This window comes from Oncorhynchus nerka, linkage group LG19 (assembly GCF_034236695.1).
Source record: "Oncorhynchus nerka isolate Pitt River linkage group LG19, Oner_Uvic_2.0, whole genome shotgun sequence".
Taxonomy (NCBI): domain Eukaryota; kingdom Metazoa; phylum Chordata; class Actinopteri; order Salmoniformes; family Salmonidae; genus Oncorhynchus; species Oncorhynchus nerka.
Genome location: NC_088414.1, coordinates 8,790,139 through 8,853,865, shown reverse-complemented (window position 1 = coordinate 8,853,865; position 63,727 = coordinate 8,790,139). Strand labels below are relative to the sequence as shown.

The 63,727-nt window shown below is 42.4% G+C and overlaps 2 protein-coding genes across 4 annotated transcripts; both read right to left on the bottom strand.

The window, feature by feature from the left end:
- Positions 1-5,492: 5,492 nt before the first annotated feature.
- Positions 5,493-12,989, bottom strand: LOC135562383 (protein PRR14L-like). The gene is made up of 5 exons (XM_065004685.1): positions 12,772-12,989; positions 9,805-10,000; positions 9,227-9,360; positions 8,943-9,014; positions 5,493-7,958 (listed from the first exon to the last, which is right to left on the bottom strand). Exons 1-5 carry the CDS (start codon positions 12,900-12,902, stop codon positions 7,688-7,690), a joined length of 804 nt encoding a protein of 267 aa, XP_064860757.1. The 5' UTR covers positions 12,903-12,989; the 3' UTR covers positions 5,493-7,687.
- On the bottom strand, positions 12,974-30,673 carry LOC115147162 (uncharacterized). Of its 3 annotated transcripts, none has more exons than XM_029689224.2 (5): positions 30,287-30,673; positions 15,720-16,114; positions 15,576-15,633; positions 14,982-15,311; positions 12,974-14,727 (listed from the first exon to the last, which is right to left on the bottom strand). In XM_029689224.2, exons 2-5 carry the CDS (start codon positions 16,104-16,106, stop codon positions 12,974-12,976), a joined length of 2,529 nt encoding a protein of 842 aa, XP_029545084.2. In that variant the 5' UTR covers positions 16,107-16,114; positions 30,287-30,673. The 3 variants fall into 3 exon arrangements, with proteins under 3 accessions (XP_029545084.2, XP_029545083.2, XP_029545082.2); XM_029689223.2 differs by having other exon boundaries at positions 15,729-16,114; XM_029689222.2 differs by having other exon boundaries at positions 30,292-30,673.
- Between the last annotated feature and the right edge of the window lie 33,054 nt (positions 30,674-63,727).

The window sequence follows — 63,727 nt, the reverse complement described above, 5'->3', positions numbered from 1 at the left end:
CCCCATTTGCCAAGTTATGCACTTGGACAAAATCTCTGCCTTCTCTCATCTGTCACTGCCACATCCTTCCCACTCGTCAACACTGGATAATCCCACTCCCTTCTGACCCCAGTCATCCTCTTAATCATCCCCCACACTTCTTCCACAGGTGTTGCCCTTCCAATGGTGTCACAGAACTGATGCCACCAACATGACCTCTTTGCCTGACGGATAGTTCTCCGCACCAGGGCCTGCATACACTGAATCAGATGTTGGAAGTTATGCCTCCCTTTCAGTACTTTAAATGCCCTGTTCCTACTCCTCACCATTGCCCCACACTCCTCTGTCCATCATTGGACTGCTTTCGTCCTCCCTGAACTGTTAGGTATATCCTCAGTAGCTGCCCCCACTAACGCTGTTCTCACACAGTTATTCAGACTATCCACATCCCCTCTCATATCCACCCGAGCCATCACCTGCTCACTCAGCACCTTAAACTGATGCCATTGTCCCTTCCAAACACCCACCTGCCTACTCTATCCATTGACACCTCCTCCTCCCTCTGGCCTACTGTGCATACTATGGGATAATGGTCACTCCCCACTGTCGACTCCTCCCATACCTCCCACTCACAGATTCCTGCCATTGCACTAGATACTAGAGTGAGGTCCAAGGCAGACTCTTCCTGTGGCTACATTAATACATCATTCAGGCACACCAGATCTTTCATTTTTATCAGATGTTCCATCACTTGGCCTTTTCCATCCATCTCCACACCACATTACCTTTCTTCCATCCTGGCCCTCCACCATTTCCAGCACTTCCAGGTCCAGTATCTGACACATATTATAGTAGTTCACTACCCCTATCATCACTCCTCTCAACCACACCTGCACCACCACATATTCCTGTTCAATACCTTTGCTTAGCATCTTGTAAGGAAGTCCTTGCTTTATGAACGTGGGACATCCCCCTCTAGCCTACATCACTGTCCCTACGAACCACTACATATCCCTGTATGATAAACTCCACAGTCGGTTTGAACCATGTTTCCTGACAAGTTAAAGGGATAGTTCACCCAAATTACAACATTATATGTGTTTCCTTACCCTGTAAGCAGTCTATGGACAAGCTATCGCCCCGTAGTGCTCACTTCTATCACCATGAAGTGCTTTGAGAGGCTAGTTAGGGATCATATCACCTCCACCTTAACCAATAGCCTAGACCCACTAAAATGTGGGTCTGAACCCCACCCTGTGCAACTGGGTGCTGGACTTCCTGACGGGGCGACCCCAGGTGGTGAAGGTAGGCAACAACACCTCCGCTATGCTGATCATCAACATGGGGGTCCCACAAGGGTGTGTGCTCAGTCCCGCCCTGTATTGTACTCCCTGTTCACCCACGACTGATTGGCCACCCATTTCTCCAACTCAATCACCAATTTGCAGATAACACAAAAGTCGTAGGCCTAATTACCAACAACTGTGAGACAGCCTACAGCAGCGGTTCCCAAACTAGGGGTGCGACCCCATGTGGGTTTTCCTGATATGAAAATTGGGTCACGGGAGAATATCCAAAATCCTGAAGAAAAAAACATACCTACAAAAAAAGATATACCGTCTTCATATCTCAAAATCATTGCAATGTGGTTAACCTTAAAAATCTAAATGAAAATGATTCAGATCTAAAAGCTCAAATTCAACTAGAGAGCATCCTTAGATAATGGGAAAAGGCCGCACTTAACCGTTGCACTTGAATAATTCCCACGGTGAATGGCCAGGCACGCTACGCTGTGAAATAACACACTATTGCAGAGACCTTGATATTACTGTCCAAAATTGATATGGTGAAAACAAGGTGTGGGGAGGCAGATGCACAGAAACTCACATCAATACCTTTGTCAGATAACACTGTTAAACAAAAAAATGTATGCTATTGCTAGCAATGAAGAGGAAACTGACTGAACGACTCAAAAACTCCCCGGGTTATGCTCTTAAATGGATGTTAGCTCTGAGGGCCGAGATGCCCATGTATTGACTTTTGTTCGCTATACATGTCGGGGGATGCTATTCACAAAGACATATTGTTCTGTCTAACGATTCCCCGAGCATGGCACATAGCATGGCTATATTGACGAAAAACAGATTCCATGGGATCGAATGATGGGCTTTTGCACAGATAGGCCTCCATCTATGGCGGGACAACGCACAGGCCTCTGTTACGGAGTCTAGTTGATAGGTAATCGACTATCTGGGCTGTTCCCCCAGACCCCGTATGTAGGGACTTGTACAATGCTTGAAAATGGGCTATTGGTCTTGACATTTGTGTCTGTCGTTATTCTTTAATCTAACATGTCATACAGAAACAGCCTCTGCACTCCAGTTATGTGTCTCCCTCTGCTATATCGAAGAATTGTATGATACATGGAGAGCAATTGGCGGCAAAAGAGCTGAGCACAGAACTCTGAGATATACTGCAGCAGGTAAGTTTGATTGTAAACTACATCAAACCACATCAACTGTGCCCACACCTGTTCGCAAAACTATGTGGAGACATGGGATCAGAGCATGACAATGTTCTATTTCATACGAAGGCTTGGTGGTTATCGAGGGGGAGTGTTGGAAAGATTTTTTCACATTTTAGAGTAACTGTTGTCGTTCACAATGGATGTAAAACAAAAAAATTGGACTTGGTTGACTTTCTGTGTAATGAAAATAAAATGTGTCTCCTATGTAACAGACATATTTGGACGAACACAAGCATGCAGGGGAAATAAAAAAACATTCTACAGATGAGTGAACGAATTGGAAGAGCACTTGGGACCCACTTCCCAATCCTTTTGACTGTGATCCTGGCTCAGTTGACAAGTCTGTAAGTGAAATCGAACAGCTGATCGTGCTGTCATGTGACCAAATGCATTTTTTGTTCCTGACTCAAAGGGAATAAATACCCTGCCATATGCCTCTGAGCATTAATGTTCAAAACAACTGGGAACTCTTCGACTTCTGACATCAGTGCATTCAAGACAACTCTGAAAATTCATTTTGAACAGTCATCCAACTTGGAATTCCAACTCGGGAACTCGGTCCTCTTTCTAGAGCGCCGAAATTCTGACCTGAAGATCACTGATGTCATGATTTGACCTCGTATTTTTCAGTTCCCAGTTGTCTTGAAAGCACCATAAAACTTGTGGTACGAGCTCATATCTGTGTGAAGCTGGCTTCAGTGCTCTCGTCTGCATTAAAACCAAATATCGATTCTGGCTGGATGTGACAGCAAAGATGAGGTGTGCGTGTACTGTTTACCACGCCCAACTTTGAGAAGCTCTGACTTGACACGCATCAAGCACACCCATCTCATTAGTAGTGGTGAGATAATGTAAGAGTCATTTCCAATTGACTGTCATAGTCCCAAATAAAGAAGTAAACTGTCTGTTAATTACATAATTTTTTCACATGGTCGAGGTCGCTCAAATGTTTCAAAATGGGAACCCCTGTCCTACAGGGAGGAGGTAAAGGCCTTGGCAGAGAGGTGCTAGGAAAATAACCTCTCCCTCAACAAAACGAAGGAGCTGATCGGTAACTTCAGGAGACAGCAGATGGAGCACGACCCCATCCACATTGACGGGCCGCATTGGAGAGTGTGAAAATCTTCACGTTCCTCGACGTACACATCACTGACAACCTGAAATGGTCCATACATAGACAGTGTGGTGAAGAAGGCGCAACAGCGCCTCTTCATTCTCAGAAGGCTGAAGATATTCACCTTGGCCCCTAAGAACATCACGCACTTCTACAGATGCACCATTGAGAGCATCCTGGAGGGCTGTATCACCGCCTGGTATAGCAACTGCACTGTCTGCAACTGCAGGGCTCTCCAGAGAGCGGTACTCAACCCTGCACCTTAGAAACTGCTGTAAATATCATTAAAGTGACCACTTCATACTGTTTTACCCACTTCATTTGTATATACTGTATTATAGACAAGGCTCATCCTATACAACTAATGCTGTACACAACGTTTCTATTAATATGCTGTCCATAATGTCTGTACACACAATCATATACACTTAAATGTAAATGATTTATATTCCTGACTCTGACATATTTTTGGGGATTTGCATATATTGTTAGGTATTACTGCACTGTTGGAGCTAGGAACATAAGCATTTCTCTACATCCCCAAAATATGTACATCCTGTTTCCATTTTTCTACAACTTGATTGGAGTCCACCTGTGGTAGATTCAATTGATTGGACATGATTTATAAATGCACACACCTGTCTATATAAGGTCCCACAGTTGACAGTGCATGTCAGAGCAAAAACCAAGCCATACGGTTGTTAGAGGTTCATCTAGGGGTCATGATTGGGGCTGTACGAAATGTTTGATGTATTAGAATAATTGATTATGCTTATGTTGTATTAATAGAAGGGGAGGGGATATAAGACCCATCCCTCCTTATATTTATAGGGTCCTAGACTACAGATTAACAATATATATACATTATGAGGTTTAATATTGTTCCACAGTACTTTTCTAGGCTCTCTGCCTCTTATGAAGAAACTGTCTGAGAAATGTGTGACTGTGAAGACAGAACTCTGCAGGGGAGCGTAACAGATAGGAGACTAGTCAGACGTTCCACTATGAATCAACTTGGACATGTACTGCTAAGCTTTTAGATAACACTAAAAGCCTTGTTTATATCTGTGTAGGCATGGTTTTGGTCTCATGAGTAAAAGGTAATAACATAGACAGTGACATCACTACAGCTGGACTTCAGGTTTAATAATGAACGGAGCAAAGTACAGAGATCCTTGATTTTAAAAAACTGCTCCAGAGCGCTCAGACTGGGGCGAAGGTTCACCTTACAACAGGTCAACAACCCTAAGCACACAGCCAAAACAACGCAGGAGTGGCTTTGGGACAAGTCTCTGAATGTTCTTGATCGGCTCGGACTTGAACCCGATCGAACATCTCTGGAGAGATGAAAATAGCTGTGCAGGAACACTCCCCATCCAACCTGACAGAGCTTGAGAGGATCTACAGAGAATGGGAGAAACTCCCCAAATACAGGTGCAAAGCTTGTAGCATCATACCCAAGAAGACCTGAGGCCATAATTGCTGTCAAAGGTGCTTCAACAAAGTACTGGGTCTGAATACTTATGTAAATGTGATGTTTTGTTTTAAAAAATTCATAAATTAGCTAACATTTATTTTTCACTTTGTCATTATGGGGTATGGTGTGTAAATTGATGAGGAAAAAAACTATTTAATACATACATGACCAAATCTCACAATCAATTTAACATAATTTAGAATGTTTTGGACATGACGTGTGAAAATTCTAATATAGGTACCACTGATTTTCATTGGATTTGTACCACAACAGCAGCCAGGTAAAGCATGGATTGCTGTCATACCTTGTCCATAGAATGCTTACAATACATGAATAGATTTCTCAAAACGGAGCAATGGTTTCAGCCAAGCAAATAAATCAGTTCTAAGCACATAAAACCTATTAAGAAACGACACATTTCAATGCCATTTTATTCATAAAAATATATTACAATAATTGACAGTGCTAACCTTCAGTCTGAGATGCAGTAAGCACCCATCACTTTTAACAGAGGATGAAATAAACAATAGGAGGGATTTAATGAAAAAACAATATAAAATTCATATTCTCACATTCCAAAGTGTGTCACTTCTTACACTGCACACCAGTGTAAACACAAATAATCCTCTGCTACAGCTAAATTAAAATAACTTGTTTCTACAATTCAATCTCTGGCCTGAAGAGCAGAGGTCAGAGGACGGGAGAGAAGGTGCAATAGAACACTTCATGGGGTCTGGCTCTCTTGGGGGGGGGGTCAATAAGTGAAGACTTCTACCACACAAGAAAAGCTACTGGCAAATAGGTCCAGGGTAGCAGAGAAGTATACAAACAATGATTGCAAACCACATGAGTTCTCTCTTAGAAAGTACAATACAATACAAAAGAAAATGAATAAAAAACTTAAGTATGAACAGTGAATTATTTGGGCGTTAAATACAAACCCCATTAGATCACTGTCAGATAATGACACTTTCATTTTGTGCTGAGCAATTCAAGAGCAGATTATGTCAATGTGTGTGGCTGCGGAGCTCACCGTTTCCACTTCAATCCGCACCAAGACCTGTCTGATATGTAATGATGACTGACCACAGTTCAAAAACTAATTATTCACCTGAAATTAGTGTTTCATAACAAATGTTGTCATAACAAAATGCACAGAGGTAAGCAAACACTACAACAATAGTTATAGCCTGGTTCCCAGATAAGGATATTGCTAAAGCATAAATGTATCTTGACAGTCATTATGCAATGTGAAAATGAGATTGCACTAAGGCCAGACTGTTTGGTATGATAACGCAAGAAGTATAAATAGATCTGGCAACCAGGTTAGGTCTTCCAATCTAAGGCAGTCTATTTTATAATTGTGTCAAAAATGTATAAAACATTTTTTTTCCCCCTGTGTCATTATGGGGTATAATGTGTAGATGGCTTTAACGTAACAAAATATTGAACAAGGAAATGGGTCTGAATACCTTCCCAATGCACCGCATATGACTATGGATCACGTGGTTTCAAAAATAAAACTGATGTTCTGAACTTTGACATAACATCTATAATATAATTTAGCAATATACTAGGTAGGGGGTATAGCAGCAATAGGAATTAGGAAAATAACTACAGGCACACAGCCCACACTCTCACTGTACTAGAAGCAAGGAGCACTCAGTGCACATGACCTCCTCAAACACCCCCATCAAATGGAAAACGGTTAGGGACAAGAGTTTTTCCTGACCATGCGACCACCTGCCTAACAAAGATTCTGGGCCTTAACTACAACCCAGAGTTTTTCCCAGTACAGGTCACATGGTCTGAATAAGGTAAGAAGGAAAGTGCTCGGGTATGGGTTGGTGAACTTGCCACCCATGTGCTTGTGTATTCTACAGTGTTCATACGCAAAAGCTTCATGTGTGCGAACGAACACACACATTTAGGTATCAGTGTTCCAAATTCTGTTTCAATTATCAGTTCCTAAGAAGACAGTTATTGTTCAACCATTATTCATTGTCTATCAACAAAATCATATCTTTGCTGGATTGACTTTAAACTTCCACTAAGGCATTAAAGTTGGAATCCATAGCGGTGAAGCAGCAACGTCCGTTTGCAACATTACAACAAAGACTTTACTTCAAACAACAAACACTGCAGTAGAACAGCACAGTATGTTCAAATATATTTATTTTTAACGATGCCGAACGCTCATTTCCTCAAAACAATAACAAATGTGCCTGGGCTGGCCAGTGGCACGGTGCCTGGGCTGGCCAGTGGCACGGTGCCTGGGCTGGCCAGTGGCACGGTGCCTGGGCTGGCCAGTGGCACGGTGCCTGGGCTGGCCGGTGGCACGGTTTGCCTTTGCTCTTTTCTAGCTCTTCAAATGCTAGCAGTTATAAAACAATAATGTGACTGGCTAGTTATTTCAAGTGCACCAAACAAAAACTGAGAATGAGGAACTGCATGTGTAGCATGTCACAAATGAGACTACTTTTGACCCAGTGGGCTTGGGTCAAAAGTAGAGCACTATATGCTGAACAGGGTGCCATTTGGGACACATCCTGTGCATTTGGATGTGAAGGAGGGGGTGTTGAGGGACTGCTCAGTCCTCCAGGCCTTGGCAGGTGAAGAAGTCCTCCAGCTCGCTCAGCCTCTCGATGAGCATAATGTCCAGGTCGGAATCGTCGGGCCTCCCCCTCCGGCCCCGGCCCCTGGGGCCCTTCACGCGCAGGGGCAGCAGGTTGGCTCTGGCTTTTCGTTTGCGCGGCAGTGTGAAGTCTGGGAAGTTCAGCACGCGCTTCCTCTTCTGGTGGCCGATGCAGACCAGCAATCCGTTCTTCTCCTTGGGCTCCTCGAAGATTGTCTCTAGGCTCCTGGTATGGGAAAACAATATGATAAACCATATACTGAAGAAAATATGAACCATATGATAAAAGAAAATCAAGGGTAAAAATGGCATTTTGAGCATAATGAGAGAAAGACAAAAGAGATTCTTCAGTGCCTTAGAGAGGGGTGAATGCATTGGCAGAAAACACACATGGACAATACAAAACATTGGGAACACCTGCTATGTCCACGATAGACTGACCAGGATCCCTTATTGATGTCACTTGTTAAATCCACTTCAAATCAGTGCAGATGGAGAGAAGACAGGTTAAATATGTTTCTTTAAGCCTAAAAATGGTGTATGTGTGCCATTCAGAGGGTGAATGGGAAAGACCAAATATTTAAGTGCCTTTGAACAGGGTATGGTAGTAGGTGCAAGTTTGAGTGTGTCAAGAACTGCAACGCTGCTGGGTTTTTCATGCTCAACAGTTTCCCGTGTGTGTCAACATTGGTCCACCACCAAAAGGACATCTAGCCAACTTGACACAACTGTCAACATGGGGCCAGCATCCATGAGGAAAGCTTGACACCTTGTAGAGTCCATGCCCCGACAAATTGAGGCTGTCCTGAGGGCAAAAGGGGGTGAAACTCAATATTAAGAAGCTGCGCCTAATGTTTTGTACACTCAGTGTACGTGTTGTGGCCCTAAAATGGCACACCGGATTCAATTTGTCAACTAATCACCAAGTCCTTGACTAATTGAAACAGGTATTCCTAATGTTTCATACACTCGGTGTATGTGGCCACCGTGTACATATAAAGTATGTATAAAGTAAGCCAAGCATCAGGTCTAATATCATGAGCCAAGGTGGCTGCAAGAGGAGATCTCTGGGCAGCGATAAGAAGTATAGACTACAGTAGATATACCCATTTAAAAACAGCCTACTGACTGACAACAAAGTGTTTTAATAAACTGTGCGTTGTCATGTTCAACTTAAGGTACAGTTTGAATAATAAAAATGATGACTGACCTGTTGGGAGTGGGCGATCTATAATTCTTGTTGGTGTAAATCTCCTCCAAGCTGAACTCCTTCTTCTTCAGTCTGATGCAATGTACACACAAATAAAAACATGTGAAACACAGTTGAGACACAGGAGGATAGTTGATCAAACTACTAGTTCGACACAACGGCCCTGTTCAGACGTGTCTTCTAGCTTGACTTAAGAATTTACTATTGGCAATCTGTGTGATCACACGAGCCCCTATAAAATCAACAATCCAATTGTTTTGTTAGTTACTGGTTTTTCCCCTCACCTCTTTGGTTTGGGCAGGCCCATGGGCGTGAGGTTATTGTCTGGTTTGGGAACAGTCTTCCGGATGCGGATCTGGGATACCCTCTTGGAGCGCTGGCCAGGCGGGGCCCCCACAGTCGCCTCATACAGACCTCCCTGCAGAGCCACAGAAAGAAAGAAAGTAAACAAGGTCACAGAACCAGAAAATATTTTGTATTTTAATAATAGCAAAGAAGACACATGGGAGAGGTACAACTAGCTGGATTGTAAGAGTTTGAGGTGCTTCTTTGAAAAATAATGATGCTCAAAGGGAATAAAAGATACGGTATCTCTCTCCGTGGAGAAAATGAGCATCCTCATTAGTCAACACCGAAATGGTGTTCCCGTTGTCACACAACATTCATCAGGCCCCTTAGGAACAGAGACTGCAGAGACTGAGATTTGGCTCAAATCTGCTGGTCCCAATACATTGTGAGGATAATACAGAGCATCAGAGCTACACCTATATTGAGTAGAAGGCTTTGTATAGTACAACCAAACAAAGCCCAGACTAAGAGTATAGCGTAGGACGTGTACAGTTCCTGTATATGGCAGGCTCACCTCTCTGGATGGGCTGCAGCCATGCCCATGCAGACCTGGGTATTTGACGTTGGCAAGACTGGGTACAGGCTCAGGCTGGTTATCCAGACGCATGGTCTTGGGGCTGTGCCCATGGCTGGTTCTGGATTGGGAAAGGGCCCGCTCTGGGGTGAGTCTGACCCTACATCGCTGTGTGGGCGGAGAGGTGAAAGATGTGCTGCTCGGGCAGGACAGGAAGGAGAAAAAAAGTTCAACTGTTAGAAAAAAGTATTTTGGATCAAATTCATAGGTTGTGCACCGTTGCAATCATAGTCACGGGAAGTAGGTGTGCTGAAGCACCTGCTCAAAAATCGGAATTAACAAAAAATCTTCATTACAAAATAAATCCAAAAATTAAATGATGATATAGCCTGTAATGTGGGTGAAGAAAAAAAAGAAGAAAAACAATTCTGTCCCCCCCCCGAAAGAGTCGCCACACCCCCACACCCACAAATATTCCCGCTGCTACGATTACAACATTGTGTTTATATTTCAGATGCCACTGACAAAAATCAGTAAAGGATGCAATGTACAGAGTGTACAAAACATTAAAAACACCTTAATATTGATCCCCCCTTTTCAACAGCCTCAATTCGCCAGGGCATAGACTATACAAGGTGCTGAAAGCGTTCCATAGAGATGCTGGCCCATGTTGACTCCAATGCAGTTGTGTCAAGTTGGCTGGATGTCCCTTGGGTGATGGACAATTCTTGATACACGCAGGAAACTGTTGAGCATGAAAAACTCAGCAGAGTTGCAGTTCTTGACACAAACCGGTGCACCTGGCATCTACTACCATACCCCATTCAAAGACAAATCTTTCATCTTGCCCATTCACCCTCTGAATGGCACACATACACAATCCATGTCACAATTGTGTCAAGGCTTAAAAATCCCCTCGTCTACACTGATTGAAGTGGATTTAACAGGTGACATCAATAAAGGATCATAGCTTTCACCTGGTCAGTCGATGTCATGGAAAGAGCAGGCAATTCCTAATGTTTTGTACACTCGGGTGCCCTGGGCACACAGTGTAGTCTGGCCACATTGATAGTAAATCCAATCCGTTATTACATTGTGTGGTAGATCTGCATTTTATGGAGATTCGATACTGTCCCACATCTAGACAAAACAGGCATTCATCATACCGAGTGGCTTGTTGCATGTGCTGATCACCTTGCTGCGGTAGAATTAAGCAATAAGGCCAGAGGGGGTGTGGTATATGGCCAATATACCACGGCTAACAGTGGAGGCTCCGAGGAGGAGGATCATCCTCCTCTGTGAAAGAATTGTGAGACATGAATATATTAGTATAGTATTTTATATGTCCTCAAATAAATTTATTAAAATACACCGTTTTGTTTTGCTATTATAATTTTTTGTTTTTAAATGTAACCTTTGTTTAACAAGATAAGTCAGTTAAGAACAAATTCTTATTTACAATGACGGCCTACCCGGCCAAACCTGGACGACGCTGGGCCAATTGTGTGCCGCCCTATGGGACTCCCAATGACGGCCTACCCGGCCAAACCTGGACGACGCTGGGCCAATTGTGTGCCGCCCTATGGGACTCCCAATCACGTCCGGATGTGATACAGCCTGGATTCAAACCAGGGACTGTAGTGTCGCCTCTTGCATTGAGATGTAGTGCCTCAGACCGCTGCGCCACTTGGGAGCCCCGAGGGTCTACAGTAACTTCAACATCACTGTCTGGGCTAGCACCATGGTGTCCATCTGGTCAGGGTAACGTTATGTATTTATAGACCATTTGTGTGTTGGGAGAAAATGTGAATGTGATCAAATTTGGTTTATATTCCAAATTGGGCTGGCTAGGCTGCCTATACGTTTTGAATCCAAAATGATTCACTGGAATGAATCAATCAACATAGTGATGACAGTTGCATAGGTCTGCATGATGCAAACACACATAAAGCTCAGCCCTGTGAGTTCTATTGTCTATCAGTTGTTTTCTGTGTCTGGGTAGAGGAAATCCCCATCCTAATCTAGTCTAAATGTAATGTATATGAACAAATGTACGTAACTTTATGAATTGTGAGACGCCTGAGTTTAACTTCAGAGCAACTCGTTGTCCAAACCTACGATTTTGCAGCTGTAAAATAATGTATCTGCTATTTGTATTTACAACTAAGTCCCCTCCCGTTCGCTGATTAAGAGGTGATGACCACTCCACTCCACTACCATTGTCAACTTTTCCTGACATGACCTGAAGCCACGTCTCACGTGCTCATCCACCGGCACATTGAATGTTTCCTCTCCAAGCACTGAGTACCTCTATCCATTTTCTCTCATTACTGTATGTTGAGTCAATCACATAGACAAAACACATTACACATCAATGATGTTACCTTGCTTAGACTAACTCATTCTTAGCTCTTTTGTCTGTGTAGCGTCTTGTGTTATTGTTTTTTGTCTTCTCAGTCAAATCCTGTCCTGCACTGGTCAAGCCTCTGAACACCTCAACTCATGCCTCATTCAAGTACTTCTCTCATTCCCCATAATATTGTACTATAAACGTCTTTATTAAATGATTAAGGTTAAAATAATTAGTCTGCCGATTTTGACACATTTTGCCTATACCATGGGTCTCCCATCCTCTTCAATTATTCAAGTCACCAACCTCCACTGATGGCTAAGGTGCCTTATTGCGATTATAAAACTGGTTACCAACGTTATTAGAGCAGTAAAAATAAATGTGTCATACCCGTGGTATACAGTCTGATATACCACGGCTATCAGCCAATTAGCATTCAGGGATCGAACCACCCAGTTTATAATTCCTGCTAGAGGAAGTATCCTGACAACAAGGCCGAGCATAACTACAAATACAAACAAGAAATCAGATGAGTTCTTCAAACGCTACCTCTAAATCCCTCATTATCTCAGAGCATCAAGCCATTTTCACAAGTCAATATGACGTTATAGACTGACCTGTGGTCATTGCCTAGGCCAGGCGGGCCAGTGTAGTCCTTGAGGGGCAGCAGGGGAAGATGCATGTACTTCTTCCGCGACTCCATGATCTGACACACCACAGTCTTCATCTCTGTGGCCGACAGTCTCATGAGGGGAGCGGGGCACTTGTGTCTGAACCAGTGGCGGAAGGAGGTTGGGGAGGAGGCGGCCAGCACAGTGCTCAGACCCCCCTTGGAGATCTTAGAAAGCCCATCTGGCTGAAGAGGGACATGGGGATCTGACCAGTGGCGCGGAGTAGGCGAGAGAGACCCCGCTGCAGGGTAGAGGTGTCTCCGTTCAGGAGTTTGCTGCAACAGCGGGAGAAGGTCTGGGCTAGGGACGCCAGCTGCAGGGGGGAAAGAAGCAAGACTGGGCTGCCCAGAATCACCAGTGGCTGCCAGTGGTGCTGCGATGTCTCCTCCTGCAGCTCCAGGAGAGTCATGGCTAGAGCGCCACCAGTGCTGCTAATGCCTTTTAGCTGCCGCTTCTTACAGGAGGGCCGGTCCTTATCCCAGTGGCGCTTGAGCTTGGAGTTGAAGAAGTGCGGGAGGTTCCCCCTTCTGCTTTGATCACCATCCGGGGGTGAGGGGAGCTCCGGAGAGGGGCTGGCAGCTTTGAGGTGGTTGGCTGTGTCCGACAGCTGGAGCAGGAGGGCCTGGCACTCGTGGTGGGTGGATTGAACACCAACGATGAGACATTTACAAGAGCCATTTCGGGGAGAGGGGAACTTGGAGGCCACGGAGGTGTCCAGAGAGGGGCTGATAGAATGGAAGGGCAGGAGGGCTTGTTTGTCCTTCTGAGGGTCCATGTAGCCAGTCAATGGTGGAGACCGGGAATCCGGCACAGAGACTGAACCTGATGGTGATAGTCGGTCTGGAGATTTAAATTGGGCATGTTGCTGATTAGTAGGTACGGTTAATCTAAGGGTCTGATTTTCTTGTCCGCCGTATGACACCCTTATACTCTCCACAAACCTCTCGTGTTGTTGACTCCACTGCCTCTCATCGGCTGTCTCCCTGCCCACACCAGCCTGCGGTTGGTCCTGTACCTGGGCGGAGAAGCTACCCTTGATGGACACGGCGGCAGTGGAGACTAACTCGCCAACCGGGTGTGCCTTCGCTTTCCTCTTGTTCCGCCTCTTCCTCTCAGGCTTCCGGTCTTTCTCTGCCTCTTTGGAGGATTGCGTGTAGGCCGTGTGGTCAGTGCGAGGTGGGCTGGTGACGCTTCGCTGGAAATAAGTTGGAGTTATTCTACCTGTGTGCTCGGACCTAGATGAGCCTACGACTTTAACGGAATGTGCCAACAGAGAGCAAGCTCCTATAGGGCTCAACTGGACCACCTCAGAAAATGCAGCCATAGTCCCACCCTTACTTGGAATTGGACACGTTGGGATCTCAGTGCTTTTGGATTGGCCTTGTGATTGAGTGGGGACGTGTATATGAGGAGGGCGTGGATGTGTCTCCATACTCCCTCTCCTGTTCACTTGAGTGTCCCCAGATTGTGCCTTCCAAGAAGGAGATAGAAGGGTCACTTCCTGGCTGTCACTAGACTCTGTGTCCACCAGGGCAGAATTGACCAACCAGGTGGGAGCGTCCTGCCCCTTCTCACCAGCCAGCTCCATGTCCAGATCCTCAGAGTCCGACATGGGGGAGTAGTTTCCCTGTATGCACCACTCTGTGCCTGCCTCTTTTCCGACAGAGGATAAGAAGTGCCCCAACTCTGTCCTTTTCATTTCCCCACCAAATCCCTCATTGTGTTCACAGCGCTGGGCCGGACTGTGGCTAGGTGAAAATGTTGTCGCCATCCTCCATTGACATCCAGTGAGGCTCCCCTTGTCTGTTCCAGAGCAGCCCATATTGCATGAAGGCTTTGGACCATGTGGTAACAGCTTGGTGAAGTCCAACTTTTCTTCTTTCAGCGCCCTTGGTTCCGTTCCTGTACCAACACAAGAAACCAAAACATTACTCACCAACAAAATAATATTCAATCAAGTATTTAAACACAGCAGCATCTAGCACACAGACAACAACCTAGCCTTTCATACCCTATGTGTGTCAGTATGACTTAACGAACGAACGATATAATCCACACATCTTAAAAACACTTAAAAATGACTTTATAACAGGGGAGCAAGCACACACTTTTTAGTGTGGTGCCTTCTAATCTTTAGCGCGTCAACCTCAACTCACCCAGACCATGGAGAGGTGACAAGTCCTGTTTGGTGGTGGCGGTCATCCTTCTCGCCAGCTGGCCCACCTGGGTGTTGAGCAGGGCCAGGCTGTTGCCGTGTTTGGTTCCCTGCTCGTAGAGCTCCTCCATCCTCCTCTCCACCACCTGTAGCCGCTGGCACAGGGTGCCCAGGGCACCCGTCAGCAGCCGCTTCATCTCTGCCTGGTGGGGTGCCAGGCAGCGCTCCAGGATGCCCAGCTGCTCACCTGTGGGGCCGGCCGGGGGAGCAGGGCCAGGGGGGCAGCCTTGAAGCGGAGGCGAGGCCCTGGCTGAGGCTCTGGAGGTAGGCTCTGTGTACAGAACACACAGTCACAGATAGGTGAGAGGCTGCGTGGGGACTGGGGAGGTAGGCTGTTTGGTTTGGGTAGCTGAAGGATTTGGTTGCACCGTTTGAGATTTCGCATGGTGGCTAATGACCAAATGGGAACTGCATCTCTAAAACGTTTGCAGTGCTCATTTGAAATTCTTAGATTCACTGATTCGCCTCCTTGACTCATTCAGCGTCATTACTGCTGTTTCTATGCAACAGACTGAGATCAACAATGGTACATTACCTAGTTTTGGATTAACCAAGACATTGCCATTGTTGCCAGGTCTTTGAAAGCCTTGAACCTGAAAATGACAACACACAAGTTTAAACAAGACACACATGGGACACACATGCAGAAACATAAGCATACACTAAGAACAAGACACACATTCCAAACCTGGTCTGACACTGGTCTCTCTGCTCTTCTGAAGTCGGCAGAGCCAGCAGTCCCATAGACATGACCTCTTAGACTGGAGACTGAGCCCAAAGCGTTCTGCCTGTGCTCCACCGGGATCTGTTGCTCTCTCCCACCAGAGCTCATCCCAAGATTACCATCTCTAGCTTTGCTCTCTGCTGGTCTGAGAGACATGGTCATCAGAGGTCCTACACAAGCCACAGCAGTCTTCTGGTCCTTGCTAGTCTCTCTGCACCCTGTGGCCAGTTGTTCATGGTACAACTGGGAAAGAGGGGGGCATGGATCCACCAGACCCACCGATATGGTGCCGGGTATCTGCTGACCACCTCTTGGAACAGCCGGAACAGATGACAACATCATCACATGGGCTGAGGGACCAGTACAGGGAGCAGAAAGGGAACAAGAGTGGTACCTGGGTCAAATTCCAGTTCAGACAATTGTATGGCCAACACAGCATGGCTGATTAACCAAGATATGCCCAGTGATTGAATCTAAGACATTATGATATCTGGAGTAAACTTCATGTAATCCAAAATGTCATAAATCTACATTTTAAAATGTCTAAAATAAGATCAGATTTAAATCTTATTATTGCAGGGAACGTAGTGGCCAATACCAAATACATTCAGTATTATTGCCCAAAGCAGTGTGATACATTCTCTTCATATAGCCATCGTTACCTTACCCCACAAATTATCCTTGATTGCTGCAGCAAGTAAACTGACTCGTTGCACGCACAAGCTATGTTTTGTGGTTTGACAGATCGTATATACACAAGCATGACCAAAACAGACACCAAACATAAATAGCTCTACGAAGCTCGCCGTCACGTATAGACTTATAACAAGTTAGGGCTGTCCCCGAATCTTGGTCGACCGAGTCATCAGTTCTTTCAACCAATCGGTCAAAAAAATTTAACATGTATTTTTTTCCATATATAGTGGAAAAATAGATGTAGATATCATTAACGTTGTAAATGACTATTGTGGAAACGGCAGATTTTTTAAATGGAATATCTACATAGGCGTACAGAGGCCCATTATCAGCAACCATCACTCCTGTATTCCAAAGGCACGTTGTCAGCTAATCCAAGTTTATAATTTTAAATGGCTAATTGATCATTAGAAAACCCTTTTGCATTTATGTTAGCACAGCTGAAAACTGTTGTGCTAATTAAAGCAGCAATAAAACTGGCCTTCTTTAGACTAGTTTAGTATCTGGAGTATCAGCATGTGGGTTCGATTACAGGCTTAAAATGGCCCGAACAAATAACTTTCTTCTGAAACTTGTCAGTTTATTCTTGTTCTGAGAAATAAAGGATATTCCATGCGAGAAATTGCCAAGAAACTGAAGAACTTGTACAATGCTGTGTGCTGCTCCCTTCACAGAACAGCGCAAACTGGCTCTAACCAGAATAGAAAGAGTGGGAGGCCCCGGTGCACAACTGAGCAAGAGGACAAGTACATTAGTGTCTAGTTTAAGAAAAAGACGCCTCACAAGTCCTCAACTGGCAGCTTCATTAGTACCCGCAAAATACCCGTCTCAACGTCAACAGTGAAGAGGCGACTCAGGGATGCTGGCCTTCTAGGCAGAGTTCATCTGTCCAGTGTCTGTGTTCTTTTGCCCATCTTAATCTTTTCTTTTTATTGGCCAGTTTATTTGCAACTCTGCCAATTGAGGACTCTTTGCATTCTGGTTAGTGCCAGTTTGCTCTGTGTCTGGACACCTGTCTGGAGACACCTGAAAATAGTTGTGCAGAAACGCTCCCCATCCAGGTGTGCCATGCTTGTAGTGTCATACCCAAGAAGACTGAATACTTCCCTAATGTGATATTTCCATTTAAAAAAAAAACTGTTTTTGCTTTGTTATTATGGGGTATTGTGTGTAGATTTATGAGTAAAAAAAAATATTTAATCAATTTTAGAATAAGGCTGTAATGTAACAAAATGTTGAAAAAGTAAAGTGGTCTGAATACTTTTCTGATGCTTTAAGCACTGCCATTCAAAATTAAGACACAAATGACTAGAAGGGAGCCAGAGATTAATATAACCTAACCAGAAGAATACAAAAAAATGTTGCAGACCGACACCCCCTCCTCCCGCTGCTGCTGGCCTCGTGAAGTTGTCGGTAATAGGATACAGGCAACATCAGAGGCCGGCAACCTTTTCCATTTGGAGTGCCAAGTTATTGTACAATTTCTACTGTCAGTTTTCATAATGTCTTCATATCTCAAAATCAATGTCGTGGTTAACCAAATTTTATCTGAATGAAAATGATACAAATCTAAAAAGGTAACTTCTATTACCATTGCCAATATGCATAAATAACCTACATAAAGCCAAAAAATTTAAACATTACAGCCCAGAAAATATCCTGATAAAAATAAATATCCTATAAAATCACACTGGCTACACATGGCCTGTCTGCAACGAACTTGAAACATTGTCTCAACTATTATATTGGGTACAGCCAAAGCTTGCCTAGCGAACTTGCAACATTGTACAAAATATTCTGGGCCCTCAAGAGTTTTCCACCCAGTAACCTCGGGACAGACACAGCTGTAGGCTATTTGTGCAAGGAATAAGAAGTAATCAGGTAGGCCTATTTTATGACGTTTCCACTGGGTCAGAGCATTACATTACCCCCCCCCCCCCTTTCATCCTGATTGGTTATTGAAAGGGAGAGAGCTGGACATTTTTCAAATTGGCTAAGTTGATGAACTATTGTTGTTTTCAATGGATGTAAAAACATACTTTATTTACATGCTGTTTTAGGCAAAGAAAAAATGTGCTTTAAAAAGCTCCACAGTGATGTTGAGTTAAGACAATCAGAAATAGTATCAGATCCCCAAATGGGCCCATATTAATAGGCCTACATTTCCACGCTGCCAGGAAGCCTAGGCATACTTCTTTGCGTAATCAGGTGCGTGTCCATACTCAAGATCGACACGATCGCTCCAAACAAAAGACAATTAATAAATTGACAACTTGTAAATGGTATGAAGTGAACCAAATATTTTTTCTCACAAGTGTAGCCTAGGTTGTGCGATCTGAAAACATGCCCACTTCTACAACGGTAAGACAAATCATATATTGAATGCGTTAACAGAAGTTACCGTAACCAAACAAACATTGTAGATTAGAAATTATGGTAATTAAATGGTAAATGTACTACTGATGTGCCATCCCCGCAGCCTCTGCAATGGATTTGTCCACTCAGTCAGGCATGAATCAGAAAAGTATCTGGTGTGCCAAAATTAATTTGTATATATTTGCCACTGCGCGACAAAAAAAAAAAAAAATCTTGGTTGACCAACAACCTATCGACCAAACAAATCGACTAAATGGGGTCAGCCGTACATTACGGACAGTTATTTTAACAGTAATGTTCTGTCTTAGGGTATAGAAGAAGTGTGCAAGATTAGTACTCGGTAGGGATGCACGATATAGAAAATCGGAATCGGACGATATTAGCTAAAAATGCCAAAATCGGCCTGATGTCTAGTTTAACGTCGATGTGCAAACCCGATGTCAAAGTTGATGTGCGTACCTATATAACGTAGGTAGATGACGTAATGACACCACAAAAAATATAGCGCTACATGCGCAACACAGCATTCCTAACCTAGCCCACAACGTGGCTTGAGCAGTCAAGTCGAGCAGTGATTTGAAAGAGTAAGAACATTTCAGCGAGACAACCCGAAGGCCAAAACCGCTAATTCCAAGATAACGGAATTCATTGCCCTTGACAATCAACTGTTCTGTCGTGGATCATGTTGGCTTTCGCCGACTGGTCGAACACCAGAACACACCGGTGCTATTTTTCAGATGTTGCCCTACCGGACTTACACAGTATTGTTGAAACTCAAATCCATGAGCTAACGTTAATTGCTATGGGCGTCACTGCTATTAGCTTCACGACTAACATTTGGACCAGCAATGTCAGCCCCATGAGCATTAGGAGTCTGACAGCACAGTGAGTCTACGAGAATTCCCGTCTGAGGAAAGATTTATTGCATGCTCAGGAATCTGCTAGTTCTCATACTGCTGCGGCCATTTCAATGGCATTTGAGAACATTTTTGAAACATGAGCACTACTTTTATTAAATTTGTTCATTTCACTGTTATTTAACCAGGTAGACCAGTTGAGAACAAGTTCTCATTTACAACTGCGACCTGGCCAAGATAAAGCAAAGCAGTACGGCACAAACAGAGTTACACATGGGATAAACAAACGACGTCAATTACACAACAGAAAAGGTTATACAGTGTGTGCAAATGTAGTAAGATTAGGGAGGTAACGCAAGAAATAGGCTATAGTGGCGAAATAATTACAATTTAGCAATTAAACACTGGAGTAATAGATGTGCAGAAGATGAGTGTGCAAGTAGAGATGCTGGGGTACAAAAGAGCAAAAAAGATAAGACCCCAGTGATTTTTGCAATTCGTTCCAGTCATTGGCAGCAGAGAACTGGAAGGAAAGGCGGCCAAAGGAAGAGTTGGCTTTGGGGATGACCAGTGAAATATACCTGCTGGAGCGCGTGCTATGGGTGGGTGTTGCTATGGTGACCAATGAGCTGAGATAAGGCGGGGCTTTACCTAGCAAAGACTCTTAGATGACCTGGAGCCCGTGGGTTTGGCGACGAATATGAAGCGAGGGCCAGCCAATGAGATCATACAGGTCGCAGTGGTGGGTAGTATATGGGGCGGTGACAAAACAGATAGACTACCAATTTGCTGAGTAGAGTGTTGAAAGCTATTTTGTATAACGCCGATGTCAAGGAACGGTAGGATAGTCAGTTTTACGAGGGTATGTTTGGCAGCATGAGTGAAGGATGCTTTGCTACGAAAAAGGAAGCCGATTCTAGATTTAATTTTGGATTGGAGATGCTTAATGCGAGTCTAACCAGACACCTAGATATTTGTAGTTGTCCACATATTCTAAGTCAGAACCGTCCAGAGTAGTGATGCTAGACGGGCGGGCAGCGATCGGTTGAAGAGCATGCATTTAGTTTTACTTGCATTTAAGAGCAGTTGGAGGCCACGGAAGGAGTGTTGTAATGGCGTTGAAGCTTGTCTGGAGGTTTGTTAACACAGTGTCCAAAGAATGACCAGAAGTATACAGAATGGTGTCATCTGCGTAGAGGTGGATCAGAGAATCACCAGCAGCAAGAGACAACATTGCTATATACAGAGAAAAGAGTCGGCCCGAGAATTGAACACTGTGGCACCCCCATAGAGGCTGCCAAAGGTCCGTACAACAGGCCCTCCAATTTGACACACCGAACTCCATCTGAGAAGTAGTTGGTGAACCAGGCGAGGCAGTCATTTGAGAAACCAAGGCTGTTGAGTCTGCCGATAAGAAGGCGGTGATCGACAGAGTCGAAAGCCTTGGCCAGGTCGATGAAGATGGCTGCACAGTATTGTCTTTTATCGATGGCAGTTATGATATCGTTTAGGACCTTGAGCATGGCTGAGGTGCACCCATGAGCAGCTCGGAAACCAGATTGCATAGTGGAGAAGGTACGGTGGGATTCAAAATGGTCGGTGATCCGTTTGTTAACTTGGCTTTCTAAGACTTTAGAAAGGCAGGGCAGGATGGATATTGGTCTGTAACAGTCTGGGTCTAGAGTGTCTCCTCCTTTGAAGAGGGGGATGACCGCGGCAGCTTTCCAGTCTTTAGGGATCTCAGACAATACAAAAGAGAGGTTGAACAGCCTAGTAATAGGGATTGCAAAAATTTCGGCAGATAATTTAAGAAAGAGAGGGTCCAGATTGTCTAGCCCAGCTGATGTGTAGGGGTCCAGATTTTGCAGCTCTTTCAGAACATCAGCGATCTGGATTTGGGTGAAGGGGAAATGGGGAGGCTTAGGCAAGTTGCTGTGGGGGGTGCAGAGCTGTTGCCCGGGGGGTATGGGTAGCCAGGTGGAAAGCATGGCCAGCCGTAGAATGTTAATTGAAATTCTCAATTATCGTGGATTTACCGGTGGTGACAGTGTTTCCTAGCCTCAGCGCAGTGGGCAGCTGGGAGGAGGTGCTCTTATTCTCCATGGACTTTAGTGTCCCAGAACTTTTGAGTTTGTGCTACAGGATGCACATTTCTGTTTGAAAAAGCTAGCCCCTGCTTTCCTAACTGCCTGTGTATATTGGTTCCTAACTTCCCTGAAAAGTTGCATATTGCCGTGGCTATTCGATGCTAACTCCTAGCTCCATTTGAACAACTGACTCGAGCAATAAGTGCAACTGCGTCTGCAGCAGACGTAATACCGTCATGGCATTGAAACAAAAATGCCAACACAGACCGCCGGATTAACTTGGAATAGTACACGACTAGAGGCTGTGAACAAGCGATTCGGTGGCACTCTGGAGCCACTGTGTCGCCACCATGCTCGATACTAAGTACAAGGGCCACTACTTCGATGCAGACAAGAAACAGGGTTCACGTGAAATGTTAGACACAGTGACAGTGCGCACCGAGGAAGAGGCGCGACGGACAGACCGACTTAACTCATACATTTTTTAAATTTGATTTTTACCTTTATTTAACTAGGCAAGTCAGTTAAGAACAAGTTCTTATTTTCAATGACGGCCTAGGAACTGTGGGTTAACTGCCTGTTCAGGGGCAGAACGACAGATTTGTACCTTGTCAGCTCGGGGATTTGAACTTGCAACCTTCCGGTTACTAGTCCAACGCTCTAACCACTAGGCTACCCTGCCGCCCCAACATGTCAAACTTAACTGCTTAACATGTATGATGAAATCCTGGTTGAGACTGAACTAATGAACGAAACAGCACAGCAAGTGAAATAAATAGGTTTTGATTATCTTTTACTGGTAATGGGGACATATGTAAATGCAAAAAAGTTTTACTTTTTCATTGTGTCAACTATGTAACTGTACTAGAACGCTTAAAAGGCTGCTAAAATATGAAATATATTGGTATCGATTTTTTTCGCCAAGGAAAATATCGGATATCGGCCACAAATGTCATATCGGTGCATCCCTAGTACTCGGCCAATGACTGTACCTATTTTAGCAGCACGTGTCCCATATTGGAGGGTATCCGTACTCAGTAAATTAGAAGGTTCTGGGAGAAAGCTTGACTTTTCAGACGCCGAGCGGTGCCTTAGAAAGTACTAAATCCAATTGTTTGACGCTACCCTCAACTCCTCCAATCTAATTCAAAGATGTGCACTCGTGTGGCACAATGTCGGCTTTACACCAGTACTTCCCAACCCCCTCCTCTGGGAACATTAGGCGTTTCACATGCTTGTTGTAGCCCTGAATTGGCACGTTTCAATTAGTCAAGGTCTTGGTGATAGTTGACTAATTGAATCAGGTGTGCCAGTTTAGAGCTACAACGTGTACAAACATTAAGCTTCGTAATATTGAGTTGCATTGCCTTTTGCCCTCAGAACAGCCACAAATTTGTCAGGGCATGGACTCTACAAGGTGTCGAAAGCGATCCACAGGGATGCTGGCCCAAGTTAACTCCAATGCTTCCCACTAGAGTTTGGCCGATTTCAAGTTTTCATAACAATCGGTAATCGCCATTTTTGGACGCCGATTATGGCTGATTACATTGCATGGCAGGCTGGCCACCTGTTACGCGAGTGCAGCAAGGAGCCAAGGTAAGTTGCTAGCTATTAAACTTGTAAAAAAAGCATCTTCACATAATCACTAGTTAACTACACATTGTTGATGATATTAGTAGGTTAACTAGCTTGTCCTGTGTTGCACATAATCAATGCGGTGCCTGTTAATTTATCATCGAATCACAGACTACTTCACCAAACGGGTGATTATTTAATTGCATGAATGTACCTAGCCATAAACAAATGCCTTTCTTAAAGTCAATACACAGAAGTATATTTTTTTAAACCTGCATATTTAGTTAAAGAAATTCATGTTAGCAGGCAATATTAATATCTGGCACGCAGAGTCAGGGTAAATGCAACAGTTTGGGCCGCCTGGCTCGTTGCAAACTAATTTGCCAGAATTTTACATAATTATGACATACCATTGGTTGTGGAATGTAACAGCAATATTTAGACTTAGGGTTGCCACCCGTTTGATAAAATACGGAAGGGTTCCGTATGTCACTGAAAGAATAAATGTTTTGTTTTTCGAAATTATAGTTTCCGGATTTGACCATATTAATGCCCTAAGGCCCAGTCCTAGACAGGTTAACTAAATATGCAGGTTTACAAATATATACTTGTGTATTGATGTTTGTGGTTAGGTACACATTGGTGCAACGAGTGCATTTTTCGCGAATGCGCTTGTTAAATCATTGGCGAAGTAGGCTATGATTTGATGAGAAATTAACAGACACCGCATTGATTATATGCAACACAGGACAAGCTAGTTAACCCAGTAATATCATCAACCATGTGTAGTTAACTAGTGATTATGTGAAGATTTTTTTTTTTAACAATCAGTTGCAAGCTAGCGTTAAACTTCTCTTACTGTACTCCCGTAACAGGTAGTGAGCCTGTCACGCAGTCTCCTGGTGGAGTGCAATGTAATCGGCCACAATCAGTGTCCAAAAATGTTTATTACTGATTGTTATGAAAACTTTATAAAAAAATATATATATATTAAAAAAATTCAAGTTAACCTTTATTTAACTAGGCAAGTCAGTTAAGAACAAATTCTTATTTTCAAAGACGGCCTAGGAACAGTGGGTTAACTGCCTGTTCAGGGGCAGAACGACAGATTTGTACCTTGTCAGCTCGGGGGTTTGAACTTGCAACCTTACAGTTAACTACCGGTAGTCCAACACTCTAACCACCTGCCTCTCAGTGGAGATCTACAATTATTCCCCCTGAGATATTGGCTGATTTCTTTTGATTTTCCCATGATGTCAAGCAAAGAGGCACTGAGTTTGAAGGTAGGCCTTGAAAAACATCCACAGGTACACCCCCAATTCACTCAAATGAGGTCAAATTAGCCTATCAGAAGCTTCTAAAGCCATGTCATCATTTTCTGGAATTTTCCAAGCTGTTTAAATGCAGTCAACTTAGTGTATGTAAACTTCTGACCCACTGGAATTGTGATACAGTGAATTAGAAGTTAAATAATCTGTCTGTAAACAATTGTTGGAAAAATGACTTGTGTCATGCACACAGTAGATGTCCTAACCGAATTGCCAAATCTATAGTTTGTTAACAAGAAATTTGCGGAGTGGTTGAAAAACAAGTTAATGACTCCAACCTAAGTGTATGTAAACTTCCGACTTCAACTGTACATTTATATGGTATTAATATTAATTCCCATATATTCCCACGGAAAGTTTCCACCTCTGAATATTCCCCAAAATGTGCAACCCTAGTCGAAAGAACAGACAACTCTCGGTTGGCCAAGATTATTATTTATTTGTTTAAGTCGGGGACAGCCTTAACCGCTACACACAGCCTACACCGTTGTCACCATATTAGCTAACGTCATAGTAAACATAGCTGCTAGAACTAACACGTTAATAAACCCAAACCCGCTGCAATCAGAGTACAACGTACAGCAAGCTGTTACACCACCGGGCCCCGATGGCAATAAATTGATCAAACTGAAAGCTTACAGAGACTTGGAAGAGTTCCTGTGTTGGACAGCCTAAGCCAGCTAGCTAACAAAAATAGCATTCCTCTCTGTTTGACCCAGGTGTTTGAGTAGGTTAAATAAGATAGCTGCATTGGATGAACAAAAATACAATCAAATATAGCTCTCTCCCTCTGCCGCATCCCCTTAATTGTAAAGAAATTCATTTGTAAAAGTGTTCAACTACTCACCACTCTCTCTCCCCGAGTGATCTACTCACCACTCTCTCTCCCCGAGTGATCTACTCACCACTCTCTCTCCCCGAGTGATCTACTCACCACTCTCTCTCCCCGAGTGATCTACTCACCACTCTCTCTCCCCGAGTGAACTACTCATCACTCTCTCCCTGAGTGAACTACTCACCACTCTCTCTCCCTGAGTGATCTACTCACCACTCTCTCTCCCTGAGTGAACTACTCACCACTCTCTCTCCCTGAGTGTACTACTCACCGCTCTCTCTCCCTGAGTGTACTACTCACCCCTCTCTCCCTGAGTGATCTACTCACCACTCTCTCCCTGAGTGATCTACTCACCACTCTCTCTCCCTGAGTGAACTACTCACCACTCTCTCTCCCCGAGTGATCTACTCACCACTCTCTCTCCCCGAGTGATCTACTCACCACTCTCTCTCCCTGAGTGAACTACTCACCACTCTCTCTCCCTGAGTGAATTACTCACCACTCTCTCTCCCTGAGTGAACTACTCCCCCCTCTCTCTCCCTGAGTGAACTACTCACCATATGTTTTGCACTGCAGTGTTAAGCTAGCTGTAGCATATGCTTTCAGTACTAGATAAATTATATGATCCTTTGATTAGGTGGACAACATGTCAGTTACTACTGCAAGAGCGCTGACAGGTTGAAGGACGTCCTCCGGAAGTCGTCATAATTACAGTGTTGGTCTATGGAAGGGGGTGAGAACCATTAGCCTCCTAGGTCTTGTATTGAAGTCAATGTTCCCAAAGGAGGACAGACAATGGTGGTGCTACCCCAGAGAGTGCTGTTGAGGCTATTGTAGACCTTCATTGCAAAACAGGGTGTTTTAATCAGTTATTTGGTGACGTGAATATATTTAGTATAGTTTTAGCTCAAAAGGTTACATTTAATGTTTCACTACAGAAATATGTATAAAAAACTGAGTAGGATAGTCATTCTTAGGGTTGGGCAGTATCCAGATTTTCAGTCATACAGTCCTTCTCTCAACCTGGGATTTACGGTATTACTGGCTTAGTACACATGCGCCAAAAAATGCAAAAAAGCCCATTACCTGAATGCTAACAAAATTAGTACAAATAATAGCTAATTTCCCGAGGCTGCTAGCTAAATATGTGAGTGCAAAGGAAAATAAACTATTTGCAAAGACAGGCAATCCAGCTCATGAAGTTATACATTTAGGTAGGTGTTACTGAATGTCGTTTTTGGTGAGTTTGGACACGTTCACAAGCGAATGTGAACGAGAGACATTGTGCAAATGAACAAAGTTTTGACTCATGCAGTACTGTCTCTTCAGCAGCATGTCTACACGCCGTGTCTGTGTGGAGTCTGGAGTCGCTAGGGCAACGGACCTGCCTGCTAGGAGAGGAGGGGGGAGGGAGCAGATGGGCTGAGAACTAGATGGGAGCAGAGAACTTGCCTAGTTAAATCAAATAAAAAATTGTAAAGAGAAATACAAGGAAATCAAGATAACAGTGGCAGCAGTACAAATAACTAATCCAAAGGGCTTTGAGTTCTCAAACATGGCAGAAAGCTAACACGATATGATGCCCAATCACCTTATTAATGCAGCCACTTACTTAGATAACAAGTTAAACTAGGGGTTGTGTTAACGCATAATTCCGTGTTTTTTCTCACAGGAAAAAAGATAACACACAAGAAATATCTTGCTGCATTTTGTAAACACAGATCTAAAATGGTTATTTTTATCATTTCTGCTGGGCGTCAGACCAATTTTGTGCTTCAGTTGCACTTTCCCACTCAGATGAAAATTCACTAATGGCCATTCTATCAGCACACAGTTCTCCGACCGGTGTGGTTTATTATCTGCAGTACTTTTCTTGTGTAGCCAAACTATTTTTCTCCGCTAAAATACTAGATTGACTTTAAACAAAACATTAGGAAATGTAGCTGGCTACATTCTTTCTATGAAAGGCCTAAACATTAGAAATAATGATGGCCATGAATAGTTTTTGCAAAAAATACCTTGCATTTTCATTTTGAGTTAATTTACTTGTGAGGCTGCCAGCAAAATTGTGTTGCACTTCTGTCATCTGATGAAAATGAAGCTATTTTCTGCCGAATGTGTTGCACTAATGTATTTTCTGTGACGGAAAACTATAGTTGTACTTCCCTGATCACTCTATTGAAGCAAAACACTTGACTTTCAATATAAAACGCGACCCCTGTAAATACACAGCAGGAGTCACCTGCTCCCTCTTTCTCTTGTGCTATTTTCTACAAACACATGACTGGCTCAACTGTGCTGGGGAACTAAGTAAGATTCATAATGTAAAATGTGACAGGTGAAATAAGAACACAATCTTCTTTTATCCCCTAAGCACAGGTTGACTGCAGTCATTTACTTGGATTTCAACAAATATTAAAACGTATTGAAAAACGTAAGAAATAGTTTCAATGATATTGACTATTGAAAAACCATCCCGTGGACATTTCCAAATACCCTGGTATATACATACCGCCCAAGCAATGTCCTTCCCTTCCTCCTCTGAGGAGCCTCCACTGGATCACTTGACTTGTATCTGCTCTGTGAGTTAACGTTACAGACTGCAATGCTGTAGAGGATGAGTAATGTGTTTGCCCCCAGTAACTCTGGTATGTGCAGTGTTGTATCCTTTACTTTTCCCCCTTATATAGCAGTTTCTGTAAAGCGATTTTTCATCTTTTGAATGAATGGTTCAATACCCGAGATTTTTGTAGCCATTCAATGTTCGGAACCACAATGTTGTTGAAATTTGTATGCTAAAAATGAGTGGCCGTGCCAGTTCCTGGATCCATAACCACAGAAACAGGGGAGCAGCCCGTAGCTGCCCATTAGCAACCAAACTATTTAGTGCTAGGTATCAACTGCCAATCCAGAAGGGGCTGTAGTGAGCTTCAATTGGTCAAGCGTGCCGCAATGAATGTGGTATATTCGCATAAAGATTGTGTCCCCCCCACCCAATGTTGTGAATGATACATATTCCTGTCATAGTCACCAGTCAACTCCATTACACTCACAAGTTACTTCAACCAGTGGATACTAGCGATGGCTAGCTATTCTACCTGAGTGTTAGCACGCTAATAGAAAACCTAATAGCACACAAAAAGGTATATTTTCTCAAGGGGAATGTAGTAGTTTGCTGGATTGAATCCCTGAGCTGACAAGGTAAAAATCTGTCCTTTTGCATCTGAGCAAGAGCATAACCCCACTGTTCCCCGGGCGCCAAAGACGTGGATGTCGATGAAGGCAGCCCCCGCACCTCTCTGTTTCAGATGGGTTGGGTTAAATGCAGAAGACACATTTCAGTTGAATGTATTCAGGTTGTACAACTGACTAGTTATCCCCTTTCCCTAGTTTGATAATGACATCACCAAAGTATGTTTTATCAGACATTTCCAGCTAATGAGAAAACAGTCATGGTATTTCAGTTAGGATAATGAACAAGGCAACCTTGGGGCTAATTTGTATGGGCACCAATGGCCGATTGAGGGACTTTTGAATCCGTATCCCAGTACGGCCCACGTGACCGCCACTCCGTGAGGGGCTATGCTTGCGTTGCCCAACGGTCCCCCGGCCCACTTCGCTCATTGAAATAAATAAATGGGACTATGTTGTTTCATCGCCCCGAACGTGCTCTACGGATCTTGGCTGGTACATTTCATGTTAACTACTAGCAAAAATGTGGATAACCATGCTAGCACTGTCCTCATGTGGGTTCTAACAAGTTACCTAGCACTACCTATTATGCTTGCTATCAACAGTAAATTCAGTAAGGCATGGAAGCTATAACTTTGATTGGTCAATCGCGCTGTGATGTCATGGAGTATTTTCATAAAGTTCAGCTTTACCCAACTTTGGTCCGACCCATAGATAATGATAGCGAAAGCCTCCCTATATAGTCCCTTTTATGCCATCTCTGAGCGCACTGGCAGATCCATTTTTAAGTAGTCAATAATGTTCACGACTGGCTGACCCATCCTGATGATCCAGTTGCACATGACTCCAACGGGGTGATCAGGAGGGGTCAACCCCATAAAGTTTAAAGTCCCACCCAGTTGACTACATTAAAATGGTGGAAGCCCTCAATGGCACTGCCCTTGCTAAAACAGCCTTTGGGCCTCTATCATTCTCTATGATCCCACCCTGTTCATGTACCCTCGCCCCCCTCTATCGTGTTCAGTGAAGAGGTACCGATAGACCCGGTTTATTTATACATTTCATAATGAATAAAAAGGTGTCTAAATGTGAGTTACGCACATAAAGTCTATTGAAAATATACAATCGTGGAAACACTGAATACACTCTACAATAGTACGACTGGCTACACTTTGTATATTAGCTACAAATTAGTTTAACCAGTATCTGGGTTTACATGAGACGTTGAATATGGCGATTATCCTTTAAACCCAGGAAGCAGCCATTCAACTTGGCATTCACCAGATTTCAAGTTGAATAATGTCACATTACATTTTGTACTTATCAAAGAATTGAGTTTTTCTGCGCAACTATCGTTATTATTGCCGCCACGGCCAGTATGTGCTTCTAAAAAAGGTGTAGATAAAAAGATACATGCAACCGAAAAATTGAGAATCGCCATATTCAATGTCTCCTGTAAACACAGATTCTGGTTCACAATGCGATCAAAACGATGTCGAATGGCACGTGCTACACGCCTCTCCCTCTGTCCAAGCATTTTAGCCGGCAGGTTTTGAAAATTGTAAATATAACTTACCCTACCTCGGCCGGAGCTCTGCGCCCGCTGTGAATATTTGGCTTTATCAAGCGTTCCCTACAAATTCATAGATAAAAGTCCAGTTTGCTGTTCCATCCCGTAAAGATTTCATTAGTTCGCTAACCGCTGCGCATACGGTGGAAAGCGGCTCTTGTCCGACAGGAGAAATGCAGGATATTACATTTCAGAACCGACCCCCTTATAAGCCAGTTCAAGACGTCTGTTTAATATATCTAGATGACCTTATACCGGTATTTGGCAATGTTTGTTGGCAAAAAAATACATATTTGTTTACGAAAAAATAACTAAATTGTCCTCGGTTCAGGGCGAGACAATTGACAGGATTGGATTCTAACTTCCTTACGAACGACTCAGCCATTGGCGGAGAACAACGGGCTCGAGCACTCTTCTCCTATTGGTGCATCGATGAGACATTGCATTATGGGTTACCAAGATATTCACGTAAATATACAGTAGACATAGGCAGTTTGCCTATATAATGTGGCCCAGTGGTCACTAACCAATTTTGAGCCGCGAGTCAAAATGCAGGCCAAGATCTACAGCTCAGATGTAAAAAAATAAAATAAAAAAACGTCTTAAAAAGCTTAAGCCTATGCAACGTTAACCTATTAAAAACAGTTATGTAGCAGTGATCTAGGTTTGTTCAGTAGGCTATAGGCTCAATACATTATCACTGCATATGGGCTATTAATTGAATTGCCCTGCCAATGTTGTTCTGAGACCATTATTACATAATATTTCAAAACGTGAGGTATATGATTGCGCTGGTAATATATAATTTGTTGTATTACTTGTGAGGCATAAATTGAAATAATTTGCGTTTTTATTTTACTGAACCGATGGGTTAATTTCTCTCTCAGCTCTTCCTCCCTCCGCTGACTGAACGAAAAGGGACACCGTCTTCCAGCTGATGGGGAAACTTAAATCGCAGACACGATTATCTAAGCTATCTAATTGGCCAGTGGTAGGCCTATAGGTGCTCTTGATTTGCTCTCCAGGAAGGCGGAATTTGTACCTTCAGACACATGAGATGGTTCAAAATGGGAACACTCTATTAGCTTAAGTGTTAAGGTTATCGCATGCTTCCCTTTCGAAACAGTTCACGCAAATATTGTGCCGGAATTGTGTGACGTTTTTGTTGGTTTTGATGTTCGGAACATTTGTATTGTTTGGCTGTTCACTGCACACAGCATATTGGGCGAGTTTCTTTGCCCGTGCGTTGACCATGTGTTGCTGACGCCTGCTAGATCTTACAATGCCTGGATATGTATTTTATGTATCATCTAATCACATTATTTTATTTTTATTATATATTTTATTTTTTAATTGCTTGTTTTTTATTTTTTATTAATAACAAATCAATACATAAAGCACATGAGGGAACACAAGCATACATAGATTACAAACAATAGACAATCGAGCTAGGGGCGGGGCTGGGGGCGGGGCTAGGGGCGGGGCTAGGGGTACAATATCACATTACAATTACACAAGGACCTTAAGGGACATGCATATACTTACAATTCTAACAGCTTTTTTGTTAGTAGAGCATTTAACCGTCTTAAAATACAGTTCAATTTCTTTTTGTAGGGTACGAAAATGTGGTTTTCTGTTTGTAAATTTACATTTGTGTATATGAAATTTGGCCAAAAGAATAATGAAATTAATTACATAAAAAGGATTCCGCGTATTTCTATTGTATGTAAAGAATCCAAGCAGTACATCTCTCCACAATAGTGTAAAATCTTCATAAATGTGTTCAATTATAAACCTACTGATGTCTTGCCACAGTTTTCTTACATGCATACAATGCCAAAAAAGATGCAAAACTGTTTCTGGGTGGTCATTACAAAAGGAGCCATTTGAGTTGATGTTTTCCTTAAACTTCTTCATATAGTGGTTGGCAGGATAATATTTATGAATAATTTTAAAGGAAACTTCCTTAATTTTGTTAACAAGTAGGTATGTGTGTGGCCACATCCAAACTTTTTTCCAACAGATATTATCAATAAATCCATTCCAATAAGGCATGACATAAGGTATAGATACAACATCCTGCTGAAACAAGGATCGTATCGCTCTGTTGTTGAATGGACCAAAAGAGAAACAAATCTTCCCTACTGATGAGTCAACAGGGTCAACAGAAGGTAGGCTCTGAGGGTCAGGTCTTGACACGTTCCTGAATAACATAGCAACACCTGAGGGAATGGCATCTAAAACAATTGCAAAATCTTTAGGTGTTACAGGGACCTTGTAAAGTGATAAGAATTCTTTATAACTGAGTAAAAGACCCTCTGCATGTACCAGTTGGCTCACCAATAGGATATTATTTCGGAACCAATATTCTAAAAACAGAGAGGTATTTTTATACAATATATCCCGATTATTCCATGTATAATATCTGTGTGGAGAAAAACTATGTTTATAAATTAAGGACCATGACAAGAAAACCTGCCGATGAAAAGCAGAAAGTTTCACTGGAACTTTGTCAATATTATAATTGCAAAACAACATGAAGTTAAGGCCACCAAAAATAGAGAAGACATGATGAGGAATACAATTCCAGATAGAAGTGGGTCTTCTTAGGAATTGTTATATCCAATTGATCTTAAAAGCATTATTTAAAGTAGTAAAGTCCAGAAAATTCAGTCCACCATTCTCATAAGTGTTCATTACAACAGTTTTCCTAATGTAATGGGTACGGTTTCTCCAAAGAAAGTTGAAAAGCATCTGGTCTATCTCCTTGCTTATTTTACGGTCAAGATATAAAGACAGAGCACCATATGTTAGTCTAGAGATACCTTCAGCCTTGGTTATTAGGACTCTACCTTTTAAAGATAAGTCCCTCTGTAGCCATTGATTTAGTTTCTTCTGGGGTTTTTTAATAAGAGGGTTAAAATGTAGTAAGCCTCTAGACTTCTGATCCTTTGTAATGGTTATGCCTAAATATGTAAGTTCTTCTTTTACTGGAATACATTACATTTACATTTAAGTCATTTAGCAGACGCTCTATAATATGAAGGTGTCACACAATCTTTGACAGCTATGAGTTCACATTTATTAATGTTAAGATATAGACCTGACGCTTTGGAAAAGGATTGTAATCACATTGATCGATATGGGAATTTGGTTAGCATCTTTCAGAAAAAGTGTAGCATCGTCAGCCAGCTGGCTTATAATAATTTCTTTACCAGCTATGGAAATACCTTGTACAGAACTATTATTTAAAAAATGTGCATGAAGTTGGGTGATTAATAAAAACCGGTACGGAGAGATAGGACAACCATGCCTAATTCCTCTCTTTAACTCAAATCTAGGTGAGGTGCCATATTTCAATTTGATAAAGCTGTTACCATTTGCATAGAGAGTCTTAATAGCCTTACAGAAAAAATCCCCAAAGCCAAGTCTCTCAAGGGAGTGGAAGAGAAACTGATGCTCTACTGTGTCAAATGCTTTATAAAAATCTAAAAATAATATGAAGCTATCCTCAGTTATTAGGTCTGAGTAGTCAAGTACGTCTAATACTAGTCTGACATTGTTAGAAATATGTCTGTTCCTCATGAAGCCAGACTGTGTTTCATGAATGATTGCATCCAGGACTTCTTTAATTATTTTTGCAAGTAGTGAGGCTCATATCTTATAGTCATTATTAAGAAGATAAATTGGACGCCAGTTATCGATGAGCAGCACTTATTTTTTAGGCTTAGGTATCAGTGTTATTAACCCCTGACTCATTGTAGGAGGGAGAACATTGTTTTTAATACTCTCTAAAAAAGACTTCAAATAGGAAGGGAGCTACTTGTTCAGAAAATAAGTTGTAAAATTCTGATGTAATTCCATCAACACCTGGTGATTTATTGTTCTTTAGATGTTTGATAGACTCTATAATCTCTTCAACTTTGATGGGTTCATCACACTGTTTAGATTCTATATCACTGATAGAGTGAACATTATTCAGTGAGTTAAAAAACATATCTGTGGATTCCTAACAGTACGTAGAGCTATACAATTTTCTGTAAAAATTGCAACAGTATTTAGCAATTCATTTTTGGTCACCTGTAATAACACCATCAATGTTTAACTTATGGATAGTGTTATTTTTAGAGTGAAATTTCTCAAGTCTAAAGAAATAGGATGAATTCTGTTCTCCCTCCTCAATCCATTTTTTTCCTAGATCTAATAAAGGCTCCTTCTGCTTTTAATTTATATATATTATCCAGTTTATTTTGTAACTCAATTAGTTCCATATTCTCCTCCCCCGATAGGTCGGCTGGGGACCTCTGAGAAAGGGAAGTTATCTTAATGATCACCTTTTCCTCCTCAGCTCTTCTGGTCTTAGCAAGATTACTACCATATTTTCTAAGATATTTGGACACCTCAAATTTAAAGAGCTCCCAGTTCTTGCAATAAGATCTTTCTTCACAAGCCCTTTCCCAAAAGTGTGAGAGCAGATCTTTAACCTCAAATGTAACTATATCATTATTTAATAAGGAGCTATTTAGCTTCCAGTAGGATGCTCTACCAAGGTTCATATCAGGGGTAAATATTTTGATATCAATGTATCAGCTAATCACATTATGTTATAGCAATCTGTCAGTTGATGACGTGCACGCAAACATTGTTTGTTGCATGCAACGTCAGAGCAGGGAATGCAACTTTTTTTCTTGATTGTCTATTATATTGACAAGGTAGTCAAGTGACCGCTCTCACAATGGAAATGCATGTCCTCAAAGATGGAATGCAGGCGGAGGAGGAGAGATCAGGTGGGACCATTCTAGCCAATGAGAGGGCAGAAAAGAATGAGAACAACAGATAGATAGAGGACTCGTCTTTATCCCTGGCCGTGACCCCACTCTGAGGGTGTCTCAGGCAGAGGGATTTGCAAAAAACACATTTCCATTTTCACAACACACTTGTACAGGTTACACACTTATATCAGTGCATTCATAAAAACCTAACTATTGCGAAACTTTTATTCGAATAACATAAGTCAACATTTCGGTAGCCAAAGGCCGCGTTCTCTTTTGTCAACTTGTTGACCGTCATTGGTCACCACCTTTCAAAGTGGGTTGCATTCTGGGGCAAAAATGGTCAGATTTACATGTCGACTGCATTACCTGTACAAAAATCATGAGTTCAAAGGTCATGGAGTTTTGACTGTAGTTGACTGTAAGGTTTTGCAGTTGCTCTTCACCAACTTATCTTGCAGCCATCACCTGCATTGTGGGAGGCTCAACTGTCAACCATGTGTACAGTAAATACTGTATATAAAAATACATGTGATTTTTGAGGCTCTCACTATTTGATTGTATAATGTACACATGATTTCAGTTTGTGAGTGTTTTTGATATGTTTTGGATTCCATTTGTATTTATTACGATCCCCGTTACACAACGCCAATGGCGACAGCCTGTCTTTTTGGGATCTGACACATAACGAAAAAGCCAGACAAAAAAAGACTGCAATTTTCATACATTTAAAAACATTAAGGTGTGTGTGTGTGTGTGTGTGTGTGTGTGTGTGTGTGTGTGTGTGTGTGTGTGTGTGTGTGTGTGTGTGTGTGTGTGTGTGTGTGTGTGTGTGTGTGTGTGTGTGTGTGTGTGTGTGCGTGTATCAGTTACACATACAGTACATTCGGAAAGTATTCAGCCACCTTCACTTTTTCCACATTTTGTTACAGCCTCATTCTAAAATGGATTCAATTGTTTGTTTTCCCCATAATCAATCTACACGCAATACCCCATAATGACAAAGCAAAAAATAATAATAAATGAAGTATCACATTTATATAAGTATTCAAACCCTTTCCTCAGTACTTTGTTGAAGCATCTTTGGTAGCGATTACAGCCTTGAGGCTTCTTGAGTATAACAATACAAGCTTCACACACCTTCTTTTCTGCAGATCCTCTCAAGCTCTGCCAGGTTGGATGGGGAGCGTCGCTGCACAGCAATTTTCAGGTCTCCCCAGAGATGTTCGATCGGGTTCAAGTCCGAGCTCTGGCTAGGCCACTCAAGGACATGCAGATACTGGTCCCAAAGCCACCCCTGCGTTGTCTTGGCTGTGTGCTTAGGATTGTTGTCCTGTTGGAAGGTGAACCTTCGCCCCCAGTCTGAGGTCCTAGGAAATCTGGAGCAAGTTATTATCAAGTATCTCTATACTTTGCTCCGTTCATTTTTCCCTCGATCCTGACTAGTCTCCCAGTCCATGCCGCTGAAAAACATCCCCACAGCATGATGCTGCCACCACCATGCTTCACCGTAGGGATGGTTTACTCCAGACATGAGTGACACTTGGTATTCTGGCCAAAGAGTTCAATGTTGGTTTCATCAGACCAGAGAATCTTGTTTCTTATAGTCTGAGTCTCCATTAGGTGCCTTTTGGCAAACTCCAAGCGGGCTGTCATGTGCCTTTTACTGAGGAGTGGCTTCTGTCTGGCCACTCTACCATAAAGGCCTGATTGGTGGAGTACAGCAGAGATGCGAGAACCTTCCAGAAGGACAACCATCTCCACAGAGGAATTCTGGAGCTCTGTCAGAGAAACCATCGGGTTCTTGGTCACCTCCCTGACCAAGGCCCTTCTCCCCCGATTGCTCAGTTTGGCCGGGTGGCCAGCTCTCGGAGTCTTGGTGGTTCCAAACTTCCATTTAAGAATGATGGAGGCCACTGTCTTCTTCTTATTGTAAATAAGAATTTGTTCTTAACCGACCTTCCTAGTTAAATAATGGCTAAATAAAATAAACATATACACAACAAGTAGATCACATGGGGGAATAGGTGTAGTGCCGTTAGGTGTTGCTTTATTGTATTTTGAAACCAGGTTTGCTGTTCACTTGTGTTATATAAGATGTAAGGGAGTTCCATGCACTCAGAGCTCTGTATAATCCTGTACATTTCCTTGAATTTGTTCTGGACAGGCCTCCCAAGGGTTTTCCATTAAAGAAAACCCTCAGAGTTCAATTCGATATACTGTAGCTCTGAATCCATGATATGGCAGAGGTTAAAAAGCCATAACACAAGTTCTCAACAACAGGTTATGGTCGATAATATCAAAGGCTGCACTGAAATATAACAGTACAGCTCCCACAATCTTCTTATCAATTTATTTCAACCAACCATCAGTTATTTTGTCAGTGCAGTGCATGTTGAGTGCCCTTCTCTATAAGCATGCTGAAAGTATGTTGTTAACTTGTTTACATGGAAATAGCATTGTATTTGGTCAAACACAATTTCTTCCAACAGTTTGCTAAGAGCTGGCAGCAAGCTGATGTTTGACCAAATACAATACTACATCTTAATTGGAGACCTTTTATAAACAATGGCAACACTGCCATGTTGATCTGAGCCTTGCAGTTGGAAACCACATCAGTTAGTCTCTGACTTTCGACTATCGCTGATGCACCTCCCCCGATTTCACTCCTCGACTTTCGTCTACAGTCAGTTGCTTTAGCTTTACCACTCAAACACGCCCAAAGTCTACGCCCCTTTGTTGGTGATTGGTCAACAGTATTACTCCTAGTAGGAGTTGGAACTATGGATGGGCTTCTTCTATTAAGTGTTTGTCATTCAACTAGAGGACTAGTTTTAATGCACATTTTGTCACTTGAGAAATACTGCTCCAAACATGTAAAATTGTAAGACCTTGGCAAAAACGTTGATTTATCTTAGAATAATTCAGACTATTTTGAGGAAGTGTTACTGGCTATGTTGTTGCTATGGCACCTCAAGAGGGACACACAGTAATATTGCCATATTACAGTATTTTCAAGTGAAGGTCTTTATAGAGCACAATAGTGGATGTATCATAATACCCATAAAACCTAGCTGTCAAACAAATGGTTCCAATAGTTTTTTTTCACCGTACATTTTTCCCATAGGGGCTTTTAGAACCACTTCAAACAAGGTCTGTGTTTCCTGTAGGCTTTCCCTAGTGTGACGTTTCGATAACCATGGAAATCTCTCTCAGATAAGGTGACTCATTATTGTATTCGGCCCTATTTACTCTGATTTGAAAATGCTAATTATCATGCAAGACTACAAATCCCTGCAAGCTCCTGCACATCATCTCTAGCTGACACATTTGCTGTTAGCTAGCTAGCTTCTAGCTACCTTGATTCAAAACTAAAGATAAATTGAACATTTGAATTTACGGTTCCATATTTTATTTAACTAATATTTGTTGGCTTATTTATACGTTTGGTCTTGGCTTGTACAGAATACTAACCTAATTGCAGTCAGGTATTTACAATGTGCCATGAATACTAGTGTCACGGTTTTCTTCCTGGGAAGGAGAGGTGGACCAAAACGCAGCGTGGTTATAGTTCATAGTCCTTTAATAAGAAAACTCAAACATGAACAAACTACAAAACAATAAACGTGAAAACCGTAACAGTCCTAACTGGTGCATAAAACACAAAGACAGGAAACAATCACCCACAAAATACCCAAAGAATATGGCTGCCTAAATATGGTTCCCAATCAAAGACAACGATAAACACCTGCCTCTGATTGAGAACCACTCTAGGCAACCATAGACTTACTTAGACAACTAAACTGAACACAACCCCATTAATCTAATAAAACCCCTAGACAAGACGAAACACAATAAATCACCCATGTCACACCCTGGCCTAACCAAAATAATAAAGAAAACAAAGATAACTAAGGCCAGGGCGTGACAACTAGGCTATTTTTTTGCAAACAAGCTAGCTAGCTAGTTCTGTTGCAGAGTCAAAGCCAGATAAACTCATTGCAGAATGTATCCATAGTCATGAATGAATAAGCATTTATTTGACAAGAATGTACCTAGTCACCCATCAATCATGTCAAACACCTGAAATCCAACAATTATTATTTTAAACAAATCAAAGTAGGTAACAATGCATACATATGCCTTTTATCAGTGCATGATTAGGCAGGAGCTCAACGGAGCTGATTCCCTGCACCTCACATTTTCTTCTGTTTGAGCTGCTGTTCCTCTTAGAATATTAGCTCAATAGTATTCTGGAGCTCCTGCACCTAAATACTGTATAAACAGTACAGGCACCTATTACAGGCCATGTCAATCACTGCCTTTTATACATGGAAACATCTGACTTGAAGTAAAGATTACGTTATTTATTCATCAATGCCACAAATCTTGGACATTAAAGAGGCATGCACCATATTAACTATTATTTATCAGAGAGAGCACCGATTCTTTAGCTTTTCCATTTTAGAAATTAGGCCAGCTCAAATAACACAAAATGTAAAACCAGCATTTTGTGATTTGTTGTGGGTGAGTTATTAATGGAGAAAGAACTGGATGCTTAAGGCATGTTTAATATAAAACATTAGGTAAACTCCAGCAGAATAAGAAACACTTAACAGACTCAAAACAAGGAAGCCGTGCCTGAACGCATCTATATCAACACCCTTCCCTTATCAATTCAACAGGTCCATGTTGCTGGTGTCAATTGTGAGTAACAAAAACAAGTAGCCTATCCTTTTATTGTAATTGAAATGAGTTTGTACTAGTTAAGTGTTGAGTTAGATCACATTGCTTCCTCAATCGTTATTTTAAATCATTTCAATGACATCAAAACAATAGCTAGCTAACTAAATTTAGCTAGCTACTTTAGCAGAGTCAGCTAAATAAAAGTCCCCCTAGAAACAGCCACGTCTAATAGTCACGTCATGACATTTGTAAATGAATGATCATACGAATCGCTGCCCTGTATAATGGTCAATGTTATTGCATTGCTGGGCTTTTTGAAACTTAATGTATTTGTATTGTTTGAAAAAAATATATACAAATAAAAGGAAATATATGGTTTAAACTTGTCTTAAATGTTTTTGTTTTAGCTGTTAGTGATAATTCCCTAAGCATTGATACATTTGTGTTTACATCATTAAGCCTTCATGTATGAGTTATGATTATGACCAAAGGGGTCTGACTTTAAAGTACAACGCCATGGGATATAGAGTCTTTATGGATGTGTTATGAATGACCGAAGTTGTATCACTTCAAACAAAGTATTACAGGACACCAGATAAAGTGTCCTTAAATAGGTCATTAAGGTTCTGATGAGCCACAGAGTCATAATTATGGCTAATCACTGCCCATTTCCTCAATCTATCTGATTCAAATTTCATTTGAAACCCAACCCTAACTAATGAAGGCCAAGTTTCATGCATTGGTCCACTAGACCTTCTGCGCATTTGGGGCAGAAGTGTCTGGGATCGAGATTAGGTGTAATGTGACTAACATGACTTCACTTTAGCGCATGTGCCGTCCTTCAGCACAACATGTCACCCGTTATAAACCACTTGATTGTATCATATTCAACATAAGTGTTGTTATGTCACATTTGACATGGGTGACAACATGTAACACAGTTATGAACCCTTTATAAAGCATGACATACGGTTATAGAAGCTTATGACGGCATTATGAAGGCTTTATAAAGCATGACATACGGTTATAGATGCTTATGACGGCATTATGAAGGCTTTATAAAGCATGACATACGGTTATAGATGCTTATGACGGCATTATGAAGGCTTTATAAAGCATGACATACGGTTATAGAAGCTTATGACGGCATTATGAAGGCTTTATAAAGCATGACATACGGTTATAGATGCTTATGACGGCATTATGAAGGCTTTATAAAGCATGACATACGGTTATAGAAGCTTATGACGGCATTATGAAGGCTTTATAAAGCATGACATACGGTTATAGAAGCTTATGACGGCATTATGAAGGCTTTATAAAGCATGACATACGGTTATAGATGCTTATGAAGGCATTATGAAGGCTTTATAAAGCATGACATACGGTTATAGAAGCTTATGACGGCATTATGAAGGCTTTATAAAGCATGACATACGGTTATAGAAGCTTATGACGGCATTATGAAGGCTTTATAAAGCATGACATACGGTTATAGAAGCTTATGACGGCATTATGAAGGCTTTATAAAGCATGACATACGGTTATAGAAGCTTATGACGGCATTATGAAGGCTTTATAAGCAGAACGTCATTTAAAGCAGGACCACGTTTAAAGGTGTTACTGATTCTAGATGCTATTAGAAGAACAAGTGAAGGAAGCAGCATAGCGAAAATCGGTGAAGGTAGGTTGGGAAGGTGGATAGTTCCAAAGTGTCTTGAGTTGAGGGGGCATACACGGCATAGTGTGGAATAAGGAGTAGCTGGTGGGATGGTTGGCCATGGAATAACATAAATTGGGGTGCTGGTGTGCTTATGCACCCCTTTCAGGTTGTTGTCCCAAATATCCGGCCCATGTCCAGTCATACTCGGTGTCAGCGTGTGTCCCTCAATGTTATTCCATCTCAGTTGCAGATTTCAAATCGTGGTCATCGTCTGTCTTAAAATCGCAACATTTAAGACAATGATTTATCACAGCATTTCCACAGATTGAGCCAAACTCAATACAACTTAAGCATTGAGGACAGCATTTTGTTTACTGCAGGGTGGTTTACACTGTCTACTGTGTGTGAATGATGGAATAATCTTACCCCAGCAGTAGGTCCATTTGGTCCACTTAGGCCAGCACATCAACCAGTACTGGGATGCTTACTCTCAAAGTGCTGCTTGAATGTCTTCGGGTCTTTGTCTATAAAGGTACAAAATTAAGGAGATAACCATCTGTGGCTTAGATTTAATTCAAAGTTGACACAAATGATAAACTAAGCAATATCACGTAACAAACTGAACGACTGTGGTACACAGAGCCTGCTATCACCTCCCTCCTTAAAAAGGCGCTGACCATAGCTCAAATACACCTTGTAGACGATCAAAATACTAAATATAGTGCTTGAGGCATCACTACAGACCCGGGTTCTATCCCAGGCTGTGTCACAACCAGCCATGACCGGGAGTCCCATAGGACGGCGCTCAATTGGCCCAGCATCGTCCAGGTTAGGGGAGGGTTTGGCCAGGGGGGTTTACTTGGCTCATTGCGCTCTAGCGGCTTCTTGTGGTGGGCCAGGCGCCTGCAGGCTAACCTCGGCTGTCAGTTGAACGGTGTTTCCTCTGACACGTTGGTGCAGCTTGCTTCCGGGTTAAGAAGCGCGGTTTGGTGTGTAATTTTTCGGAGGACGCATGACTTGACATTTGCCTCTCCTGAGCCCGTTGGGGAGTTTCAGCGATGACACAAGATCATAGTTGGATTGCAATTGGATATCACAAAATTGGGGAGAAAAAGGGTGTACAATGACAAATAAAGTTATTTTGGTAAGATGAATAGTACACACAAAACTGCCAGAGCAACTATGATAACACACCATTAGATTATTCAATGTATAGTAAGGCCTGATGGCTATAACACACAAAGTTACTCGATGTTAAAAGGGCAACACAGCATCACTCAACATGCAATTAAACATCATGTCTGCAGCTGCAGCTGTCTGCTCCGGCATGGTACCCCGACAAGATCAGCCTTCTACCTTGGCCATGGAACCCCGTAAGACTGAATCTGGATGCTTCTTTTGCCAGCCATAGTCCAACCTCCGCCACTGGCGGGAACCACAGCAGCCTTGTTAGCTGGCTGCCTCATCCATGGAGGGGGAGAGGCGGCTGTGACTCCTAATTGCCTGGGGAAGAAGCACAACCGAAATCAATGAAGAGCAGGAAAAAAATGCAATCATGCATGACTCATTCTCAGTATGCGAAAATAGTATGTTTAATATTATGCAACATTTTGAAAATCAAGCATGGTTTAAATACCAGGATGCTATACTAATTTTAGTCTCTTCATCTAGTAGATTTCGTTGCACACTTTTCCACAATGCATTGGAAGAGGTGGAATGCGAGTCTTCAACAACAAAACTAGGCTTCTTAATTGGGAAGATGCCCAAAGCTTCTGCACTGGTGTTCAAATGTAGGCTAAGTAGTTTTTTTGTTCTTCTTAAAATTATCACGAGTATTGCATTGTAGGTTGCATCTTTGAAAACAGAAGTATTTTTTATTTTATTATTTTTGTTTCCTCTCTGAAAAGTGTTTCTTGTTCTCTTGGTCTTCGTCAGAGTTTTTAAATGATCTTTTGATTTCTGAATGTGTCGACACCGGGGACTGGGGATGTTGCTGTGGTATTGATTCACCGGGGACTGGGGATGTTGCTGTGGTATTGATTCACCGGGGACTGGGGATGTTGCTGTGGTATTGATGTCATGTGAATCAGGCCTTTTGTTTTAGTTTTGTAGGCTAGGCTACCTATTGAATTATTTAATTTATGGATCAGGCCTTAGAAGTCATTCTGATCTCGTTCCCAATGATCAGCGCTTTCATTTTTTTATGATGCTGTCCTGCTGTTCTGAATTTGCGATGCACCCAACTGCCCAAGTTTTTCTGTGCAATAGCCTTTTGATTTGAACACTTGAAAAAACGTTTAGTGTGTGAACTAAGCTATTTGATTTAATCGATATGCTACAGAACTTTCATTTAACTAATAAATATGTTGAAATGGAACCAAAATGATCTGTTTCTGTCTTCAGTCTGTTTTTAAATAGGGTAGATTGTCTATATGGTCTACTACTGTATAGGTCTACTGTGGTGTAGGTAGGCCTATAACTCCACTCCTATTCAGAGTTTAGAGAAATTAATACAATTAGAAATGAGCTATTATCAGGCTGGTTAATGAGATGCATGTCTTTTGAATTTGGACAAATTCACCCACACTCGGCCCCGCCCCACCTACTCAGACAATCAGGAGCTGCGACTGCGTTGCAGCTGTGGCATACAGCACACCTTTTACTAAACATTACATGCTAAATAGTATGCGACGATTAGTAGTCATATGAAGTATAAGTATAGTATGTAGTATGCTAGTATGGGTATTCAGACATGTCTTGTGTCTCGATCACATGTTGGGAGCAGCATGACCTCTCTATTGGCTTCTCCATCTAAACCATTCAGCACCACATCATCATTATGCCTAGTTAAATAAAGGTTAAATAAACACATGTAAAACATGTACTTCTCCTTCCTTACTATCAAACATGGGCCCCCATGGACCAAGGCATCACTGCTGAATTCACAGAATTTGCCCTAGCATGAGGATGCTGTTCACTATACTATATATATACTATATATATACTATATATATATATCATTATGCCCATCTTCATTGACCTCAGCCTGGGGCTGTGGATCATCCATGTTGGCTGTGTGTATCGGGGATCCTACCGACTATGCCAAAATTAAGTTGTCACCAGAGAGGAAGGACTGAATAACCATCCTACTACTGCAACCATAAATTCACAGCAAAACACCATTATTTTGGTAAGGCGAATAGTACACACAAAACCGCCTGAACGCGTATGATAACTATTACATTACTCAATGTCGTAAGGCCTGACGGCTATAACACACAAAACTAAATGTTTCATAAGGCCTGTAACTGCTGTCAAAAAGGGCAACACAGCCTCCCTGGGCATTTGGTATCTCGTGAGAAAAACTCCCAAAATAGTGGTACTGTATAGGAGTATTCGAGGCACAGATATTCACTGCGCCAACCCGAGTGACACAAAAAAACATGCAACCACCCCCCTACAAAATTATAATTTTAACTAAATAGTAGGTAATATTACATCCTTTTTAGTAGGGTGTCAATGTTGCAGTCCTTATTTCTGTCAAATCAAACAGTGGTTGAAAACCACTGCTTTATTCATACCACACTCATGTTAGAGGGTGACATTTATCAATTTAAGTGCTGAGGGCTGTCCACACCAAGGACGATAACTATAACAATACATTATACATGACTGTAACACGTTGGAAGGCATCCACACTAAAGGAAAGTTCACCCTTCTACAGTAGCCTAACCTGTCAATCAACTGATCAAAGCATTCTACAGTAGCCTACACCTGTCAGTCAACTGATCAAAGCATTCTACAGTAGCCTACACCTGTCAGTCAACTGATCAAAGCATTCTACAGTAGCCTACACCTGTCAGTCAACTGATCAAAGCATTCTACAGTAGGCTACACCTGTCAGTCAACTGATCAAAGCATTCTACAGTAGCCTACACCTGTCAGTCAACTGATCAAAGCATTCTACAGTAGCCTACACCTGTCAGTCAACTGATCAAAGCATTCTACAGTAGCCTACACCTGTCAGTCAACTGATCAAAGCATTCTACAGTAGCCTACACCTGTCAGTCAATTGATCAAAGTATTCTACAGTAGCCTACACCTGTCAGTCAACTGATCAAAGCATTCTACAGTAGCCTAACCTGTCAGTCAACTGATCAAAGCATTCTACAGTAGCCTACACCTGTCAGTCAACTGATCAAAGCATTCTACAGTAGCCTACACCTGTCTGTCAACTGATCAAAGCATTCTACAGTAGCCTACACCTGTCAGTCAACTGATCAAAGCATTCTACAGTAGCCTACACCTGTCAGTCAACTGATCAAAGCATTCTACAGTAGCCTACACCTGTCAGTCAACTGATCAAAGCATTCTACAGTAGCCTACACCTGTCAGTCAACTGATCAAAGCATTCTACAGTAGCCTACACCTGTCAGTCAACTGATCAAAGCATTCTACAGTAGCCTACACCTGTCAGTCAACTGATCAAAGCATTCTACAGTAGCCTACACCTGTCAGTCAACTGATCAAAGCATTCTACAGTAGCCTACACCTGTCAGTCAACTGATCAAAGCATTCTACAGTAGCCTACACCTGTCAGTCAACTGATCAAAGCATTCTACAGTAGCCTACACCTGTCTGTCAACTGATCAAAGCATTCTACAGTAGCCTACACCTGTCAGTCAACTGATCAAAGCATTCTACAGTAGCCTACACCTGTCAGTCAACTGATCAAAGCATTCTACAGTAGCCTACACCTGTCAGTCAACTGATCAAAGCATTCTACAGTAGCCTACACCTGTCAGTCAACTGATCAAAGCATTCTACAGTAGCCTACACCTGTCAGTCAACTGAACAAAGCATTCTACAGTAGCCTACACCTGTCAGTCAACTGATCAAAGCATTCTACAGTAGCCTACACCTGTCAGTCAACTGATCAAAGCATTCTACAGTAGCCTACACCTGTCAGTCAACTGATCAAAGCATTCTACAGTAGCCTACACCTGTCAGTCAACTGATCAAAGCATTCTACAGTAGCCTACACCTGTCAGTCAACTGATCAAAGCATTCTACAGTAGCCTACACCTGTCAGTCAACTGATCAAAGCATTCTACAGTAGCCTACACCTGTCAGTCAACTGATCAAAGCATTCTACAGTAGCCTACACCTGTCAGTCAACTGATCAAAGCATTCTACAGTAGCCTACACCTGTCAGTCAACTGATCAAAGCATTCTACAGTAGCCTACACCTGTCAGTCAACTGATCAAAGCATTCTACAGTAGCCTACACCTGTCTGTCAACTGATCAAAGCATTCTACAGTAGCCTACACCTGTCAGTCAACTGATCAAAGCATTCTACAGTAGCCTACACCTGTCAGTCAACTGATCAAAGCATTCTACAGTAGCCTACACCTGTCAGTCAACTGATCAAAGCATTCTACAGTAGCCTACACCTGTCAGTCAACTGATCAAAGCATTCTACAGTAGCCTACACCTGTCAGTCAACTGATCAAAGCATTCTACAGTAGCCTACACCTGTCAGTCAACTGATCAAAGCATTCTACAGTAGCCTAACCTGTCAGTCAACTGATCAAAGCATTCTACTGCATGCCTATTAATAAGGTGGTAATACAGACCATTCAGTGCTTCAGGGTGTGTTCATTGTCATAGTGACAACAGAAAATAATACTTGTGGTTAGGATTTGTGTTTGGTAGTTGTGGTCAGTAGTTGTGTTGTTTTGGTCAGTTTTGTGGTCACTAGTTGTGTGGTTGTGGTCTGTAGTTGTGGGGTTGTGGTTATTGTCTAAACTATCGTTGCTGCTTGTGAAAACTGAAAGAAGTGCAATGAGAAGTGAACAGGTGAAATATGAAGCCAGTGAATGGTGACAGTTGTTGCTAGGCAACTGTCTTTGCAGGCCTGATCCCCCCATGGCTAAAGCCAGTGTGAGAAAGATACTAACAAAGTTTATGCTTTAAAGGAGAATAGAAACACTTTAGGAAGTGAATCTTAGAAAATAGATATATTCAATTCACTAATACCAAACATGTGCATTTAACATAACATCTCTATATTTAGTATTTTGATCGTCGACAAGGTGTATTTGAGCTATGGTCAGCGCCTTTTTAAATTGCCATAGCAACCACTGATGCCTGTGTTTCACTGGCAGGAATCAGCTAATTCTGTGGTATTGAGTTTAGCACTGAGAGTGAATCGAAGAGGGTGGGGTTAGGTGCGGACAACAACAAGTAGTTATTCAAACGAACTGTATAGTGCCAGACTGTACGAATTGTCAAAAAAAAAAAGTAAAAGCTACCATCGGCTGCCCAATGACCCACAACTTTTGAAGAAGTAGTTCCATGTCCTGAAGAGGAAGGATGTTTCAGCTCGAGCTAGCAAGATCTGCAGCCAGCACTTTGCGGAGGAAGACTTTGCGATGAAGGGCACTTTCGATGTGGCAACACTACCTTGAAGCCCTCTGCTTGCCCCTACATTTTCAACGTCGAGGGTTAGGGTGTAAGGGTTACTGACCGACCATCATCAACATCACTGACTTCGGAGTCAAGCCAAAGCCGAATTGAACGGAGGAGGCTGACAGGCTGACTACATGCGAGCATTGCAAAATAAATTTAGAAATCTGTACACCCTCTATAACCACTGTGGTTAATATCTTGATGTAAAAAGGGCTTTGTAAAAATAATTTGATTGATTGTTTGCTGTGCTGCGTGCTGTGTATTCACTAACTGTCTGAGTGATGTGCCATTTTTATAGTATCTGTAACATATTTTGGTGTGTACTTAATCTGCAACAACTTCTTAAAGTGGCAATCAGCAGTAGAAACAATAAGAAAGTGTCCTCCCTGCTCCTCTTTCGGTAAAAAGCTGAGGGATGGTGCTGGAGAAATGTAACCACTCTCAAATTCATAGACAGAGCTATGGATGCAAGGACTGACCATGTTGAGGTTATATTGTGTTTCTTTCTATTTTCTTTGTTTACAAACATTGGGTATTTTGGGTTCTGATCTTGTAGGAAAGATGAACTATGCTCATGAGGCATTTACAAGTTAGATTCAAGAATCAATGGTTAGATATCATTAATTTATAAGTGCAAAAATGAATGTAGCAACTGCTGATTGCCCCTTTAAGGTAAGATACAGTTGTAGTGTCTATTGATCTTGTGCATGAGACAATTACAAGACTTTCCTGTGAATCCTCTTCTTGTTTCATTGGAACTTGTAAAAACACCTTAATAACCCTGTAATTGACTATGTATTGTTGTAATCCTGTTTCTATGATCTGTTTCCACTACCATGTACCCAGTTTGCTTTGGATAAAGGCATATGCTAAATGGCATATATTATTGAAGTCTCCTTTGACTCTGCCAACTTGTTGCCCATTGTAGTTACCATTCCTTTCCAATAGATGGCAGCCAAAGTTAGTTGAAGTCACTACTCTAGCAACAGGGGCAGGGGATTAGTGAGGGTTCACGGTAGTTTAATCTTCAAAGCAAGTTTCTCTGGTTAGACTTGAACCAGTTGTTATAGTGGCCAATCTAACTAATTATATTTTTAAACAAGGCCTATGGCTTGAAAAAATTACAGCAGTCTAGATTTAAATGAACTGGTTTTCAAATAAAATAAATGCCACTTAATTCTGGGTATGCGCACAGGGATGGCATGCCGTACACCTCGTCCAATTCTCCCATGTACCCATAGGGTGAACTGGCGATAAACTGCCAGTCTGTATGCTCTGCAAACAAAATCATAAGAAAAGTTATTCTGACACCGAAACTAAATCACAATGTATTTATAATGAGCACACCCCATTAATGGATAGAATGAGATTTCATGAATCGCGATGCTGTCTGCGATTCAAACTAGTCATCTAATCAAAAGGTTAATGCGTTGCCCTCGCACCAAAAAGCACTTGTTATAAAAATCGCAATAAGTTACTGATTAGACACTGCTCATAAAAATAAAGGGAACACTTAAACACAATGTAACTCCAAGTCAATCACACTTCTGTGAAATCAAACTGTCCACTTAGGAAGCAACACTGATTGACAATCAATTTCACATGCTGTTGTGCAAATGGAATAGACAACAGGTGGAACTTATAGGCAATTAGCAAGACACCCCCAATAAAGGAGTGGTTCTGCAGGTGGTGACCACAGACCACTTCTCAGTTCCTATGCTTCCTGGCTGATGTTTTGGTCACTTTTGAATGCTGGCGGTGCTTTCACTCTAGTGGTAGCATGAGACGGAGTCTACAACCCACACAAGTGGCTCAGGTAGTGCAGCTCATCCAGGATGGCACATCAATGCGAGCTGTGGCAAGAAGGTTTGCTGTGTCTGTCAGCGTAGTGTCCATAGCATGGAGGCGCTACCAGGAGACAGGCCAGTACATCAGGAGATGTGGAGGAGGCCGTAGGAGGGCAACAACCCAGCAGAAGGAAGGCTACCTCCGCCTTTGTGCAAGGAGGAGCAGGAGGAGCACTGCCAGAGCCCTGCAAAATGACCTCCAGCAGGCCACAAATGTGCATGTGTCTGCTCAAACGGTCAGAAACAGACTCCATGAGGGTGGTATGAGGGCCCGACGTCCACAGGTGGGGGTTGTGCTTACAGCCCAACACCGTGCAGGACGTTTGGCATTTGCCAGAGAACATCAAGATTGGCAAATTCGACATTGGCGACCTGTGCTCTTCACAGATGAAAGCAGGTTCACACTGACCACATGTGACAGACGTGACAGAGTCTGGAGACGCCATGGAGAACGTTCTGCTGTCTGCAACATCCTCCAGCATGACCGGTTTGGCGGTGGGTCAGTCATGGTGTGGGGTGGCATTTCTTTGGGGGGCCGCACAGCCCTCCATGTGCTCGCCAGAGGTAGCCTGACTGCCATTAGGTACCGAGATGAGATCCTCAGACCCCTTGTGAGACCATATGCTGTTGCGGTTGGCCCTGGGTTCCTCCTAATGCAAGACAATGCTAGACCTCATTTGGCTGGAGTGTGTCAGCAGTTCCTGCAAGAGGAAGGCATTGATGCTATGGACTGGCCCGCCCGTTCCCCAGACCTGAATCCAATTGAGCACATCTGGGACATCATGTCCTCGCTCCATCCACCAACGCCACGTTGCACCACAGACTGTCCAGGACTTGGCGGATGCTTTAGTCCAGGTCTGGGAGGAGATCCCTCAGGAGACCATCCGCCACCTCATCAGGAGCATTCCCAGGCGTTGTAGGGAGGCCATACAGGCACGTGGAGGCCACACACACTACTGAGCCTAATTTTGACTTGTTTTAAGGACATTACATCAAAGTTGGATCAGCCTGTAGTGTGGTTTTCCGCTTTAATTTTGAGTGTGACTCCAAATCCAGACCTCCATGGGTTGATAAATTTGATTTCCATTGATAATTTGTATGATTTTGTTGTCAGCACATTCAACTATGTAAAGAAAAAAAGTATTTAATAAGAATATTTCATTCATTCAGATCTAGGATGTGTTATTTTAGTGTTCCCTTTATTTTTTTGAGCAGTGTATATACAGTCGTATGAAAACGTTTGGGCACCCCTCTGAGGCTGCATAATAATTTACTCTGTCGTCACAGAAAATGATCACAGTGGCATGCCATTCATTTTCTAATAAAAGCTGAGTACTGGGGTATTGTCCAGACAAAGATTTTAATGTAGCAATATTAAGTTGTATGAAATTAAATCAGATGTGAAAAATAGGCTATGCAAAAATGTGGGCACCCTTGTCATTCTGTTGATTTGAATACCTGTAACTACTTAGCACTGATTAATTGGAACACACAATTGGTTTGGTGAGCTCATTAAGCCTTGAACTTAATAGACAAGTGCATTCAATCATGAGAAAAGGTATTTAAGGTGGCCAATTGCAAGTTGTTGTTCTCTTTGACTCTACTCTGAAGAGTGGCAACATGGGGGCCTCAAAACAACTCTCAAATGACCTGAAAACAAAGATTGTTCAACATTATGGTTTAGAGGAAGGCCACAAAAAGCTATCGCAGAGATTTAAGCTGTCAGTGTCCACTGTGAGGAACATAGTGATGAAATGGAAGAACACAGGCACAGTTCTAGAAGTGGCAGGCCAAGTAAAATATCGGAGAGGCAAAGGGCGAAGGATGGTGAGAACGGTCAAAAACAGCCCACCTCCAAAGACCTACAACATCCTCTTGCTGCAGATGGTGTCACTGTATATCATTCAACAATTCAGTGCACTTTGCACAAGGAGAAGCGGTATGGGAGAGTGATGCGGAAGAAGCCTTTTCTGCACACACGCCACAAACAGAGCCGCTTGAGGTATGCAAACGCACATTTGGACAAGCCAGCTTCATTTTGGAATAAGGTGCTGTGGACTGATGAAACAAAGATCGAGGTTTTTGGTCATAACAAGGGACGTTATGCATGGCGGCAAAAGAACACAGCGTTCCAAGAAAAACACTTGCTACCCACAATAAAATGAGGTGGGGGTTCCATCATGCTGTGTGGCTGTGTGGCCAGTGCCGGTACTGGGAATCTTGTTAAAGTTGAGGGTCGCATGGATTCCACTCAATATCAGCAGATTCTTGGGAATAATATTGAAGAATGAATCACAAAGTTAAAGTTACGCCGGGGCTGGATATTTCAACAAGACAACAACCCAAAACACTCAAAATCTACCCGGACATTTATGCAGAAGAACAAGTACAATGTTCTGGAATGGCCATCCCAGTCCCCAGACCTGAATATCATTGAGCTGTGTTGCTACTGCTACGAGAACGAATCTTTTTTTACTTTTTTACTAAAAAAAAATATATATATATATTTTATTTTATTAACAACAAATCAATACATAAAGCACATGAGGGAACACAAGCATACATAGATTACAAACAATGGACAATCGAGCTAGGGGGTACAATATCACATTACAATTACACAAGGACCTTAAGGGACATGCATATACTTACAATTCTAACAGCTTTTTTGTTAGTAGAGCATTTAACCGTCTTAAAATACAGTTCAATTTATTTTTGTAGGGTACGAAAATGTGGTTTTCTGTTTGTAAATTTACATTTGTGTATATGAAATTTTGCCAAAAGAATAATGAAAATAATTACATAAAAATGATTCCGCTTATTTCTATTGTATGTAAAGAATCCAAACAGTACATCTCTCCACAATAGTATAAAATCTTCATAAATGTGTTCAATTATAAACCTACTGATGTCTTGCCACAGTTTTCTTACATGCATACAATGCCAAAAAAAGATGCACAACTGTTTCTGGGTGGTCATTACAAAAGGAACAATTTGAGTTGATGTTTTCCTTAAACTTCTTCATATAGTGGTTGGCAGGATAATATTTATGAATAATTTTAAAGGAAAATTCCTTAATTTTGTTAACAAGTAGGTATGTTTGTGGCAACATCCAAACTTTTTTCCAACAGATATTATCAATAAATCCATTCCAATAAAGCTACGAGAATGAATCGTGGTTTCCCCATGAGTGACAGAACACTCGATGCACAGATGCATCGTGATTGGCTCAGTGTTCTGTCACTCATGGGGAAACCACGTCACTGTTAGTAACGGGAGACCTCGAAAATTTGAGCCCTTTGGGTGCTGACATAGAGATACATTAGAAGTGCACATCCAAGAAGGCTCAAGGTCACAGATACAATTATGTCAAATCACGTTATACAGTTGAAGTCGGAAGTTTTACATACAACATACAACTTTTTTAACTCAGTTTTTCACAATTATTTTTATTTTATTTTTCCCCAATTTCGTGGGATCCAACTGTTTTAGTAGCTACTATCTTGTCTCATCGCTACAACTCCCGTACGGGCTCAGGAGAGACGAAGGTTGAAAGTCATGCGTCCTCCGATACACAACCCAACCAAGCCGCACTACTTCTTAATAAGACAGCGCGCATCCAACCCGGAAGCCAGCCGCACCAAAGTGTCGGAGGAAACACCGTGCGCCACAGGAGTTGCTGGTGCGAGACAATGACATCCCTACCGGCCAAGTTCTCCCTAACCTGGATAACGCTAGGCCAATTGTGCGTCGCCCCACGGACCTCCCGGTCGCGGTCGGTTACGACAAAAGCCTGGGCGCGAACCCAGAGGCTCTGATGGCACAGCTGTCGCTGCAGTAACGCCCTTAACCACTGTGCCACCCAGGAGGCCTGTTTTTCACAATTCTTGACATTTAATCCTAGTAAAAATTCCCTGTAAATGGTCAGTTAGGATCACCACTTTATTTTAAGAATGTGAAATGTCAGAATAATGGTAGAGAGAATGATTTATTTCAGCTTTTATTTATTTCATCACATTCCCAGTGGGTCAGAAGTTTACATACACTCAATTAGTATTTGGTAGCATTGCCTTTAAATTGTTTAACCTGGGTCAAACTTTTTGGGTAGCCTTCCACAAGCTTCCCACAATAAATTGGGTGAATTTTGGCCAATTCCTCCTGACAGAGCTGGCGTAACTGAGTCAGGTTTGTAGGCCTCCTTGCTCGCACATGCTTTTTCAGTTTTGCCCACACATTTTCTATGGGATTGAGGTCAGGGCTTTGTGATGGCCACTATTGGCCACACTTTGTTGTCCTTAAGCCATTTTGCCACAACTTTGGAAGTATGCTTGGGGTCATTGTTCATTTGGAAGACCCATTTGCGACCAAGCTTTAACTTCCTGACTGATGTCTTGAGATGTTGCTTCAATATATCCACATAAGTTTCGTGCCTCACGATGCCATTTATTTTGTGAAGTGCACCAGCCTCTCCTGCAGCAAAGCACCCCCACAACATGATGCTGCCAACCCCGTTCTTCACAATTGGGATGGTGTTCTTCGGCTTGCAAGCCTCCCCCTTTTTCCTCCAAATGTACCGATGGTCATTATGGCCAAACAGTTCTATTTTTGTTTCATCAGACCAGAGGACATTTCTCCAGAAAGTATGATCTTTGTCCCCATGTGCAGTTGCAAACCGCAGTCTGGCTTTTTTATGGCGGATTTAAGTGGCCTTTCAGGTTATGTCGATATAGGACTTGTTTTACTGTCGATGTAGACACTTTTGTACCTGTTTCCTCCAGCATCTTCACAAGCTCCTTTGCTGTTGTTCTGGGATTGATTTGCACTTTTCGCACCAAAGTACGTTCATCTCTAGGAGACAGAAAGCATCTCCTTCCTGAGCAGTATGAAGGCTGCGTGGTCCCATGGTGTTTATACTTGCGTACTATTGTTTGTACAGATGAAAGTGGTACCTTCAGGTGTTTGGAAATTGCTCCTAAGGATGAACCAGACTTGTGGAGGTCTCCGATTTTTTTTCTGAGGTCTTGGGTGATTTCTTTAGATTTTCCCATGATGTCAAGCAAAGAGGCACTGAGTTTGAAGGTAGGCCGTGAAATACATCCACAGGTACACCTCCAATTGACTCAAATTATGTCAATTAGACTATCAGAAGCTTCTAAAGCCATGACATAATTTTCTGGAATTTTCCAAGCTGTTTAAGGCACAGTCAATTTAGTGTATGTAAACTTCTGACCCACTGGAATTTGAAGTGAAATAATCTGTCTGTAAACAATTGTTGGAAAAATGACTTGTGTCATGCACAATGTAGATGTGCTAACCGACTTGCCAAAACTAGAGTTTGTTAATTAACAAGAAATTTGTGGAGTGGTTGAAAAACTAGTTTTAATGACTCCAACCTAAGTGTATGTAAACTTCCGACTTCATCTGTATGCACAGTAGTTTTGATTGGACTGATCATGTTAACATCATACTTTCAAAATCTTAGCTAGCAGTCATCATGAATCAAGTCGACAATCTACTGGCAAATCCTTTTCAATCCTTGTCATATGAAGATAAATAATGAAGAGTAATTATAGATAAATCATGTCAGTACTCATCGGCCGTTGGACATAAACATTACACAACAAATTGGAAATCGCAAATTCAACAATGAGTGGTTTGGAAGGAAGTGTATGTCGTGTAGTAAGATGTTAGTAGCCCATTTGCCTCACCCTAATAATTTGGTCCATTAACCCTCTTCATTTCGCCTACTGTTCTGACTTGGTGGTACACGTGCACATGTAGCTTGTAGCCTGTTTTTAGAGAAAATGTAATTATTGAATATTGTAAGAGCGTTCAGTGTCTGCTCATATGGCCCTGTTATTTATCATACGGTTCTGACTTGGTGTACAGGGAGAATATTGAAAGAACGGCCCAATGTTCTGAATTTGGTCGCTGCACATTTCAAAGTGCTGAATAAATAGTTAGGTTGACAATGTCTGTCCTAGCTCGCTCATTAATGTCGTAATCACAATGATGGATGGCCTCTTATCCACTCGTCCTCCCCTTATGCCATAGTTTGTACGTCTCAATTGTCAGTTGAAACCACATTTGTATAAACAAGTCAGCCATATCAGTTATGTTTTTTGAAAAGCCAGTAAATGAGGCTGAATTAACTGTTTCGCTGCCAGACAAGGATCCGCTGATAGCCAGGTAGCAGTGGTAAGGTGTTGGGACTGCTGTTGGGACACCTTTATGTAGGTCCTAAGTTTGTTGGCACCGTTTGTCAACTTTATAGTGCAATTAATGTATTGTTTAGTGTTGTGTTGTGTAGTGGCTTTGCTGGCATGCATAATTATTATTATTATTATTTTATTTATTTGCCCATCAAGATTTACATGCTAAAATCGCCACTGGGCATGAAATGCGTTTATAAAAGTCACATTTTTCCCCAGACACTAGGCTACTAAAAATGTGTGTAACTTCTGTAAGTGCCTCTACCTCTAGGTGATTGTTTTTTTTTCTCATGCGTTAGGATGGTATCTTATAATAGTGCGTTTATACTAGGAAGCAGTATCACACTGAAACATCAGAAATCATTCATTTCCAATGGAAAGACAGCGAGAGAAACGGGGGGCGGGACACCTTTGTTGAGCAGCACGGCTGGGGAGCTGAACAGTGCGAGAGTTGGGGAAATCGGAACTTTATTCAAATACTCCGTGATATCGCTACACGAGCGACCAATTGAAGCTCACCGTAGCTTCCAACCCCTACTGGCTTGACTGACAATAGCTGTTGAAACGTAGCACTACCAAGCTGCTTGCTCGATTGTTTTAGCACCCACATGAGGGTGAGGCTAGCGTGGGTAGGCCAGTGCCGCTTGTATAGTGTAAACGCTCGGTGAATCACCTTTATGTATGATGTAAACAGCCGTCTTATTTGTTGGCATAAATATAATTGAATTCTGAAAGTATTTTTAGGCTACCTTATTGAGGTCCTTCCATTTCATAAATTGGCCCCTGGGTCTCTGATTCCTGCAATAGTAAATAATTTGAACACACAAATAGAAAACGATCATGTGAATACTGTATATCATAGGTTGCCATGGAAAAAGTCATTTTTCATGAATAAACCTTGTGATTCAGAATATAAAGTGTAGGCTACATGCTGTAGCATTTGAATATAATAATACAATAGCTCTATAATAGATTAGAATAACTGTACAGTAGAAAACTTTATTTTGGGGAAACTGCTTTTCCCCGGAGGTTCTTTCAAGCTGCAATAGAACACTACCTATGAAAGGTCAACCAGGGAGGGGTGTTGCCCTCCTCTTCCTTTAGAGACTGGCTAAATAGGATGTTGTCAAAATAATGTGCAGAACAGTTCACCATCACGAACGCGGCGTGGTGAGTAGGCATCCGCATGCTTCCCAACCGAAACAGTTTTTGCATATATTATGACATTTTGTGACGATTTTGTTTGTTTGGTCTTCTGCAAGTGTTTTTCGGCTGTTCCTGTACACCATTTTTTTTTCTTGTGGCAAGCGGAAATTCAGTGGCCGAAATGAACGCCCCTTCGTCTGTGATTGGTCAACAGTAGGAATTCTTGTTTGTTTGTTGTCATTCAACATGAGATTACTATTTCATGCACATTTGTTTCACTTGAGAAGTACTGCACCTCAGCAAAAACATCAACATTAATTAAAGGTTTATTAAGATATTTTACAATAATTCAGACCAATTCTTACTACGGCATCTCAAGAGGGACCAACAGTACTACTGCCACTTCTTTTCTAGTTTTTCAAGCGAAGGTCTTTTAAAAACGGCACAGTTTTGAACATGGAAAGTTATTAATAAACAAATTAGGCACATTTGGGCAGGCTTGATGCAACATTTTGAACGGAAATGCAATGGTTCATTGGATCAGTCTAAAACGTTGCACATACGCTGTTGCCATCTAGTGGCCAAAATCTAAACTGCACCTGGGCTGGAATATTACACCATGGCCTTTCTCTTGCATTTCAAAGATGATGGTACAAAAAAATACTAAAAATAGTTCTTTTTTCTATTATCTTTTACCAGATCTAATGTGTTATACTCTCCCATATGCCTTTTGCATTTCCACAAACTTCAAAATGTTTCCTTTCAAATGGTACCAAGAAAATGCATACCCTTGCTTCAGGGCCTGAGCTACAGGCAGTTAGATTTGGGTATGTCATTTTAGGCAAAAATGTTGAAAAAATGGGCATAAACATTCACTTCGTCTAGCCGAGTTCTACTAGGAGCAAACCAAACAGAGTATGCAACGCAACCAAATATCAACATTTGAAGGAGATTTATCTTAAGCTTGGATAGTTCCATCTGTGCCACTGACTTACTCTGCCTTTAAATCCAGTTTGTCTACAAATGTACAGTATAATTGATATGTTGGATTCATGTCTCCATCTCAACCAAAAATCCAAGTAAAAGAAAATCAAACTTGAAATGCACTTTCAATAAAGTTTCAATTGTTTTAGTCCTATTCTTTATCGTAGATTTTTGGTCAAGATGTAGATGTGAATTCAATATATAAATTAATCATTTGTAGACCAATAAAACCAGTGGTAGAGATGGAACTATCCAAGCAGAAGATAAATATCCTGAAATGTATCACTAAATACAGCATCATTACATTTGAAATCAACCAGAGCTTGAAACCCTAGGCCTATTTTATTGTCTATTTTCAGGATAATTCTGCGTTGAATGGAAACAACAGCTGTTGATATCAGGGCACAAGGCGAGACCCAAATGCAGACACAGGAGGCAGATGGTTGAGCTCCGATATTTATTATACCAAAAGGGGAAGGCAGAAGGCAGGTCGGGGACAGGCGAGAGTTCATAAACCAGGTCAGAGTCCAAACAGTACCAGGCGATAGGCAGGCTCGAGGTCAGGACAGGCAGGGGTTCAGTGAACAGGTCTGAGTCCAACCAGTACAAGGGGATAGGCAGGCTCGAGGTCAGAACAGGCAGATTCAGCATTAGGACAGGCAATGTTCAAAACCAGGAGGGCTAGGAAAAAATAGAGACTGGGAAAAATAGGAGCTAGGAGAACCGCTGGTTGAATTGGCAAAACATGACAAACTAACACAGAGAGACAGGAAACACAGGGATCAATACACCGGGGACTAATGGGGAAAACAGGAGACACCGGGAGGTGGGTGGAGACAATCACAAAGACAGGTGAAACAGATCAGGGTGTGACGGTTGATGACTTTGCGAATGCTATAGAGGCCTAAATAGCATCATTGATAATATTCAAGTGATAAAGTATGGTCACATTTAATTTGCTCTGTTAAACCTACCTTTTGGAATGACTTCAATTGCAACAGTGAATCTATTTAGTTCAGTGGAGATCTCTCAACAGTTATTATCACAATAGTCAGTGACAAATATCATAGCTAAGCATGGCTTGACTTGGTGAAAACCCTTGATGGAAGATCAAAGGGTAGCTGTCGATATAAACTCAGCAAAAAAAGAAATATCCTCTCACTGTCAACTGCATATATTTTCAGCAAACATAACACAAGTAAATATTTGTATGAACATAACAAGATTCAACAACTGAGGAATAAACTGAACAAGTTCCACAGACATGTGACTGACAGAAATGGAATAACGTGTCCCTGAACAAAAGCGTGGGGGACAAAATCAAACGTAACATTCAGTATCTGGTGTGGCCAGCAGCTGCATTAAGTACTGCAGTGCATATCCTCCTCATCGACTGCACCAGATTTGCCAGTTCTTGCTGTGAGATGCTACCCCACTCTTTCACCAAGGCACATGCAAGTTCCCGGACGTTTCTGGGGGGAATGGCCCTAACCTTCACCCTCCGATCCAACAGGTCCCAGACGTACGAGCAGTATGGCTGGTGGCATTGTCATGCTGGAGGGTCATGTCTGGATAAACTTGCAGGAAGGGCACCATATGAGGGAGGAGGATGTCTTCCCTGTAACACACAGCGTTGAGATTGCCTGCAATGACAACAAGCTCAGTCCCAGACAATGACAGACCCTCCACCTCCAAATCGATCCTGCTCCAGAGTACAGGCCTTGGTGTAACGCTCATTCCTTCGACGATAAACGAGAATCCGACCATCACCCCTGGTGAAACAAAACCGCGACTTGTCAGTGAAGAGCAATTGTTGCCAGTCCTGTCTGGTCCAGCGACGGTGGGTTTGTGCCCATAGGCAACGTTGTTGCCGGGGATGTCTGGTGAAGACCTGCCTTACAACAGGCCTACAAGCCCTCAGTCCAGCCTCTCTCAGCCTATTGCGGACAGTCTGAGCACTGATGGAGGGATTGTGCGTTGCTGGTGTAGCTCGGGCAGTTGTTGTTGCCATCCTGTACCTGTCCTGCAGGTGTGATGTTCGCATGTACCGTTCCTATGCAGGTGTTGTTACACGTGGTCTGCCACTGCGAGGATGATCAGCTGTCCGTCCTGTCTCTCTGTACCTCTGTCTTAGGTATCTCACGGTACAGACATTGCAATTTATTGCCCTGGCCACATCTGCAGTCCTCATGCCTCCTTTCGGCATGCCTAAGGCACGCTCACGCAGATGAGCAGGGACCCTGGGCATCTTTCTTTTGGTGTTTTTCAGAGTCAGTAGAAAGGCCTCTTTAGTGTCCTAAGTTTTCATAACCGTGACCTTAATTGCCTACCATCTGTAAGCTGTTAGTGTCTTAACGACCGTTCCACAGGTGCATGTTCATTAATTGATTATGGTTCATTGAACAAGCATTGGAAGCAGTGTTTAAACCCTTTACAATGAAGATCTGTGAAGTTATTAGGATTTTTACAAATTATCTTTGAAAGACAGGGTCCTGAAAAAGGGACATTTCTTTTTTTGCTGAGTTTATCAATTCTCCAGTAGGATACTTTTTTTGTGATAGTGGATATAACGTTGAAGATCTGACGTTGTTTTGTAAAAGGTACAGTACAAATGTAACATATTGAATACAAGGTTGGTCTTTGTGGAAATGTGGTTACCATGATGACATTGTCCTGTGGTTGAAGTTCCACCTTCAAAACAGTTTTTCAAATCCAAAGCATTTTCCAAGTAGATTCCACGTCACAATACATCGACAACTTCTGTTGAAACAAGTTCGTGCCCAGTGGATTGATGTTTGACATTGTTTTGAATAGGGTCAAAATGGGACGCTTGCAATGCATGGACAGCCAGACTCCAGAAGACCCTCATCTCATACCACAGTCTGGATGAGAACGAGTAGAGGACAGCCAAGAAATTGGTGGGTGATACAGTATTTTCACAGTCTATCACCTCATATTGGCTCAAAGTTAATTGATTGGAAGAAAACTGCAGTGAAAAGGAAGACACACTATGAAGGGGATGTATACCACACACCATGTCTTAAACCACTTTTACTTTCATTTCCTCCTAAGCTTTTATTGTGTGCGCAAAACTACACCTGCACCAAAATGTTTCTTCTGCTTCTATGGGTTTTCCACTATCTTGAGGTGTCTTATTGCAGAAAGACGTCAAGGTATAGAGAAGGTCATCTGAGGAGTTTCATGGCAGGTCCTAATCCAGGCACTCGTCATCTCCCGTCTGGATTACTGCAACTCGCTGTTGGCTGGGCTCCCTGCCTGTGCCATTAAACCCCTACAACTCATCCAGAACGCCGCAGCCCGTCTGGTGTTCAACCTTCCCAAGTTCTCTCACGTCACCCCGCTCCTCCGCTCTCTCCACTGGCTTCCAGTTGAAGCTCGCATCCGCTACAAGACCATGGTGCTTGCCTACGGAGCTGTGAGGGGAACGGCACCTCAGTACCTCCAGGCTCTGATCAGGCCCTACACCCAAACAAGGGCACTGCGTTCATCCACCTCTGGCCTGCTCGCCTCCCTACCACTGAGGAAGTACAGTTCCCGCTCAGCCCAGTCAAAACTGTTCGCTGCTCTGGCCCCCCAATGGTGGAACAAACTCCCTCACGACGCCAGGACAGCGGAGTCAATCACCACCTTCCGGAGACACCTGAAACCCCACCTCTTTAAGGAATACCTAGGATAGGATAAAGTAATCCCTCTCACCCCCTTAAAAGATTTAGATGCACTACTGTTCCACTGGATGTCATAAGGTGAATGCACCAATTTGTAAGTCGCTCTGGATAAGAGCGTCTGCTAAATGACTTAAATGTAAATGTAAATCTGTAAGTATGATCCTTCTTTCAGAAATAAACCTTTAAATGGGCATAAAAACACATTGTGCCTATATTCTGTGTTTTAGCCATATCGCTGTTGTCACATTAATAGGTAATGACGAAAAAGAAAAGCAAGGTTTATAATTACTTTATTCCATCTGCCTTATGAGGTTATATAAGAGGGCTTTATTGGCATGTTATCCAATGGGAATCAATGGCTTAGTTGATCTCTCTCTGTCTGCAGGGCTGTTGTGTGATGAAGTACAAGACTGCTGGTCAGCTGTAGAACATCATCGCTCCCAGAGAGTTAATTGATTTATCCTAAACTACATACTACCGGGGCGGCATCTTGTCCTGTGGTGAGTAGTAATATACAGTGATGGAACCACAAGGGAGGTAGCATAATGAATACAAACATGGGCGTCACGCAACCCAAAAATCTGAGGGGGCACAAAGTACGTGAGGGTGGCTGGGGGATGGGCTAGGTCCCTGTCCGGGAGGTGGAGAATTTAGCAACAGATCTTTCCTTCAGTCTGGAGCCATAAACTATGTCAGAAATCTGTTTATTTTTCTGTATATCTAAGCATACCTCTTGAGCAGTCTGTATCCTCCTGACCGGTACTTATTTTTTAAAGAAACTAAATATGCTTCTCTGCATCTCTGCTAATATCTGCGTAAAAGATTGAAAGGAATGTGAGTTTTATCCAGTTCACATATGAAATGCGGTACTCTGGTTCGGTTTCCTGGAGCGTTTGTTTGAGTTCTACAGAATATGTGTTGCTTTCATAAGACCTGAGAATAACCATTTCAGGGAATGATTTAGAAAGACGTAGCTACATGCTACGTGACGTTAGCGAGTTAGCTTGTTTACAACGGCAAAAGAATGATCCACGTGACTCGCGCTGCCGTGTCACAATACCCAGTACTCTGGTCCTGGAACTTTGACCCGCTACTCAAGCAGGTCCAGGATTTGTTTCAGCCAGGGCTCATTTGCACTACACACATGCTCTATAGCGAGTATCAGGGTACCAAACGCTCCAGGATCCGGATCATAAGTGGATATGTGAAAGCGCACTTAGTAATGGCTATCTATCTATACAATAGTATGTGGATTAGTGGATTTGGCTATTTCAGCCACACCCGTTGCTGACAGGCGTATAAAACCGAGCACACAGCCATGGCAGTAGAATGGCCTTACGGAAGAGCTCAGTGACTTCCAACGTGGCACCGTCATAGGATGCCACCTTTCCAACAAGTCAGTTCGTCAAATTTCTGCCCTGCTCGAGCTGTAAGTGATGTTATTGGGAAGTGGAAACGTCTAGGAAAAATAATGGCTCAGCTGTGAAGTGGTAGGCCACACAAGCTCATAGAACAGGACCGCCGAGTGCGAGAATTGTTCACCGGGGGCTTCATGAAATGGGATTCCATGGACGAGCAGCTGCACAAAAGCATAAGATCACCATGCGCAATGCCAAGCATCGGCTGCAGGGGTGTAAAGCTCGCTGATATTTGACTCTGGAGCAGTGGAAACACGTTCTCTGGAGTGATCAATCACGCTTCACCATCTGGCAGTCCGACGGATGAAACTGGGTTTGGCGGATGCCAGGAGAGTGCTGCCTGCCCAAATGCATAGTGCCAACTGTAAAGTTTGGCGGAGGAGGAAACATGGTCTGGGGCTGTTTTAAATGGTTTAGGCTAGGCCCCTTAGTTCCGGGGAAGGGAAATATTAATGCTACAGCATATAATTACATTTTAGACCATGCTATGCTTGCAACATTGTGGCAACCGTTTGGGGAAGGTCCTTTCCTGTTTCAGCATGACAATGCCCCCGTACACAA

Coding starts and splice junctions, on each gene's coding strand:
- LOC135562383 (XM_065004685.1), bottom strand. CDS start 12,902: ATGAGACTGTCGGCCACAGAGATGAAGACTGTGGTGTGTCAGATCATG. Junction 10,001..12,771: donor GGCCTAGGCAATGACCACAG/GTCAGTCTATAA, acceptor CTGCCCGAGCAG/CACATCTTTCACCTCTCCGC. Junction 9,361..9,804: donor GCTGCAGCCCATCCAGAGAG/GTGAGCCTGCCA, acceptor GTGGCTCTGCAG/GGAGGTCTGTATGAGGCGAC.
- LOC115147162 (XM_029689224.2), bottom strand. CDS start 16,106: ATGATGTTGTCATCTGTTCCGGCTGTTCCAAGAGGTGGTCAGCAGATA. Junction 15,634..15,719: donor TGTCAGACCAGGTTTGGAAT/GTGTGTCTTGTT, acceptor TGTCATTTTCAG/GTTCAAGGCTTTCAAAGACC. Junction 15,312..15,575: donor CTTGGTTAATCCAAAACTAG/GTAATGTACCAT, acceptor TTCTGTACACAG/AGCCTACCTCCAGAGCCTCA.